Source organism: Scyliorhinus torazame, unplaced genomic scaffold (assembly GCF_047496885.1).
Source record: "Scyliorhinus torazame isolate Kashiwa2021f unplaced genomic scaffold, sScyTor2.1 scaffold_151, whole genome shotgun sequence".
In the NCBI taxonomy this organism is placed as follows: Eukaryota; Metazoa; Chordata; class Chondrichthyes; order Carcharhiniformes; family Scyliorhinidae; genus Scyliorhinus; species Scyliorhinus torazame.
In genome coordinates, this window is record NW_027307878.1 from 190,100 (window position 1) to 257,808 (window position 67,709).

Sequence of the window (67,709 nt, forward strand, 5' to 3'; positions counted from 1 at the left end):
AAGACTGAGGGGCGACCTGATCGAGGTGGACAAGATCATGAGGGGCAGTGTGGATAGGGAGCAGCTGTTCCCCTGAATTGAAGGGTCAGTTACGAGGGGACACAAGTTCAAGGTGAGGAGCAGGAGGTAATGGGGGATTTGAGGAACATCTTATTTACCTAGAGGGTGGTTACGGTCTGGAATAAACTACCTGGAAGGGTGGTAGAGGCAGTCTGCTTCACATCCTTTAAATAGTACCAGGATGAGCACATGGCACGTCATAACATTCAAGGCTATGGGCCAAGTGCTGGCAAATAGGGTTAGGTCGGTCGGTCCGGTGTTTTTCGCGTGTTGGTGCAGACACGAGGGGCCGAAGGGCCTCGTCTGAACTGTGTGGTTCTGTGTGTCTGCGATTCCGAGTGCTATAACATTCCTGTCATTAGGTTAATTCCACGAGTTACACACTTCCGGGTTTGCCACGTACACATTTATATCCAGATATTGGCTGCCCAATACTACTGGCCTTGCCTTTCACTGGAGTGTCGCTGGCAATCGGAGGAATGCATTTCTCTGCTGCAATGAAGCAAGATGTGATAATTTTCTGATAACAAGTACAGCGAACCGGCTGCGGCATAGGGTTCGCCACACCATTGAAGGATAATGGTGTGATAATACTGTATTCATAATAAGTTTTGTTTTAGAACTTTTTAAAGGGTTTTAAGGGCGGCACGGTAGCATTGTGGATAGCGCGGTTGCTTCGCAGCTCCAGGGTCCCAGGTTCGGTTCCGGCTTGGGTCGCTGTCTGTGCGGAGTCTGCACGTCCTCCCCCTGTGTGCGTGGGTTTCTTCCGGGTGCTCCGGTTTCCTCCCACAGTCCGGAAGATGTGCAGGTTTGCTGGATTGGCCATGATAAATTGCCCTTAGTGTCCAAAATTGCCCTTAGTGTTGGGTGGGGTTACTGGGTTATGGGGATAGGGTGGAGGTGTTGACCTTGGGTGGGGTGCTCTTTCCAAGAGCCGGTGCAGACTCGATGGGCCGAATGGCCTCCTTCTGCACTGTAAATTCTATGATTCTATGATAACAAACAGTCACTCAGGAAAATGCAGGGCCTTTTCATTGCCATATGAACATCCGACATAGTAGCAGGGAGTCGGTCAATCGGCCGCTCGAGTTTACTCCACAATTCAATGAGATCATGGCTAAGGTGACCATGGCCTCAGCTCCACATTCCGTGTAACCCAAGAACGCTGGCAAGAGGTATAATCAGTAAGTTTGCAGATTCCGAGAAAATTGTTGATGTGGTTAATAGTGAGGAGGAAAACCTTAGAATAGTGGCAAATGGACTCTGAAAAGTGCGAGGTGATACATTTTGGCAGGACTAAAAAGGCAAGGGAATATACAATGAATGGTAGACGCTAGGAATTACAGTAACCAGAGGCACCCCGGGTGCGTATCCATAGACCCCTAAAGGTAGAGGACAAGTGGTTAAGAAGGCTTATGAAATATTTAAGTTTATTTTCCATTGAATATAAGAGCAGGGAGGCTATGGTGGAGCTGTTAGGCCACAGCTGGAGTATTATGTGCAGTTCTGGTCACTACACTGTAGCAAGGATTTGATTGCAGTAAAGAGGGTGCAGTGGAGAGTCACCAGGATGATGCCGGGGATGGAGTGTTTCAGCTATGAAGAGAGGCTGGTTAAGTTGGGGTTGTTTTCCTTGGAGCAGAGAAGGCTGAAGGGGGACCTGATTGAGGTTTATTAAATCCACCTAATCCACCTGTTCTGCATATTTTTATCCACAGCATATTTTTGGATTGAGGGAGGAAACCAAATCAGACACGGGCACCTCATGCAAATGCCACAAACTCGCCCAAGGCCAGGTTTGAATCTGGGTCCCTGGCGCTGTGAAGTAGCAGTACTAGCTACTGTGCCACCCCAAATAACCAAACTCTTTGACCACGTTTTTGACCATACGACCTAAATATTCCTCTGAAACTCCTTGGGACATGTAATGATTTGAAAAGTTCGACATGTATATAAATTGCTGCATTTGTTGTCGTTTAGTGAGACCTGATAGTTTACTGAGTGAGCGAGTCTGTACACCAGGATATGAACATTAAGCAGGAGTTAAGGAATCACAGATCGATTCGTCAATATTATATCTGTTATGAATGCAAGTGGCAATCGTCAACTGGAATAACTGCAGGTGGACCTCACCTCTTGCTGTTTTTGAGTGTTCTTTTCTTACAGATTTTGTCACTCTGAGTATGGAAACTAAACTACCGATGAGGACGCGCCCCTGCTGAGCAGCAGCTGGAACTGCAAGTGTGGAGTTTTTGTACGGGATCCAGCATATCTCTGTAGCAGTGTGGGCTCCAGGGCACAGAAATACAGGGCGCTGTCGGAGATCATTGTGTTACTGATTGTTAGCTCCGTAGTCTTGTTCTGTTTATCAAACGTAGAAGAAAACCGATCATTGAGGTCGGTGTTCCTTTGCACATTCTGTCCAATAAGACGAAACATGTATATTGGAGCTTTCCCGGGCTGCTGACTGTACCAGTACACATAAAGGCTAGGAGCACTTGTTTTCAATGTGCAGGTTAATGTAACTTCACTTTTCTCTTTAACCGTTGTTTCAGGTTCCGTTTGTTCCACGTTATCTTGCTCGCTCCATTCTAACAGAAATAACAGCAATAATGACAATCAGAGTCAGCCTCATATTTAGCAATAAAAGAATCTGCAAAATAATCACTGTAATTTTACCAACAATAACATCTGGCTTACAGCAGTCAGGAAGCGACTGGAGTGTTACTGGGAAGGAAATACTTACTGAGAAGTGAGAAAACAATGAGGAGCGAAGCGAGACGGTGCCTCATGATCCTTCTTGAGTTTGTAATTCTACAATGAGAGAAATCCTCTGTCAGAGACAGAAATACAGATCCCCGCCCCACTGCACTGCCGATCGGGCCAATGAGAGGAATGAACCACCAGCAGCAACCTCTCCAGTAACACAATTGGGCCAGAGCGAGAGCAGCAACCGGAAGCTGTGAGCGGGGATACCGCAGTCCCAATATTTAGTGAAGTGTGCGGTGACTCTCAGCTGCACTCGGAACTGATGGAGCGGAAATAGCGACGGTTGAATCTTCCCTACACCGTGACAACCCTGCACCTGCTCATCGTGCAAGTCACTGGGAAGAAATAGACTTTGAAGGACAAGACTGGACTAGAATCTAGAATCGTCTAGTCAGCGATGAGGTCACACGATATATATTGCCCGAGACACTTTGAAAGAGTTATATTCTTCTTCTTTGAAAAACTGCATTATTTACATATCCCGGTCATCCCCCTTACATTTGTGTACACGTTGCTTCTTAAAGTTATTGTTGAATCTTCTTCTGCCTTTATTTAGACCGCCCTCTATAGTTTAACAAATCGCAGTGTAGATAATAGATGGAATTTTCCTGGTCTTTATTTCTCATCAATCGTTGTATTATCCAAGGATCTGCTGGAGGAAACAGCCCCGTGTGATCTTCATTAACAACCCACTTACATTTCAGCAACTCAGTTCAGTCTCTCCCTCACTTTCTTTGACCTAAGGAGAGGCCGTGTGGCGCCATCGTCAGTTTCCGTGCCTCAGGCCCCTTAGTCGTCGCGTTTTACAGCAAAGTCGGGCCCTTTGGCCCATCGTGCTTGCCCCGGCCATCAAGTATCCATCTAGTCTAAAACAATTTCCTAGCACTTGGTCCGTAGCTTTGTATGAAATGGCGTTTCAAGTCCTCATCTAAACGTTTCATCAGTGTTGCGAGTGTTTCCACAGTGTGTTCCACGTTCTCACTCCGCTCAAATTCCCTCCAAATTCCTACTCCTTATCTTAAATCTATGCCCCCCGGTTGTTGACGCCTCTACTAAGGGGCAAAGTTTCTTCCTATCTATGTTCCTCAGAATTTAGAACACCTCGATTAGACCCTCCGCAGCATTCTCTGCTTTAAGGGCAATAATCCCAACCTATCCAGCCTCTCTTCACAATTGAAACATTCCTGCCCAGAAAACTTCCTGATTAATCTCCTCTGCACCCGCTCTGGTGCAATTACATTCTTCCCATAATGTGGTGACCAGATGTGCAGAACATACTCCAGCTGCGGTCTAACCAGCATTCTATACAGCTTCATAATAACCTCCCTACTCTTCAACTCAATGCCTGGGGACTGGGAGGGGAGTTCGATAGCAGATGGTATGTGTGGACACCTCACCTGGACATCAAGGGGTTGTGGTGCTAGGTGCCAGTAAGCTCTGAGGAGCAAGCACAAAGACCAGCACGTGCAAGGCGGCAGCCAGCCATGTGTTGGGGGGGGGGGGGGGGAGGGCGATGGATTTGAGGGGGGCAGGCGGACCTGATGCCAAGAGAGAGGTGGTAACTTACCCTTGCAGGTCACTGGGGGTCATTGGTCTTTTTCCTACATTGGACGGCGATCCCCCTTGCCATGCTCCCACACTGACAGTCGTTGTCACTGCCTCCCAGGTGGTATTGGTGCCTCTGCTGCCGGCCCTCTGACCCGCCTCCCCCCCCCCCCCCCCCCCCCGGGAGAACAGTATGTCCCTTCTCATGCATCCACAGCATCAAGGAACTTGGCCAGGTCGGCATCGCCAAAGCGAGGGGCAGCTCTAGATATTGCCATGCTTGTGTGTTGACTGCTGTGAATGGTGAGGGAGCATTTAAGAGCAGCACCCACCCCCCCTCCTCCTTAGATGAGGTGCGGATCCAGCGAATCTGACGGCGTGGCAGCCAGTAATGGTGAGAAGCTCATGGGGGCTACTTTCCAACACTAAGTGTCCTTAATTACGGGCTGCGATTTCGCCAATGCGGCCTTTGAGAAACATCCTGCCAATTGCGCCCAAAACGACACTTTTTTCCCATTAAATCACGCTATAGGTTGATATATTTTATCATGACACTGCTAAAATAACACTAATAGAAAGGAAAAAAACTATATTCATATATCATGACCTTTTCGCATCTCTCAGAATCACCTCCAAGCACTTAGTACATATCCAATGATTTTCTTAAATATACGTAGTCTCATTAATCTCCTCTGCACCCTCTCTGGTGCAATCGCATCCTTCGCATAATGTGGCGACTAGATGTGCACAAAATACTCCAACTGCGGGCTAACCAGCGTCCTATACAGCTCCATAATAACCTCCCTACTCTTATATTCCATGCCTGGGCTAAGAAAGGCAAGTACACCCTATGTCTCCTGAACCACCTATCTACCTTTCCTGTTGACTTCGGGGATCTACGGACATGAACCCCAAGGTTCCTCTTGCCTCTATACTTCTTGGCGTCCTGCCGTTCATTGTGTATTTTCTTGCATTGTTAGTCCTCCCAAAATGCATCATCTCACCCTTTTCAGGGTTAAATTCCATTTGCCGCTGTTCTGCCCATCTGGCCCGTCCGTCTATATCATGCTGCAATCTCAACCTTTCCTTCTCGCTATTTAGCACACCGCCCATTTTCATGTTGTCTGCGAACGACGGTTGGGGATGGTTCAGGGGACTGGAAAGCCAGAAAGCACTGGATTCCTGTTCCAGCTCTGGGATAGTTGGGACCGGACCTCCAGTGCAATATATTGGACCTGGACCAGAGAAAGAAATAATGAGCAGAATCCAGATTTAAATAGTCAATTCTCATTCCTGACATTGATGTTTTGACATACAAATCAATAATTACAGTGTTAATATAAGCCTACTTGTGACAATAAAGATTACTATATTATAAACCTTAAGTCCATTCAGTAACCCTCATTCTGAACCGGATTGAACATAATTCACCATCAGAGGGAGAAAAGCCCAAACATGATAATTAGAAAGTCACATGAAATAAACAACAGAAGTATCCTCAGTGATGTCACAATAGGCCTGCCCCCCTGCTGTGTCTCGGTGGAACAATGAGTTGGACAGAGCCCGGGTCGCTCTCTCCTTCTAAAACTCTGACTCATTTCATTCCCATAGATAAGTCCCCTGGGTTGGATGGCATTTATCCTAGGATTCTCTGGGAAGCTAGGGAGGAGTTTGCTGAGCTTTTGGCTTTGAACTTTATGTCATCATTGTCTACAGGAATAGTGCCAGAAGACGAGAAGATAGCAAATGTTGTCCCCTTGTTCAAGAAGGGGAGTAGAGACAACCCCGGTAACTATAGACCAGTGAGCCTTACTTCTGTTATGGGAAAAGTCTTGGAAATGTTTACAAGAGATAGGATGTATAATCATCTGGAAAGGAATAATTTGATTAGAGATAGTCAACATAGAAAACATAGAAAATACAGCACAGAACAGGCCCTTCGGCCCACGATGTTGTGCCGAACCTTTGTCCTAGATTAATCATAGATTATCATTGAATTTACAGTGCAGAAGGTGGCCATTCGGCCCCTTGAGTCTGCACCAGCTCTTGGAAAGAGCACCCTACCCAAACTCAACACCTCCACCCAACACCAAGGGCAATTTGGACATTAAGGGCAATTTATCATTGGCCAATTCACCTAACCCGCACATCTTTAGATCAACACGGTTTTGTGAAGGGTAGGTCGTGCCTCACAAATCTTATTGAGTTTTTTGAGAAGGTGACCAAACAGGTGGACGTGGGTAAAGCAGTTGATGTGGTGTATATGGATTTTAGTTAAGCGTTTGATAAGGTTCCCCACGGTAGGCTATTGCAGAAAATACGGAGGCATGGGATTCAGGGTGATTTAGCATTTTGGATCAGAAATTGGCTAGCTGGAAGAAGACAAAGGGTGGTGGTTGATGGGAAATGTTCAGCCTGGAGTCCAGTTACTAGTGGTGTACCACAAGGATCTGTTTTGGGGCCACTGCTGATGGTCAGTTTTATAAATGACCTGGAGGAGGGAGTAGAAGGATGGGCGAGTACATTTGCAGATGACACTGAGGTTGGTGGAGTTGTGGACAGTGCGGAAGGATGTTACAAGTTACAGAGGGACATAGATAAGCTGCAGAGCTGGGCTGAGAGGTGGCAAATGGAGTTTAATGCAGAAAAGTGTGAGGTGATCCATTTTGGAAGGAATAACAGGAAGACACAGTACGGGCTAATGGTAAGATTCTTGGTAGTGTGGATGAGCAGAGAGATCTCTGTGTCCATGTACATAGATCCCTGAAAGTTGCCACCCAGGTTGAGCGGGTTGTTAAAAAGGCATACAGTGTGTTAGCTTTTATTGATAGAGGGATTGAGTTTCGGAGCCATGAAGTCATGTTGCAGCTGTACAGAACTCTGGTGCGGCCGCATTTGGAGTATTGCATGCAATTCTGGTCGCCGCATTATAGGAAGGACGTGGAAACATTGGAAAGCGTGCAGAGGAGATTTACCAGGATGTTGTCTGGTATGGAGGGAAGCCCGTATGAGGGAAGGCTGAGGGACTTGAGACTGTTTTCGGTAGAGAGAAGAAGGTTAAGAGGTGACTTAACTGAGGCATACAAGATAATCAGAGGATTAGATAGGGTGAACAGTGAGAGCCTTTTTCCTCGGATGGTGACGTCTAGCACGAAGGGACATAGCTTTAAATTGAGGGGAGATACATATAGGACAGATGTCAGAGGTAGATTCTTTACTTAGAGAGTAGTAGGGGCGTGGAATGCCCTGCCTGCAACAGTCGTAGACTCGCCAACACTAAGGGCATTCAAATGGTCATTGGATAGGCATATAGATGATAAGGGAATAGTGTAGATGGGCTTTAGAGAGGTTTCACAGGTCGGCGCAACATCGAGGGCCGAAGGGCCTGTACTGCGCTGTTATGTTCTATGTTCATTCACTGAGCGATTCAATCAGACACGTTTCTCGGCGGTGCTCTTGCACATTAAGTACTAGATTATACTCATCAGTACAGTTTAACAGATTGATGGGAATTTACACAGACTCATACAATTAATAGAGGTTTACCTCCATCAGCCGGGATAATTTCATCCAGGCCAATGGAGAACAAACATTGGCAGGTTTGTTTATCCTTCTGCTCTTTTGATGCTCGACATTGACAGGCAGACTATTTGCAGATCCAGTGACGCAGTGTCTCGTGTCAGAAGCCGTGTTTAAAGGGGCCTCGGTTGCTTTATGTCCCTCCCGCTCGATTTTTTTTCTCAGTGGCTGGAGCAGTGAGCAGGTGCAGGATGGTCACAGTCTTCTGCAGATTCACCCCTTCGTTTTTTCCGCTCCGAGCGCAGCTGAGAGTTACCACACACTCAATATTGAGACTGCGGTATCCCCGCCCACAGCTTTCGGTTGCTGCCCTCGCTCTGGCCCAATTGTGTCATTGGAGAAACTGCTGCCTCTGCCATTGGACGATCAGCAGTGCTGTGGGCCGGGGATCTGTATTTCTGTCTCTCACAGAGGATTCCTCTCACTGCAGAGTTCCAGACTCAGGAAGGATCATGGGGAACCAGCTCGCTCAGATGCTCATCATTATCTCACTTCTCAGTCAGTATTTCCTTCCCAGTAAAACTCCATTCTCCTCCTGGCTGCTGTAACCCCGATGTTATTGTTGGTAAAAATAATAGTGATGGTGAAGATTAAGTTGATCAATTTGGGTTTGATACTGATTGTTGTTCTTAATCTATTTTTTATGTCAGATTGGAGCCACCAGGATACAGTGGAGCAGCCGGATGCAGAAATAAAGATTGAAGAGGAAAGTAATGTCACACTAACCTGCAACTTGAAGACAAGCACTGCTAACCCGTATGTGTACTGGTACAGTCAGAGTCCTGGGAAGTCTCCACATTACATGCTTCGTGTTCTGGGAAAGAACCTTTACAGACACCCTGACATCGCCGATCGCGTTTCAGCAACCTTAAACAAAACTGCGAAACTTAGCGAGCTAATGATAGTCAACACGCTGATGTCTGATAGCGCACTGTATCTCTGTGCCTTGCAGCCCACACTGCTACAGATATAGCGGGTCCCGTACAAAAACCCAACAGTCAGAGTCCCAGTTAGTGCTCAGCAAAGAAACAATAATCCAGCCTCCACAGTGAGAGTTACAGTCGGGGACCATTAGAAACTGGCAACAAATCGCACCCTACTTCACAATATTCCAGATGTGATCCCACGCATACCCTCAATAATTGAAGCATAACCTCCATGTTTTTGTGATGAATTCATTCACCTCACAATAAATAACAATATCCTCATTATTTGCTGCACCTGGAAACTGACGTTTGTGATTCACGCACTCGGACACCCAGATCCCTCCGAATCTCAGTCCACTGCAATTCGTCAGATAATTAGCTTCTCTGTGTGTCTGCTTCGCAAAATTTACAATTTAATATTTTCCACATTATATTCTGTTTGCCAGACATGTGTCCATTCAATTACCCTGTCCATGCCCTTTTATAGGCCCCTAAGGTCCTCTTCAACATTTACTTTCCTACACCTCTCTCTGGTGAGCAGATTTAGCAACTATACCGTCCAAGTCATTTATCTAAATTGTAAACGTTCGAAGCCCAGCACTAACCACATCCTGACAAACTAAAAAAAAACAGTTTGATGTTCATTGTGGATTGCAGGAAAAGGTTACAGAATTACAGATCCCGGGATTCCTGCTGAGGCAATAACAAACTGGGAAAGACCTCCACGATCACAGGGCAGAAAATGTGTATCAGACTTTGAACAAGCTGTTATCGGGACGGCAGCTCGCAGCGTTACCGCCAGTTCTTTGTCGATATTTTATGTTAATAACAGGAAATAATTTGGGACCACCTCGCCCTCTGGCGCGTTTCCCAGTGGGAGGAATTTACATGGTCAGAACTGTGGAAAGGGTGTAGATTTACGTATGGAGCAATATCCAATAGCAGTTCTTCAAAAGCCGTTTTTCAAGCCATGACATGTCGAATTATCAAGGAAGATTGAATGATGTTAAAACAAAGGCCGTTTTACATTATGTCTGAGTCGCTTCATTTATGATTTTACCTGATCCTTCACTCGATGCATCACACCCGTTATTTCTCACTTGTTTTCATTTCTCTTTTCATTGTTTCAGAACGTGCGTATCTTTACGTATCTTTACGTATTCTTCTTTCACTCATTCCGGTTTGCATGTTAACGCTTCCCCTTCGACTGTATTTCCAATTCTCTTCATGTTTCACCCTCTTTAAATCTTCCCCTTCTCGCTACGTTTTGCTCTCATTCCCCCTTTCCATGGAATTCCACATCCCGCCTCATGAAACGCCGATATAGCAGACACAGCAAAGCGGCTTGGTAAGACGGTGCAGGTTTTTGTATGGGGTCTCCCTCTGTTAGTTACACTGTGGCTCACAGCGCAGAGATAGGTGGCAGAGTCTGTAACTCGCGCGGCTCTCACAGTCAGGATACTGAGCTTATTGTTTCCAGCGATTGAAGCTGTAATCCTCCCGTGTTGGTCGGTTCCTCTTGTGGCCATCACCAGATGCTGGGGTGACTGGTTCGGGTACTGTCTGTACCAGCTTACGAGGTTAAAAGCTATACTGCTGGTGCAGTTCATGGACACGTTACCCGCTTCACTAACAACCATCCACCCAGGGAGCTGCAGCATCGCAGCTTCTCCGCTCACCTCCGTGCAGATCAGAGTGAAACACAGCAAAATGCCAGTGTGAACCCGAAGCATTATCAGTTCACACGCAATACCGAGCTCGGCTCAGAACCAGGAGATGAATACTATATTCTGAAAAATTAACGGGGTGCCAAACACTTACTTCGGGTTCACTCAGTGACGTGTTTCTGTTAAACTAACTAAATGAGCTGAGCATTCCTTCAGGTTTAACCACCCATTCTGCACGTTTCACACTGACACCAGCTCGCACTGAGAGCACACACCTGACCTCCCAGGTTAAATACTTTCCATACATCACACTGCTCTCTGGCGGTGTATATCGGTATGTGCACGGTGCAATTATTCACTTGAACTGCCGACAAGTTGCATAGTAACGAATGAGAACATATATTCCCTCCTTCCTGTTATAGCTACTTTCTTGCGGGAGAGACTAAATCTCACCTTCATGTCTGCTGTCCAAGGATTGCGGTGCCTTTTGCTCACTCACTCTTCCTGCAGCGTTGTTGCACACTCCTCACTCACTCTTCCTGCAAATCTGACCACTCGGTTTGACAAGAAGAAGGTCCTGATGAAGGTACTTATATCATGTTCTAATTTGAACCCGTCAAATGCGAACTCGTCTATCTATCGGACATTTGTAACAGTAATAGCAACAGTGAGAACACATGATAATAAATAACTTGTTTTAAATTTCAAGTTTCATATCAGTGTTAAAATAATGTTTCTGTTTACGCACTGGCTCCCTCCATCACATTTTCTTCACTATATATATTCACCCAGTCTCTCACTGCCCTCTGGTGGCAGCGACAATCATTACAATGTGCGCTTCAAAATACCTGTCCCATTTCTGGAACATAAGGCCATAAGACATTGGAGCAGAATGAGGCCATTTGGCCCATCAGGATTGCTCCGCCGGTCAATCACAGCTGATGTGTTTCTCATCCCCATTCTCCTGCCTTCTCCGTATAACCCTGATACCCTTATTAATCAAGAACCGATCTATCGCTCTCTGGTGTGGGGCAGCTGAGGCGCAGCGAGGTAAGAAGCACCTATTTCTTGAGGCACTAGCTGCCGGAAGGGAAGTGTTTAAAGGGACAATTAAAAAGGTAAGAGAGACAGACAAGGTGTTGGTATCGGACGGGGACGGGGACGGGGGGGGGGGTACAATGGGGTTGGGGGCCGCGGTGATCGGGGGGGGGGGGGGTACAATGGGGTGGGGGGCCGCGGTGATCGAACAGCAAGCGAGGGGGTCTGCTCAGACCGGGCGTGTGTCGGATCACAAGGTGGGGTCGGGTCAAACCAGAGGGCCTCCGAAGGAACAAAGAAGAGGGTATGGGAGGCGCAGAAGGAGTGTCGGAGCGGAGGGAGGAGGGTCAGATTGGACTGGAGTTGGGGGGGGGGGGGTGGGGGTGGGGGGGGTGTCAGGCATTTGGCCCATCCAGTCTGCACCGACCCTCTGAAAGAGCACTCTACCTCGGCCCACTCCCCAGCCCTAAACCCTGCAACCCCACTTAACCTGCACATCCTTGGACATTAAGGGACAATTTTCGCATGGCTACTCCACTTATCCTGCACATCTATGTTGCTGACGGTGTAGCCTCTGGGATGGCCACGTCCCGATTACAAAATGGACACTTGCAAAGACTGCAGGGAAAATTGGACAATGTTAAGAAACAAGCAGGTGCAAGATCTGTCTGTTGATTAGAACCTTAAACTGTCAGACAGGACAGAAACTACCAAGCAATCTACATACTAATGAGCCATCTCCGGGGGCAAAATGGAAACATTTAGACACACTATGTTAAGGCAGGCTCCCCGGCGTCAGAAGAGGCTAAGACAAAGCAGACTAACAGTCACCAGGACACGCCCAGCGATCAGGGAACCACCCACCTATTGGAGGAAAATTGATACGACTGATTGAGAAAGACCCAATTAGTTGAGGTCAAGTTCAAGGCCCGCCCAGCGGACTTCCGGGTGCGGGCGGACTTCCGGGTGCGGCTATGCAGAGCTAGGTCGCATATTCGGTAGCTCCCGCTTGGAACGGACTTTTGGGCTCTTTTACAGGGCCCCCACGGCATTGGTTTGACATTTCCCGGTGTGGCAGGAAGACTGCAACATTCCCCTGACAGTGTCGCCCAGGAACTTTATGTCTTTTGGTTACCAGACCCGGCAGAAACAGTAAACGATTTGGCTGCAACAGGATAAACAGGGCCTCTTCCAGCATGCAGGCGGGGGAAGGGCAAGCTTAAAGCTGCAAACTGACCTGAGGGCCTTTATCAAAGTTGAATTCTAACAGCAGAGGGAACAACTGTGAAAAGATCTCACCAAGGCCGCTGAACATAGAACATAGAACATACAGCACAGAACAGGCCCTTCGGCCCACGATGTTGTGCTGAACCTTTGTCCTAGATTAATCATAGATTATCATTGAATTTACAGTGCAGAAGGAGGCCATTCGGCCCTTTGAGTCTGCACCGGCTCTTGGAAAGAGCACCCTACCCAAACTCAACACCTTCACCCAACACCAAGGGCAATTTGGACATTAAGGGCAATTTATCATTGGCCAATTCACCTAACCCGCACATCTTTGGATTGTGGGAGGAAACCGGAGCACCCGGAGGAAACCCACGCAGACACGGGGAGGGCGTGCAGACTCCGCACAGTCAGTGACCCAAGCCGGAATCGAACCTGGGACCCTGGAGCTGTGAAGCAATTGTGCTATCCACAATGCTACCGTGCTGCCCTTGAGAACAAATAAATCTACACTATATCATTTAACCGTAATCCATGTACCTATCCAATAGCTGCTTGAAGGTCCCTAATGTTTCCGACTCAACTACTTCCACACGCAGTGCATTCCATGCCCCCACTACTCTCTGGGTAAAGAACCTACCTCTGATATCCCTCCTATATCTTCCACCTTTCACCTTAAATTTATGTCCCCTTGTAATGGTTTGTTCCACCCGGGGAAAAAGTCTCTGACTGTCTACTCTATCTATTCCCCTGATCATCTTATAAACCTCTATCAAGTCGCCCCTCATCCTTCTCCGTTCTGATGAGAAAAGGCCTAGCACCCTCAACCTTTCCTCGTAAGACCTACTCTCCATTCCAGGCAACATCCTGGTAAATCTTCTTTGCACCTTTTCCAAAGCTTCCACATCCTTCCTAAAATGAGGCGACCAGAACTGTACACAGTACTCCAAATGTGGCCTTACCAAAGTTTTGTGCAGCTGCATCATCACCTCACAGCTCTTAAATTCAATCCCTCTGTTAATGAACGCGAGCACACCATAGGCCTTCTTCACAGCTCTATCCACTTGAGTGGCAACTTTCAAAGATGTATGAACATAGACCCCAAGATCTCTCTGCTTCTCCACATTGCCAAGAACTCTACCGTTAACCCTGTATTCCGCATTCATATTTGTCCTTCCAAAATGGACAACCTTTTGAAGAAGAAGGTTGGCCGAGGAGCTGAAGAAGCGGGGACGAGTCTTCCGGGGGCGGCCATGGAGGAGTAGGTCGCGCATTCGGCAGCTCCCGTCTGGAATGGGCACTTAGACCTTTTTCAGGAGTTTCCACAGACATTTTGGGGTAGATTGGTGAAGCGAATACTGCCAAAAGGATTCCCTCTCGAGACTTCCGGTTGCGGCTATGCGGAGCTAAGTCGCACATTCGGCGGCTCCCGCAAAAACGGACTTTTGGGCTCTTTTCTGGCCCCCAAGGGCACTTTTTCGACGTTTCCGGTGTGGGAAGGAGTTAATAATAGCTCCCCGTCAGTATATGGCTTTAACTAGGAGCGGGATGACAGAAAAGGTGGTGGTGGACCCGAAGAAGGGAGGGAAGAAGGACAAAATGGCGGCGGGCGGAGGAGCAACAGGAGGGTATCCAGCGCTGCCTCAGAGAGATTAAAACGGACCTGCTAGTGCAGATGAAGGCTTCTATTGATAAGCTGCTGGAGCCACAGACGGCCCGGGGGGTGGCGATTCGAGAGGCACAACAAAAGGTCTCTGACAATGAGGACGAAATCTTAGTCCTGGCGGTAAAGGTGGAGGCGCACGAGGCGCTCCACAAGAAATGGCAGGAGCGGTTCGAGGAGATGGAGAATCGGTCGAGGCGGAAGAATCTGCGGATTCTGGGCCTCCCGGAGGGGCTGGAGGGGCCGGACATGGGGGCCTATGTGGTCACGATGTTAAACTCGCTGATGGGAGCGGGGTCCTTCCAGGGTCCCCTGGAGCCCATAGAGTGTTGGCAAGGAGGCCCAAGGCTAACGAGCCTCCGCGGGCAGTGCTGGTGCGGTTCGATCGGTTTGTCGATCGGTAGTGTGTGCTCAGGTGGGCCAAGAAGGAGAGGAGCAGCAGGTGGGAGAATGCAGAGGTTCGGATATATCAGGACTGGAGTGCGGAGGTGGCGAAGAGGAGGGCCGGGTACAATCGAGCGAAGGCGGTGCTGCACAGGATGGGGGTGAGGTTTGGCATGTTGCACCCGGCGCGACTGTGGGTTACCTACAAGGACAGGCACCATTATTTTGAGTCTCCGGAGGAGGCGTGGGCCTTTATTCAGGCCGAGAAGCTGGACACAGACTGAGGGTCGGGATGGGCGATTGGGGACTGTGGTGGATATGTTATGCCTATTTTTGGTTCGGGGGGGGGGGTGGGGGCTCTGCATTGTTTTGGGTCTCTTTTTCTCTGTGTTTTTCTCTTTCGGGTTGGGGAGGGTGGATGGGGTGGGTTGGGCACTGTTTTGGTTGGTGGCGGGGCCTGGTAGGTGGAGAGCGTGGGATTTTGTTCCCGTGCTGAAGACTGGGGGGGGGGGGGGAAGCGAGGATTGTCTCCCGCGCTTAGAACAGAGGGGGAGAGCCTGTGAATGAGGAGCGGGAGAGGAGGGTGTGCCACACAATGGGAGGAGTCGAAGGGGAGGTGGGAATGGCTGGGGTCAGCAGGAGTCAGCTGACTTGCGGAAGTAGGAAGTACAATGGGGGGAGTAAACCAGCTAGCATGGGTCCTAGCCGGGGGGGGGGGGGGGGGGATCGAGTTGCTCCTGCTAAGATCAAGGAGGAGCTGGAGCGAGTGGGGTGGGTCGAGACGGGGGTATGCTGCTGTGGGGAACGGGCCGGGTGTGGGGTGCGGGTGCGGGTGCGTGGCTGGCCGAGGAGGGGTCACGGCTAGTCGGCGGGGGAGCGGGGCTGGTAGCCCCCTGATCCGGCTGCTAACCTGGAATGTAAGGGGACTGAATGGGCTGGTTAAGCGGGCCCGCGTGTTCACGCACCTGAAGGGGCTCAAGGCGGATGTGGTTATGCTCCAGGAGACACACCTGAAGGTGGCAGACCAGGTAAGACTGAGGAAAGGGTGGGTAGGTCAGGTGTTTCACTCGGGGCTTGATACCAAAAATCGAGGGGTGGCGATCTTGATGGGAAAGAAGGTGTTATTCGAGGCGTCGAGCATTGTGACAGATAATGGCGGTAGGTACATAATGGTAAGTGGTAAGTTGCAGGGAGAGAGGGTGGTACTGGTCAATGTGTATGCTCCGAACTGGGACGATGCGGGTTTTATGCGGCGTATGTTGGGTCAGATCCCAGACTTGGAAGTGGGGGGCCTGATAATGGGGGGAGACTTTAACACGGTGTTGGATCCTGCACTGGATCGCTCCAGGTCTAGGACGGGTAGGAAGCCGGCGGCGGCTAGAGTGTTGAGAGGATTCATGGACCAAATGGGAGGGGTGGACCCTTGGAGATTTGCAAGGCCGGGGGCTAGGGAATTTTCATTCTTCTCACATGTCCATAAGGCTTATTCTCGAATCGACTTTTTCATTTTGAGTAGGGCGCTGATAGCGAGAGTAGAGGATACCGAGTATTCGGCAATAGCCATTTCGGACCACGCCCCGCATTGGGTGGACTTGGAGATGGGGGAGGAGAGGGACCAGCGCCCGCTGTGGCACTTGGAGGTGGGGCTGTTGGCGGACGAGGAGGTGAGCGAGCGGGTCCGAGGAAGTATAGAGAGGTACTTGGAGACCAACGACAATGGGGAGGTCCGAGTGGGGATGGTATGGGAGGCACTGAAGGCGGTGGTGAGGGGAGAGCTGATCTCCATCAGGGTCCACAAGGAGCGGAGGGAGCGGGGGGAGAGGGAGAGGCTGGTGGGGGAGATGGTGAGGGTAGACAGGAGGTATGAGGAAGAACCTGAGGAAGGATTGTTGAAGAAGAGGCGCAGCCTCCAGGCCGAATTCGACCTGGTGACCACCAGGAAGGCGGAGGTGCAGTGGAGGAAGGCCCAGGGGGTGGTCTACGAGTATGGGGAAAAGGCAAGCCGGATGCTAGCTTCAGAAGCGGGACGCAGCTAGGGAGATCGGGGGAGTTAAGGACAGGGGAGTGAGCATGGTGCGGAGTGGGGCTGGCATCAATGGGGTCTTCATGGACTTCTACGAGGAATTGTACGATCCGAGCCCCCACGGGAGGAGGGAGTGATGGGCCGTTTCCTGGACCAATTGAGGTTTCCAAAGGTGGAAGAGGGACTGGTGGCGGGACTGGGGGCCCCGATTGGGCTGGAGGAGCTGATCAAAGGGATAGGAAGCATGCAGGCGGGGAAGGCACCGGGGCCAGACGGTTCCCCGGTCGAGTTCTATAAATAATATATGGACCTGTTGGGCCCGCTGTTAGTTAGGACCTTCAATGAGGCAAGGGGGGGGGGGGGGGGGGCTTTACCCCCGACGATGTCCCGGGCACTGATCTCCTTGATCCTGAAGCGGGACAAGGATCCCCTGCAATGTGGGTCTTACAGACCGATTTCCTTGCTAAATGTAGATGCCAAGGTGCTGGCGAAGGTCTTAGCCATGAGGATTGAAGATTGTGTGCCGCAGGTCATCCATGAAGACCAGGCGGGGTTTCTGAAGGGGAGACAGTTGAACGCGAATGTGCGGAGGCTTTTGAACGTTATCATGATGCCGGCGAGGGAGGGGGAGGCGGAGATAGTGGTGGCGATGGACGCTGAGAAAGCCTTCGATAGGGTAGAGTGGGGGTACCTGTGGGAGGTGCTGAAGAGTTTCGGGTTTGGGGAGGGGTTTGTCAGGTGGGTTAGGCTGTTGTATGAGGTCCCGATGGCGAGTGTGGCCACAAATAGGAGGAGGTCCGAGTACTTTCAGTTGCACCGAGGGATGAGACAGGGGTGTCCCCTGTCCCCCCTGTTCTTCGCACTGGCGATTGAACCCCTGGCTATGGCACTGAGAGAGTCGAGGAACTGGAGGGGGTTGGTGCGGGGTGGGGAGGAGCATAGGGTGTCGCTTTATGCGGACGACCTGCTGCTGTATGTGGCGGACCCGGTGGGAGGAATGCCAGAGGTAATGAGGATCCTTCGGGAATTCGGGGACTTTTTGGGGTACAAGCTCAATATGGGGAAGAGCGAGCAATTCGTAGTTCAGCTAGGGGACCAGGAGAGGGGGATTGGCGAGCTCCCACTAAAAAGGGCGGAGAGGAGCTTCAGGTATTTGGGGGTCCAGGTGGCCAGGGGCTGGGGGGCCCTACATATGCTTAACTTTACAAGGCTGGTGGAGCAAATGGAGGTGGAGTTCAAGAGGTGGGGCGCATTGCCGCTGTCCCTGGCGGGTAGGGTGCAGTCAATCAAAATGACGGTGCTCCCAAGTATTTTGTTCCTGGTTCAGTGCCTCCCCGTGTTTATCCCGAAGGCTTTTGTCAGGCGCATTAACAGGAGTATAATGGGGTTTCTGTGGGCGCGAGGGACTCTGAGGGTGAGAAGGGTGTTCCTGGAGCAGAGTAGAGATAGGGGGGGCTGGCGCTGCCAAACCTCTGTGGGTACTACTGGGCCGCCAATGCGACAATGGTGCGCAAGTGGGTGATGGAGGGGGAGGGGGCTGCATGGAAGAGGCTGGAGACGGCGTCCCGTGTGGGTACGAGTCTGGGGGCGCTGGCAACGGCGCCGCTGCCGTTCCCTCCAAGGAGGTATACCACGAGCCCGATGCTGGTGGCGGCCCTCAAAATTTGGGGGCAGTGGAGGCAGCATAGGGGGGAAGTTAGGGCCTCGGCGTGGACCCCATTACGGGGGAACCACCGGTTCGCCCCAGGAAGAACAGGTGGAGGGTTTTCGGGGTGGCACAGAGCAGGGATACGAAGGTTGGGGGACCTGTTTGTGGACGGGAAGTTCGCAAGCTTGGGTGAGCTGGAGGAGAAGTACAGGCTCCTCCTTCCCCCCCCCCCCCCCCCCCCCCCCCCGGGAACACCTTCAGGTACTTACAGGTAAGGGCGTTTGCCAGACGGCAGGTGGTGGAATTGCCATGGCTACTGCCACACACAGTACAGGACAGGGTGCTCTCGCGGGGGGGGGGGGGGGGGGGGGAGTGGGGAAGATCTCGGAAACTTACCAGGTGATGCAGGAGGAGGAGGAGGCCTCGGTGGTGGAGTTGAAAGGTAAGTGGGAGGAGGAGTTGGGAGAGGAGACCGAAGAGGGGACGTGGGCAGATGCCCTAGGGAGGGTGAACTCTTCCTCTTTGTGTGCGAGGCTCAGCCTCATACAGTTTAAGGTGCTGCACAGGGCACACATGACCGGGACAAGGATGAGCAAGTTATTTGGGGGTGAGGACAGGTGTGTTAGGTGCTCAGGGAGCCCAGCAAATCACACCCATATGTTCTGGGCATGCCCAGCGCCGGAGGAATTTTGGAAGGACGTAGCGAGGACGGTGTCGAGGGTGGTCGGATCCAGGGTCAAACCGGGCTGGGGGCTCGCAATATTTGGGGTGGCAGAGGAGCCGGGAGTGCAGGAGGCAAAAGAGGCCGGAATTCTGTCCTTTGCATCCCTGGTAGCCGGGCGAAGAATTCTCCTTCAGTGGAAAGATACGAGGCCCCCAAGCGTGGAATCCTGGATCAGCGATATGGCAGAGTTCATTAAATTGGAGAGGGTGAATTTCGCCTTGAGAGGGTCGGTACAAGGGTTCTTTAGGCGGTGGCAACCGTTCTTAGACTTTCTGGCAGAACGATAGACATTGGCCAATGGCAGCAGCAGCTCGGGGGGTGGGTTTACTTTATTTTTGTTTATGTTATTTACACTGGAGGGTCTGAGGGGGTGTATACACCTGTTGTCTTAAGTCGGGGTGTTAATGTTAATTTATTATTTAAGTACGTGGGGTGGGGGGAGGAGTTTGGGGGGGTTGCTTTTTTAGATTGTGTTTTGTACTTAACCCTGTTGGGTTCTTTTTTCTTTCTCATTTTGTTGTTGATATTTTATGAAAACCTTTAATAAAAATTATTTTAAAAATAAAAGTTCAAGGCCCGCCCAAAAGCGCACGGAGCCCTTTTCAGTATAAAAGATATTCCCCAAGGGAGAATCTTCCTTCTTTGGCTTTGGCTCTCAGCGAAGAGAGAGACGAGCCTAGCAGCTGCACCAGACCAAGTAAGTCCCATGTCAATGCACGCTACGAGATAGACGCTCCTAGTGGCTACACTGTAAACAACTCAACCCATCAGCCTCAGAACCAAGCAACGGCCATTGTTCCTCTCACTGACTGGGCACCCGAAGCTAAGTATAGGCTTTAGTAATAGTGGTAGTTTAGTTTGTAGAGTTTATGCATGAGTAGATTTGACTGTGTGTAAATAAATGAGCATTGCTTTTGAACATACTAACTGGTGTATCGTGTCATTGATCAGTATTCGGTTCTGAACCTTGTGGCGGTGTCGAAAGATACCTGGCGACTCTTGAGCAAACATAATTAAACAAAGCCAAATTAAGAGCCAAACAAAGAGAGCAACAACGGCTCAGTATATCATCATATTCGCAAGGCCTAATGTTCATGCAAAATACAGAGTTCTCATCCAAACACCCATTGTTTACAACAATGCCCACCAAATTCATTAGAATTTCATTTGTTCCAGCTCTGGACGAAATAACTGCCCACCTCACATTATAAATAAGCCTATTCCTGTCAACCATGGAGATGAACAAATTCACTTTGTGGCTTTCGATCTGAGCTTTCAGGATGATTTGGAGTCCAATGAGCTGTGAGAAGATTTGTTGAATTGAAGAGAAAAGGAGCTTACAGGCAATTGGATGTGACTCGATGACGTTGTGAGCAATGTACCAATCAGCAGGCACTCGGATGTGACTCAACCTCTTCTCAACTCTTGACGAAAACAATTTCAGCCTTAACCAGTTCTGCTGAAAGCTGCCACGATCTCTCTGCAAACATGTCACCTGTTACTTTGTATTTATTCCTCACAGCGGTCTCGCTTTTAACCGGTAAGTTCACCGTTTACTCAACTCTTTATGTCACAGCTTTTCCGCACATGACATTCTGTCAGGCAGTGCGCTCAATACAAGGGGGTGGTGTGGGTGGTCGGACAAATAGATTGACCCCAACTTCGAAAGGTCATCCGAATTTCTCTGGTCCCAGCACGGAACACTGCTGGAAGTCGGCACATTTCCCGAGGGAATGAGAGCGGAAGAGTTAGGCTGAGATTGAAGGTCCACTGGTGCCAGTGAATGACATTGACAAACAGCAGACTGTCAAACACACAGACCGTTAGGACTTTGCGCTTCCAGTTGCAGTGACTGAAGGTGAGGACCGGATCTAGTTCGAAAGAACGGAATCTTTGTGTTAGAAGATTTATTTAATCCGTCCAAACATTTTCCCGTTGCAACCACTAAGCTGTGGAAAATATATTTCTATTGTCTTGTCTGATCATTCTCTGAGGTTATTATTCAGGATGATGGGACGAATCTGCGGTATAGACTCAGTGAATTCGCATTGTTTAATTTAAAATCACTCTTGGTTCTTACAGGACATTGTCGAGGAGATTCCGTTTCACAGATACCGGCTTCAGTCACAGTTAATGAAGGAGATGATGTTCAATTGTTCTGTAATTATACAGCTACAAGGACGAGCAATCCTGACCTATTCTGGTACCGTCAGTACCCTAGCGCATCCATGGAGTACCTGCTGCAGATTAGTAAATACACCGGGAACACCGAGAGATCCCCAGGGGACCGTATTTCAGCGGAGCTCAATGATACAATCCGCACCGTCCGGCTGAGAGTGACTAATACAGAGCTGACAGACTCCGCGGTGTATTACTGCGCGCTGAGACCCACAGAGACACAGAGCTGGGCTGAACGTGTACAAAAACTGTCACTACTCAGCATAACAGAGCGTTAGTCAAACACTGTGATCAGCGGCGAGTCTGAAATGGAGCCTGAAATCGAGGTGATATCTCAACTTTTCAATTCTAACATACACTTTTAGCACTAATAAATTTTTTGCCAAAATAAAGCAATGGAAGGGGGCAGTTTGGAGAATGAAATTAGAATATTTATAGAGCTTCAGGTTCCAAAGTGTTTCACCGTCACTGTTATAATAAAATGTAGAAAACCCAGCAGCCAATGGAACTCAGCATATCATCCCATACAGTAATATTTAACCGTCTCGCTGTTACAGTAATTGTGATTGGTGGATGGATATTGGACAGGGCGTCTCTCCTGCTCTTTTTTTGGAAATGGTGGCCATGCGGTGTAAATACCTCCATTGGTATGTGTTTCTCTGTGTCTGCTTCGCACAGAGATACATTCCGGAGGAAGGCAGTGTCCTCAATTTAACATATCATCCAGAGGCCAGGAACTCTGAGAGTGCAGCATTCCCTGAGGAATGCACCGTCTCCTCGGTAAATTCCAGGATTGTTGTTCCTGACGGACTGCCCGTGTCCTGTTGAGGGGAAAGAACCTCTGAACAGGCTGGAGACAGAATCCTGGAAAATCCCAGGAGGTGGTGACCACTTATTTATCCAATCCGGGAAAAGGAGACTGGAATAAAGAATAGGAAATTAATAACAAATTAATGATCCCCATGGGAAAAGGAGGGGAATTAATTTAACCCCTGGAGTAAAACATGACTTGGCAAGCGAAAGTAAAACTTTTACTGATGTCGCCCCTGTTACCCACTCCGGATGGCCGAACGCATTTTCAAACCTCAGGAAGTTCATTTCCACTGCAGTCGGTGTCGTGATGTCGGAGATATTATTAACACAGAGGGCTTTGGGAATGTTTAATTCTCCGACAGAAAGTGTTGTCATCCTAATGCTTGAGCAAAGGGATTTGAGAGTCTAGGCATTTCCCTGGTTACCTTGTCGCAAATAGTAACCAGAACATTCTGTAACGAATTGGTGGACATCCCTTTCTCTTTCTCTCTGATATATTGAGGAATCACATTGATTAGAACCTGCTAAATCTTAGTCAGACCACCCAGTGATATTGGAATACAACAATTTATTATGTTCACTGTCTAAGTCTCCACTGCCACCCTTCACACCCTCCAGGTACCACCATCGCTGGTTGACCACGGGCTTCCATTAGATTGACCCATGATTATGTTTGACTGCAGTGGTTTCAATTGCCTCCTGCAGTTTGGTTGACGAGAAAACTCTCCAGATCTTACGACCTGTCATTGGGCATAATGGAAGAGTTTACAAGCTGATCATCAGTCGGTTTAACCAGGCTACGAACCAGAAAGTCCTGAAGTGGGACTGGATTTCAGAGCCTCAGGACCAGAAACGTGCTCTGTGCGAGAGCTTCTGTAAGTCATACATAGGTTCTTGCCCTAAATACATGAAATTGCACGAAGCACAGATATTTCCTGTGCTCCTCAGCTGTCAGTTGTAACGGCGGTGAACTGACGCCTCTGTAAGTTTTGAACACAGATAAAGTACTAGCGCGCCATCCAGTGGAGTGTTGTCTGTGAATCATCGATTCTAAATTTATCCTCGAATATGGCGGGATTTTTATTGCGACAGATTATCACGGGTTTTATCACTTTGATTATTTTATCACCGCATCTGATAGATTTTTCATTGCATTACCGGATCCGCTCTGTGTCTCACTGTCTCTGCTTCACACAGAGATACATTCCGGAGTCCTGGATCGCGCTGCCATCCATAGATATGGTATTGGACTTCTTTGTTCTGTTAAAGGACAGGGTGTAGCGTCCTTTGGTCTGATTCCCCTGGTAAATGGAGGCGATAAACGTGGGAGCTCCCTGTCAGTGTCTGTCTGTACCAGACTATGGAATAGCCATAACCAATGGAGAGCCGACAGTTCATTTCAGCCCGATCCCCTGCCCGAGACACCTCCTGCTCAGGGTGGGAGCTCTGATCCTCACACTGAACGGCTACGATAAAAAAAGAATCACGCATAAACCACACGGCATGAAGAGGTTGTTAAAACAATGCATCAGATAAGAAAATGAACTCACCCAACATCGGCAGCATCAGAGTTCCAGCTGGAAACAGCTCTTTCCTGGGGTTTCTGGTCATGATGATGATGGTGGACAAAAGGCGGATCAATCCGGGTCTGATTTCCAGACTGGGACTTGCTGCCGAGTCCGGGACTCAATGCTGTGCGGGTGAGGAGAGGGAGAGCTTTACATTCTCCCCCTGAATGTGAGACTGATGGGCCATATTGTCACCGATTGGACTATTATGGGATGTCGTTATCTGCCGTTACTCACGGTGCCACTGTGCGATTTGTTGTTTCTCAATTCATGGACCACGCGAATCGTCACTGATTCCAACCCTCTCTGCTTCCTGTGTGTAAGAGCAGGTTAACATGATTCATATAGTCAGTGCTCTGTTGTCTTTATAACAGAACAGAACCGTTCGTTATCTTCGAATCATAGAGTTTGACAGTCCAAAAAGAGGACATTCGCTCAGTACATATGTATTGTCTCGCATAAAGAGTTATCCACTGATTAATCATGATTGTTTCCATACATTTCATCATTTTAAAATTTCTATTTACTGGTCAGATATTTCTTCCTTAAGCTGATTGATAGATTATGTTCCCGGCCCTGTTTCTCGTGCACTTGCTCCAGTTGCTGAAGTCTCTGCTCAGGATTATTGTCTCTTCACCTTTCCCAATCCCTCCCACACTGTCTGTGAAGTTAATACCAAACGAAAGAAGAGTCACAGAACCGATCCACGTGTTTGAACAGCATTTCCATCAGTGATCTGTACATATTTATGTGTGTCTGTATCTGTTCGAATATCTGCAACGCTGTTGATAAAACCGGGATCCTTTACCTCTTTAACGTCATCAGCAACGTGTCAAATTTCTGCATCGAACCCTGAATGCTTTCTCCTCTTTGACTCATTCAAATTATATTTACTTCTTAGTTCCTTCCTCGTTCTATCTACTTTATGTGTGTATATGATATAAACAGACACAACATTTATGGTTGTACTTTAGATCATCAGCTCTGTTGTTTGGTGGTTATTTAATGCAGGAAAAGATATGCTGGAGCAGACATATAGATTCCTGCACCATTGCACTGTTTACAGAACCAATGATAGGAAGAGGCCAGACGCAGCGATGTCTCCACCAGCACAATCGGTTCAGATCGAGAGCAGCAAACGGAAGTTGTGCGGTGGACACCGCAGTCTCTAAACTGAGCAAACTGTGCGGCGGTTACCAGCTGCCGTCACAAGTGCTGGAGCGGAAATAGCGACCACCCCGGAAGTCTGTGACCACCCTGCACCTGCTCGCTGCTCAAGTGACTGAGAACAAAGTGTGGGAGTGATATGAACGGCCCTGAACCATAGAGATTTAGGGAACGGAATGAGGGTTCAGTTTTCCTGTGTCTATTTGAAAACGCTGTCCCAATCGACTTTCACACCCCCACATTACCCATGCTGCTTTCCCTTCACAATTCTCTTTTGAAAGTTGCCGTTGAATCTTCTTCCTTCGTCATTTCATGCGTGGAATTACGGACGGTACCATATCGTAACGTAATAAATAAAATATCTGCTGCTTTTGGAAACAATTAGTTGTGTTCTATACTACCCAAAATACATAATTTTAGAACATCGTTTGAGTGTCGCTTCTACTTTCTTTGTTAAAAACAATGAAGGCAAGCATCTCTAGCCTTGTGCAAAGATGTGCCTCATGCCTCCTATTCTGATATACAACCCGCACTTTCTCCGACGCCTTAACAATAAAGAACAAAGAACAATACAGCACAAAAACGGGCCCTTCGGCCCTCCAAGCCTGTGCCGGTCATGATTCCACCTTTGTTCCTACTTTGTCCTGCACAGGTTTTGGACAGAGCCGGTCAGCAAATAATTCAACAGGTTTCGCGTCACATTTGGAATCATCTGACATAAACATCAACAGCACTATAAGCTGAGTGTAAGAAGCTCCAATTTGCGTTTCTGGGAAACATTCGTATCTTGTGTGTTTCCGTGCACGCGGAATTCATTCAATGGCCGCATTCTAACAGCAATGAGATAAATCCGGCAGCAGAGGGCGCCATGTTCAAGCAGGGGCGTGATGACGTCATGCGACGGAACTGTCAAAGCCGATAGGTTTGGGAGACGAGGCGATGTCATAATGGGTTTGGTAGCCTGGGTGATGTCGCAATGGGCCTGGTCCCCTGCAGTGTGTGGGTGGAACAATGAGCTGAACAGAGCCCGGGTTCCCTCTCTCCTCTCAATCTCTGCCTCATCCCATTCCCATTCACTCACAGAGATTCAGCCAGACATGTTTCGGCTAATACTGGCGGCGCTGTTGGGCGGTAAGTACTGGATAATGTTCACCATGCCTGATTAGCTGATAATAGATTGTAATAATTAATGATCAGAAATGTCTATCTGATGGGTAGAGTAGAGCTTCCACAAACTCACACATTTGCAAACAAATTTAGGTATCTTATGTTTAAACTCTTGATATTTAATTCCGCCACTATCGCAGGCTAACAATGCGCAGATCCAGTAACTCAGTCACCGATGACAAAACCCGGGGCAGAAGGGGATTCGGTGCAGTTGCATTGTCAATATTCAGAGCCGGACACTCGCTACGCCCAATGGTATCAGCAGCAAACGGCACAGCCATCAATCTGGATTATTCGCAATGTAATAACTCTGAAGAAAGATGCAGTTTCAGACGATATCTGGCACTGCTGACAAGTCTGAACAGAACGGTTACCTCAATATAAGCGCCCTCAGTATGGAGGACGGGGCGGTCTATTACTGTGCAATGAGGCACAGCGTTGTATATAATATAACACGCCGTAGAAAAACATTAGCGAGTATTTACTGGACAGCCAAGCTTTATTTAGTGTCATTGCTTGCGGGAATAATTTCACGAAAGCAGTCAGGTCTATCTATTGCAGTTATATTGCTGTCTCTGTTCTTGTACAAGTCAACACAGAGACAGTTTGGTAAATCATAAGGCTCATCTCCATGCGGCGATTTCTACAGTAAATTTAAACTTGGAAGACCCACGTACTAGCAGAGGTAGTGAAAACTATCTGATGTGGAGCTAATAATACCGACAATTATGGATAATATTTCCAAAACTTAAGGCAGCACGGTAGCCTTTTGGATAGCACAATTGCTTCACAGCTCCAGGGTCCCAGGTTCGATTCCAGCTTGGGTCACTGTCTGTGCGGAGTTTGCACATCCTCCCCGTGTGTGCGTGGGTTTCCTCCGGGTGCTCCGGTTTCCTCCCACAGTCCAAAGATGTGCGGGTTAGGTGGATTGGCCATGATAAATTGCCCTTAGTGTCCAAAATTGCCCTTAGTGTTGGGTGGGGTTACTGGGTTATGGGGATAGGGTGGCGGTGTTGACCTTGGGTAGGGTGCTCTTTCCAAGAGCCGGTGCAGACTCGATGGGCCGAATGGCCTCCTTCTGCACTGTAAATTCTATGAAATTCTATGAAATTAACTCAGGTGGACCAAACGCCACTGAGTCTCGGCCATCCCATCCTGTAATGAATCTAAAAATGTGATAAAGTCTGAAATGCGCAATAACCATTTCAATAGAGCATCACAAAGCAACACGATTATTATTATCGTGCAGGACCATGTGACGTTTTGGTGTATAGTTTAGCCTTCAACAAAAATATAAATTTTTTGGTCGATGTTGATCGATGTTGACCATTTCTGCCCAATGAAAAGGCGCCATCCAGGTTAGGGGCAGACTTCACCTGCTGAGAGACGGAGGGGCAGGTCCCAAGGTGAGTGCAACAACATCCCAGGGGCTATGTCGACTCCACCAGTTAAAAAAACCCTGAAGCGCCGCTGATGTGAATTTGTGCTGTCCCTACAGATCCTCACACTTGCTGCATTCACGCAGCTGTTGATCAATCTGCCCCGACAGCTCCTCCAAACACATCTTTTCATTCTTTGTTTCTTCCATTCCTCCAACAGAGAGCTGGCACAGACACGGCAGCCGGAATGGCCTCATTCTGTGGTGTAATCATTCTCTGATTCGATTCTAACCTCACCCTGTGGCCAGGAACACAAGGCCTTTTCTCATTTAATCTCTCCTGACTTGCGCATTATCAGAGCCCTTTCCTGTTGTTCTGTTTCCTCCCTCCGGGATTTCACTTGGTTAATACATCCTACATTTCTAACCTGTCCCAGTTTAAATGAAAGGTGATAGTGAAAGACGAGCTTTGTTGTCCTGTCGGCTAAGGCCGCCTGGCTCCCTGAGTTGTTCAAGTATTTTCCGCTTTCTCCGCAGATGTTAGATCGAATTTCGATGCCAATGACAGTCTGCTTAGGTTATTTTTGAGGGTCTCGTTGGTCTAGGACTGTGATTCTCGCTTCGGGTGTCTCGGTGTCGAAATTTGCGAGAAATCCCGCCTTCAAATCTCGGATGAGCCCTTTGATGCTGTTTTCTGTTGGTCACGCGACATGTTTTCTTCATTTCTTTGCGGCGCAGACGGCGGGATTCATTCACATGGGGTTAGCTTTGAGAAGCTGAGCTCACTCTGCAGGGAGCCAGTACGTTCCCGAGGAAATCGAGACATTTTCGAAAAGCTTGTCTATGTGTGGACATTCACTTATCTCTATTGACTAATTCCAGTGGATTCAGGCAGCTCTCTGTCAGTTTCATTTTATTCAGTTCAACAACATCAGACTGTGTAATCTCTCTTCCCCCTCCACCATCTGTTTCCATCAACATATTTTCATTCCTTCCATTGCTCCCCTCCCCCCGCCCATAAAATCCTGCTTGAGCAATCTGATCCCTGTTGCCAATTGTTCTCTGACACAGTGCTTACTTTGTTCTCCCATTAACACATTGTGACCTCTTAATGCGCCATCAGCACCTTTCTTAGCCTTGATTAGCCTCATTTACATTGCCTTTTTCTTTCTGTCCGAGACATTTTCGTCATTTTCCACCTATTGCTGACCACTCTATTGAGGCCCAATAGGGCACCCCCCCCACCCAGCCCATCCACAATAGGCTGAATCTGACCCCATTTCCAGTTCTCCAGCTTTGACAAAGAGTCACCCAGACGCGGAACGACAGCTGCCATCTCGCTCCACAGAGGCTGTCAGACCTGCTGAGATTGTCCAGTATTTTCTGTTTTTGTTTCAGAATGAAGCATCCGCAGTAAGTTGCATTTGTCGTTCATTTAGACATGTTTGAGATGGTGAATAAGTATGTTCATCTGCATTTGTAAATGCATGAAATTATGTTGTGGGTGTACTAGCTCCGAATATCCAAAATAGGAAGATCCTTTTCTTCTCATTGCCTGTCGAAAATTCAGTACTTGTGACTTAATGTGGAATTTATTTGAGTGGCTCATGAGAGACTAAACCTCATAATCCTCGAACATACGAGATCGGGGAACAAAAGTACTTTGTGCAAACATTCCTCACACAACATGAGAAGCACTTGATGTTTCTACCCGGTATGGACCCGGGGACCTTTCGCATGTTAGGGGAATGTGCTAACCACTACACTACCGAAACCGCTGGCGGTGCAGTAATCAATGGACTTGTGAAATGTTCAACCTCACTGTGTTGCCGCCTCTTCTCATGGTTCGGCTGAGATGCCATGTCACTTATTACAAGAAGACAGCCGTTTCTTTAAAACCGATGTCTCAACTTATAAAACAATCAGGAATGGAACTTTACAGACCTGAAGATAAGTTATGTTTTGCTTGAAGTGGAAGTTAAATTGAGAAGGCAGGGCTTTCGTAAATAACCACAACCGATACGAGAATGGAAGATGTCCTGCTCACTTTGCTCTGCATCAAGAATCAGCTGTCCCACCCACTGAGTTAAAGCGCAGGCCAAAATTCAGAAGTCCGAGCCAGCCAGGAGTCGAACCTGGGATCTCCTGATTCGCAGTCAAGCGCGTTATCCATTGCGCCACTGGCCCATTCGAGTGCACGCATTTGGCTGTTTCTCGTTGATGAAGACCAGTTACGAGATAGTCTGCAGCAGACTAAACTGGGAGTACGAGATGTTTCTGCGCGGTTTCGAACCGGTGACTTTTCGCGTGCAAAGCGAATTTGATAACCACTACACTACAGAAACAGTTGGCAACTAACGGACGTGTACAATGTTCAACCTCACTGTGTTGCTGCAGATTCGCATGGCGAGGCTGAGAGGCCAGGCCAGGCCACTTGTTACAAGACGACAGCTGTTTATTTAAAAAAAACAGATGTTTCAACATATAAAACCATGAGATGCAGAAATGATATCGAACTGAACATAAGTTCTATTTTGCTTAGCTCGGTCTTAGATTTGTGCCCTGTGGTCTCGAGGTATGGTTCTCGTTTACGGATTTTTAATCAATGCGAGCGGTCGTGGGTTTGAATCCAGGACAAGCCCTTTACTCCAGGTCAGACATTATGAATTGTTTGCGACGCTGACGGCGGCGTTGGTTTGCATTGGCTCACTCTGAAAAAGGTTTCTCAGGACTCGGGATGTTTCCGTCGTTTCTCTCCCCACAGATGATGCTCGAGGGAGACAGTGTCTGAGCTGGAGTGCGTTTGGATAGAATTGATGCTCCAGATCTGCGTTAACTTCACAGGGACGTGACCCATCTAATCCACAGAGCCAAAGTGGAGAATTGACCTGACGTGGAGAGCTGCATCTTAACGCTGACCTCCCGGACCTCGGCCTCTTGAAATGTTCCAAAGAAGCTCAACAAACACTCGAAGAACAGCAGCGCATCTTTCCACTGGGCACTTTACAGCTTTCACACTCAGAGTGTGTGCAACAGTCTCACACTGTAAATGCTGCCCCCATTCTGTGTGTCCTTCCATCGCAGATTTGGGTTTGAATCTTGTTTCCACTTGTTCTTTGCATCCGGGCGGTAGTTGTTGTGAGCTGGCACAGACACAGCGGCTGGAATGGCCTCATACTGTGGTGTAATTATTCTCTCATTCGACGCTAACCTCACTCTGTGGCCAGGGAACCCTAGGCCTTTTCTCATTTAATGTCTCCTGACTTGCACCCTGTCACAGCCCTTTCCTGTTGTTCTGTTTGCTCCCTCCGGGATTTCACTTGGTTAAAACGTCCGACATTTCTAACCGGTCCCATTTTAATGAAAGGTGATGGTGAAAGACGAGCTTTGTTGTCCTGTCGACAAATCCCGCCTGACTCGCTGAGTTGTTCCAGTATTTTCCGCAGATGTTAGATCGACTTTCGATGGCAATAACAGCGTGCTTCTGTTACTTTCCCAGGGCTCGTTGGTCGAGGGGTATGATTCTCGCTTTGGGTGTCTCGGTTTCGAAAGTTGCGCGAGATCCCGGGTTTAAATCCCGGACGAGCCCTTTGATGAGATTTTCTGTTGGTCAAGCGATATGTTTTCTTCATTTCTTTGCGGCGCATTCGGCGGGATTCATTCACACTGGGTTTCGTTTGAGAAGCTCAGCTCACACAGCAGGGAACCAACACGTTCCCGAGACAATCGAGACATTTTCTAAAAGCTTGTCTGTGATTAGACATTCACTTACCTCTATTGACTCATTCCAGTGGATTCAGGCAGCTCTCTGTCTGTTTCATTTTATTCAGTTCAACAACATCAGACTGTGTAATCTCTCTTCCCCCTTCACATCTGTTTCCATCACCTTATTTTCATTCCTTCAATTGATATGTTTTACCCTCAGCATTGCCCCCCTCCCCCAGCCCATACCATCCTATATGAGCAATCTGATCCCTGTCGCGAATTGTTCTCTGACATCCTGCTTACTTTGTTCTGCTATTAACACATTCTGATCTCTTGAGGCGCCACTATCAGCACCTTTGTTAGCCTTGATTAGCAACATTAACATTCCCTTTTTCTTTCTGCCCGAGACATTGTCGTCATTTTCCACCTATTGTTGACCACTCTATCGAGGCCCAATAGGGCACCCCAACCCCCGCCCATCCACAATAGGCTGAATCTGACCCAATTTCCAGTTCTCCAGCTTTGACAAAGAGTCACCCAGACCCGGAACGACAGCTGCCATCACGCTCCACAGAGCCTGTCAGACCTGCTGAGATTGTCCAGTATTTTCTGTTTTTGTTTCAGAATGAAGCATCCGCAGTAAGTTGCATTTGTCGTTCATTTAGACATGTTTGAGATGGTGAATAAGTATGTTCATCTGCATTTGTAAATGCATGAAATTCTGTTGTACTAGCTCCGAATATCCAAAATAGGAAGACCATTTTCTTCTCATTGCCTGTCGAAAATTCAGTACTTGTGACTTAATGTGGAATTTATATTAATGGCTCATGACAGACTAAATCTCATAATCCTCGAACATACGAGAACGGGGAACAAAAGTACTTTGTGCAAACATTCCTCCCACAACATGAGAAGCACTTAATGTTTCTGCCCGGTATGGACCCGGGACCTTTCGCATGTTAGGGGAATGTGCTAACCACTACACTACAGAAACCGCTGGCGGTGCAGTAATCAATGGACTTGTGCAATGTTCAACCTCACTGTGTTGCCGCCTCTTGTCATGGTTCGGCTGAGAGGTCATGTCACTTATTACATGAAGACAGCCGTTTCTTTAAAACCGATGTCTCAACTTATAAAACAATCAGGAATGGAACTTTACTGACCTGAAGATAAGTTATGTTTTGCTTGAAGTGGAAGTTAAATTGAGAAGGCAGGGTTTTCGCAAATAACCACAATCGATACGAGAATTGAAGATGTTCTGCTCACTTTGCTCTGCATCAAGAATCAGCTGTCCCACACAGAGTTAAAGCGCAGGCCAAAATTCTTAAGACCGAGACATCCAGGAGTCGAACCTGGAATCGGCTGATTCGTTGTCAGACGCGTAAACGATTGCGCCACTGGCCCATACGGATGAATGCATTTGGTTGTTTCTCGTTGATGAAGACCAGTTACGAGATTGAGGTAATATTCAGCAACAGACGAAACTAGAAGTACGAGATGTTGCTGCCTGGTTTCGAACCGGGGACTTTTCGCGTGTTAGGCGAATGTGATAACCACTACACCACAGAAACAGCTGGCGGCCAACGGACGTGTACACTGTCCAACCTCACTGTGTTGCTGCAGATTCGCATGGTGAGGCTGAGAGGCCACGTCACTTATTACAGGACGGCAGCTTTTTTTTTTTAAAACAGATGTTTCAACATATAAAACCATGAGATGTAGAAATTATATCGATCTTGACATAAGTTATATTTTGCTTAAGCTCCGTCTTCAATTTGTGCTCTTTGGTCTCAAGGTATGGGTCTCGTTTAGGATTTTCAATCAATGCCCCTGCGAGCGGTCGTGGGTTTAAATCCAGGACAAGCCCTTTACTCCAGGTCTGACATTATGAATTGTTTGCGATGCTGACGGCGGGGTTGATTTACATTGGCCCACTCTGAAAAAGATTCCTCAGGACTCGGGATGTTTACATCGTTTCTCTCCCCACAGATGATGCTCGAGGGAGAGAGTGTCTGAGGTGGAGTGCGTTTGGATAGAATCGATGCTCGAAAAGATGCACACGCATCTTTTGTTTCTTTGTTTGTTCCATTGCGCTAACAGAGAGCTGGCACGGACACAGCAACCCGAATGGCCTCATTCTGTGGTGTAATTATTCTCTGATTCGATGCTAACCTCACTCTGTGGCCTCGGGCCCAAAGCCTTTTCTCATTTAATCTCTCCTGACTTGCACCCGGTCAGAGCCCTTTCCTGTTGTTCTGTTTGCTCCCTCCGGGATTTCACTTGGTTCAAACGTCCTACATTTCTAACCGGTCCCGGTTTTAATGAAAGGTGATGGTGAAAGACGAGCTTTGTTGTCCTGTCGACAAATGCCGCCTGACTCCCTGAGTTGTTCCAGTATTTTCCGTTCTCCTCAGATGTTAGATGGACTTTCGATGGCAATGACAGTATGCTTCCATTGTTTGCGAGGGCTTAGTTGGTCTAGGAGTATGATTCTCGCTTTAGGCGTCTTGGTGTCAAAACCTGCGAGAGGTCGCGGGTTCAAATTCCGGACAAGCCCATTGGTGAGGTTTTTTTGTTGGTCAAGCGACATATTTTCTTCATTTGTTAGCGGCGCAGACGGCGGGATTCATTCACATTGGGTTTGCTTTGAGAAGCTGAGCTCACGCTGCAGGGAATCAATACGGTCCCGAGAAAATCGGGACATTTTCGAAAAGCTTGTCGTTGTGTGGACCGAATCCCTCAACAGGCCCAAAACCACCTTCGCGTACGGAAGGCCAAGCCTCGTGCAACTGACAGTATTGCACAGAGTGCATCTGACAAGAAGCACAATAAGGTGGTGGAGGACAAATGGTAACGGTGTCAGGGAGGCGCAGCCAACCACACCTGCATGTTCTGGATATGCCCCTTACTTGACGGATTTTGGGCAGCCTTCATTGAGGCAATGTCCAAGGTTGTGAGGGTGGACCCGTGCCCGCGGAATGGCAGTATTCGGGGTATCGAACCAGCCAAAGCTATTCATGGGGAAAGGGGTCGACCCCCTTGCCTTTGCTTCCCTAATCGCCCACCGAGGAATCCTGCTCAGCTGACGATCAGCAGCATGACTCACAACAGCAGACTGGCTGGCAGACGTGTCGCAATTTCTCCACCTGGAGTAAATAAAATTTGCCATTTGAGGGTCGGAGGAGGGCTTCCAAAACGCGAGGAGAGAATTCACCACGTGTTCCAACACCGTTCCGAAGCCAACAGCCAAAAGAGCGAGGGGAGGGTAAGTTTGTGTATGATCAAAGAACACAGAAAATTACAGCACAGGAACAGGCCCTTCGGCTTCTCACTCTGCGGTCTGTTTAGCACAGTGCTAAACCACTGGCTTTGAAAGCAGACACAAGGCAGCCAGCAGTATGGTTCTATTCCCGTACCAGCCTCCCCGAACAGGCGCCGGAATGTGGCGACTCGGGGCTTTTCACAGTAACTTCATTTGATGTCGTCTTATGACAATAAGCGATTTTCATTTCATTCATTATCTAAACCTTTCGCCTATTTTCCAAGGATCGACTTCCCTCTGTTCCCCGCCCATTCATATATCTGTCCAGATGCATCGTAAATGATGCTATCGTGCCCGCCTCTACCACCTCCAGGCACCCACCACCCTCTGCATTAAAACTTTTCCAGGCACATCTCCCTTAAACATTTCCCCTCTCACCTAGAAATCGTGACCGCTTGTAATTGACACCCCCACTCTTGGAAAAAGCTTGTTGCTATCCATCCTGTCCATACCCCTCATAATTTTGTAGACCTCAATCAGGTCCCCCCTCAACCTCCGTCTTTCCAACGAAAACAATCCTAATCTACCCAACGTTTCTTCATAGCTAGCACCCTCCATACCAGGCAACATCCTGGAGAACCTCCTCTGTACCCTCTCTAAAGCATCTACATCCTTCTGGTAATGTGGCGACCAGAACTGCACGCAGTATTCCAAATGTGGTCTAACCAAAGTCCTAAACAACTGTAACATGACCTGCTGACTCTTGTATTCAATACCCCGTCCGATGAAGGCAAGCATGCTGTCTGCCTCCTTGACCACTCTATCGATCTGCGTTGCCACCTTCAGGGTACAATGGACCTGAACTCCAAGATCAATTTTCCCCAGGACTCTTCTGTTGACCGCTCTTGAATTGAATCTTCCAAAATGCATCACTTCGCATTTGTCTGGATTGAACTCCATCTTCCATTTCTCTGCCCAACTCTCCAATCGATCTATATTTTGCTGTATTCTCTGACAGTCCCCCTCGCTATTTGCAACTCCACCAATCTTAGTATCATCTGCAAACTTGCTAATCAGACCACCTATACCTTCGTCCAGATCATTTATGTATATCACAAACAACAGTGGTCCGAGCACGGAATCCTGTGGAGCACCACTAGTCACCTTTCTCCATTTTGAGACACTCCCTTCCACCACTACTCTCTGTCTCCTGTTGCCCAGCCAGTTCTTTATCCATCTAGCTAGTACACCCTGAACCCCATTCGACTTCGCTTTTTCCATTAACCTGCCATGGGAAACTTTATCAAACGCCTTACTGAAGTCCATGTATATGACATCTACAACCCTTCCCTCATCAATTAACTTGGTCACTTCCTCAAATAATTTTATTAAGTTTGTAAGACATGGCCTTCCCTGCACAAAACCATGCTGCCGATCACTGATAAGTCTATTTTCTTCCAAATGTGAATAGATCCTATCCCTCAGTATCTTCTCCAACAGTTTGCCTACCACTGACGTCAAGCTCACAGGTCTATAATTCTCTGGATTATCCCTGCTACCCTTCTTAAACAAAGGGACAACATTAGCAATTCTCCAGTCCTCCGGGGCCTCACTCGTGCTCAAGGATTCTGCAAAGATAACTGTTAAGGCCCCAGCTATTTCGTCCCTCGCTTCCCTCAGTAACCTGGGATAGATCCCATCCAGACCTGGGGACTTGACCACCTTAATGCCTTTTAGAATACCCAAAACTTCCCCCTTCCATATGCCGACTTGACCTAGAGCATTTTAACATCCATCCCTAACCTCAACATCCGTCATGTCCCTCTCCTTGGTGAACACCGATGCAAAGTACTCATTAAGACTCTCACCCATTTCCTCAGACTACGCATAAATTCCCCCTTTTGTCTTTGAGTGGACCAATCCTTTCTCTAGTTACCCGCTTGTTCCTTATATACGAATAAAAGGCTTTGGGATTGGTCTGTGTGTGAGGGTGGGTGGAGGGGGGGGGGGGGTGACGGGACGGAACGAACGAGACAGCAGAGAACAGATAGGGAGGGGATGAGATTTGGAGGGAGGCTCGGGAGAGAGGAGGGGAGGCTGGAGCAACGCCAGAACGGATAATGGGGGCCGAGAGCAAGGCCACAAAGACCAGAACTCCTAAAGAAACACCGAAAACGAGACGAGGGGTGGGGGGCGGAGGGGGCGGGGGGGGGGGGGTGATTGTAGGGGATCACGGCCAATCTACAAAGTGGGAGAAGAGAAGGCGAAGGGGAAAGAGCTGCATATATGTAAATAGATGACAATCGCCTATTGTATGATATCTGATCGAATAAAGTATCTTTAAACAACAAAAACGGGGGGCAGAGATGGTCAATGAGTGGGGGGGCGGGGGTGGGTGTAAAGTTCTTGAATATTGTAATCGCTTCGCATACCCTTGTCTATTGTACAATGTATGAAATAAAAAACTGCAATAAAAACATTTTTTAAAAATTGTTACATCTGCCATTGAGCGTGCAGTAAATAAAAGTGGTTTGTTCGACCACTCTGCCTGCTATTTCGTATGTACCTCATGTTACTTCCGAATGCTGGAGTATACACTTTGTCTTGTAAATGGTTTATTTTGTTCAGGACCATGAACTATTGTGGCTGTAACATCTTTGTAAACAAGCATGATTGCAGATTCTGCCTAATTCTGGATATATTAATAGTCCTTAACTTGATCATGAAGCACTGTTCAACCTAAAGCAACTCGTGATAATGGCGAAGGGAAAAGTGAGCAACTTCTTCAGCTCATTTCGGAACTTGGTCTGGGCTACTGCATAGATGAAGGTGTTGTTGCAGGAACTGAGTAACTGAAGCATGTTGGTCGTTTCTAGAAAGATGAAGTGTGGGTCGTTGAAATCCAGACCGGTGAAGTAGGCCTCAGCTGTAACACGAACGTATAGGAAATGTCCAACATATGTGACCCAGAGGAGGAGGAAGCTGAGCGAGATGGCGAAGAGCAGGACAATCGACTACTTGCGATTGGCAATCGCTGGATCTCCGTCACTCGCGGAGCCCTTCAGCCTCCTGCGGGCTCTGCTGGCTTCTACAATGTGTCTTACAGTCAGGGCGTTGAGCAGCAGAATGAAGAAGAACGGGAGAAAGGGGGTTAATATGTGGTCGAGCCAGTCATAGGCTTGCCACGATGGTATAGTGTAATAGCTGGATTTAATATCACAGAACCAGGGCACCCCGTCCAATATGTACAGGGGCTGGTAGGTGAAGTAAAAGGGGACGTTCTTGACGTAGCTCAGGGTAATGGCCATTCCGATGACCAGCAGTGCGGTTTTCTCGGTGCAGTATCTGGTCTTCAGTTTCTGATAGCAGATGGAGACAAAACGGTCGAAGGTGAAGGCCATGGTCAGCCAGACTGAACCATTGCGGGTCGCATACAGGAGCACGGTGCTGACAGCGCATCCGGGGGTGATCGATAGGACACTGTATCTGAAGTAAATGCCACCAATCCGGCTCAAGATAACAGAGGTGACCATGACAAGGAGGTTAGTCACTGCTATCGCTACCAGGTAGTAGGTGATACACCGAGACAGTCCGCACCGTCCTCGGGATAGGATGATGATCGCCACCAAGTTGGCTGTAATAGAGAAAAGACAAGCGTCACTGAGCAGATTCCAAAAAACAGCTACTCCCTGGTCCATTCCGCTGCTGAATCCCTCCTGACCTGCCCATTTCGCACCTCCAGATTTCAATTAATCCAAAGGCATTACTACTTGATGCTAATCCAATGCTGGATTAAACGTTTGTCAATTCACAGAATATCGCAATCAGCCCCTGCAACAAACTCCGCTCTCCACTGGGTCTATTCCCGTGGCTGGCCCTCTTCTGAAGTTACAGACCATTTACAATATTCAATTCCTGCTTGACCGTGGGCTGAACTTCCAAACGCCCACATTCCCAAACCGACCAGAGGCCCGGACACTGCAAACTTCTACATTTCTCCACAGCCCATTGTATCGCCCGTCTGAAAGTCTGCCTTAGCTGAAGAGCTACTCAAACCCTTATTGACCACTTTCATATATCTACACTCCCGATCATTGTAATAGTTTTTGTGTGTCTCCTCGTGTCTGCGTGGGTCTCCTCCGGGTGCTCCGGTTTCTTCCTACAATCCAAAGATATGCAGGTTAGGTGGATTGGCCATGTTAAATTGCCCTTTAGTCTCCAGAAAGGTTGGGTGGGGCTACTTGGTTACGGGGATACGGTGGAGGTGTGGTCTTGGGTGGGGTGCTTTTTCAAATGCCGATGCGGACTCGATGGGCCGAATTCTGGCCTTGGGTCTCTGTCTGTGTGGAGTTTGTACTTTCTCCCTGTGTCTGTGTGGTTTCCTCTGGGTGCCTCCCACAGCCCAAAGATATGCAGGTTAGGTGGATTGGCTATTCTAAATTGCCCCTTCGTGTCTAAAACAGGTGTGTAGGTTAGGTCAGGCTCAGGGGTTATTGGGAAAGCGCAGGGGATGGAGCCTGGGCGCAGTACACATTTCAGAGGTTGGTGCAAGTTCGAATGGCCTCCATTTGCACTGATTCTATGATTGCCTAATAACGCCTCTATTTCAGCATTCTCCCGATTGTTTCAATTGCCTCATTGCCCTATTAGACTAGTCCCTCCCCATTCCTGTGCCACCCTGCAGCCCAATAACAATTTGTAGCAAATGGTTGCAATGCTTAACAATATAACGTCCGTGCAATGCTAACCATTATAATTCATATTTCTGCAGTCTAATAAACAGTTGTTCTATAAGTGTGACGGGTAATTTATTGACCATTTATTGTCCTGCTCTGTAATAAAAAATTAGTTGATGCACTCTAATATACCACAATGCAATAACGTTTCCAGCACGATCCTTAAAAGGAAGAGACAAGATTTCTGGAGATTCAGAAGAAAAACAAATATTATAGTTGAGATTCCTCTCTTACCTGGGACACCAATAATAGCGAGTGCTGGGTATTAAATGACATAAAATGGTCCATTCGCTGGTCCATGCATCGTCTTTCAGGAACCAATTGAATTATGCCAGGTGTACATACTCGCTCTGCAAGACGTGCAAAGGGTCCCTCACTTATAACAATGAGAGTCTCCAGAGGGGCAATTAACTTCCAACATGCACTTTAGTTACAGATCGGTGAACAAACAAATTAAGAAACGAGTCCATGCCTTTCATTTGTTCCCTTAGGAAGGGGAGTGAATTCATTGCCAACGTGGCAGCACGGTAGCATTGTGGATAGCACAATTGCTTCACAGCTCCAGGGTCCCAGGTTCGATTCTGGCTTGGGTCACTGTCTGTGTGGAGTCTGCACATCCTTTCTGTGTGTGCGTGGGTTTCCTCCAGGTGCTCCGGTTTCCTCCCACAGTCCAAAGACGAACAGGTTAGATGGATTGGCCATGATAAATTGCCCTTAGGGTCCAAAATTGCCCTTAGTGTTGGGTGGGGTTACTGGGTTATGGGGATAGGGTGGAGGTGTGGACCTTGGGTAGGGTGCTCTTTCCAAGAGCCGGTACAGACTCGATCGGTGGAATGGCTTCCTTCTGCACTGTATATTCTATGAAACTGCTGACTGCAGCTTCTGTGGTCCCTCCTAGCCCCAAGATAGTTCTCTGCATCTCCATCAATCAGAATTCCTCTTGTTAACTCTGAGCTGAAGTTTGGTCTCTGATAAAAATCTGCCTCTTTCAATCTCTGACATATTGTGCTTTTAGTTGATGGATACGTGGTTTGCGTATTTGTAAGTGTTCTGGTGTTTAGTGTTGCATTGATACACTAATATTGAAAGATATTTGCAATGAAGGAACTTGAAATAACTCATCGCTAACATGGGAGGGCGGATGAGGTCGAGCCGATCGCAGGCAAATGCTTTGTCCTAATAAACCGTACATACTGAAAGTGCCTTAAAATGGTTCAGTATGAATTTAAAGTTTTAGTGAAGGAACAATTGATACCTGGCTGGTGGAATATCAATTCCGATATCATTGGGGCAAGTAATTATCGAGACATGACTCAGAAGCAATAGCACCAAGTGCAGTGAAAATGGAGGCACGATCTATAAAATCTAGAAATGAACATTTTTCGGTCAGTGAGCTGTGGTGGCAAAATTACTGAATATATTTAAGAAGGAAATAGATTTCTGAACACTAAATGTGTCAAAGTGTATGGGGAATGTGCTGGGGTATAGTTTTAATAGAGAACTATTGAAATGAAATGAAAATCGCTCAGTGTCACAAGGAGGCTTCAATGAAGTTACTGTGAAAAGCACCTAGTCGCCACATTCCGGCGCCTGTTCGGGGAGGCTATTACAGGAATTGAACCGTGCTGCTGGCCTGCTTTGTCTGCTTTCAAAGCCAGCGATTTAGTCCTGTGCTAAACAGCCACATTGTGATCATGTTGGATGGAGGAACAGGCTCCAAGCGCCAAATGGCCTACTCCTACTACTATCTAAAATGTTTTGATATTTCGATGATGCACGGTTCTGTGTGGTATTACCTGAGATTGTACCTCGTAAACTACAGAGGCATTGTCTAGCTTAGTGCATCATTTCATTATAGTATAAAAGCAAATTACTGCGGATGCTGGAATCTGAAACAAAAGAGAAAATACTGGAAAATCTCACCAGGTTTGGCAGCACCTGTAGGGAGAGAAAAGAGCTAACGTTTCGAGTCCGATGACTCTTTGTCAAAGCTTTGACAGTCATTGGACTCGAAACGTTAGCTCTTTTCTCTCCATTCTGATGCTGTCAGACCTGCTGAGATTTTCCAGCATTTACTCTTTTATTTCATTATAGTAGGTGCAGTATCAGTTACTGCTGCACACACCATGCCATTGCTCATATCGCACTTGATTTGGCCACTGTTTATACTACACTGTGTTATGTTGTTATTAATACTCCACGTCGGAGGCATGTTGGTGACAAGATCTAATGCAATATAAATGTACATATGGTCTCGTGGACTTTATTTTTAATTTTTCCAATTAAGTGGTAATTTAGCATGGCCAATTCACCTTTCCTGCACATGTTTGGATTGTGGGGGTCAGATCCACCGTCCCTCTGAAAGAGCATCCTACTTGGCCCACTCCCCAGCCCTAAACCCTGCAACCCCACTTAACCTGCACATCCTTGGACATTAAGGGACAATTTTCGCATGGCTAATCCACTTATCCTGCACATCTATGTTGCTGATGGTGTAGCCACTGGGATGGCCACGTCCCGATTACAAAATGGACACTTGCAAAGAATGCAGGAAAAATTGGTCAATGCTAAGAAACAAGCAGGTGCAAGCTCTGTCTGTTGATTAGAAACTTAAACTCTCAGACAGGACAGAAACAACCAATGAATCTACATACTAATGAGCCATCTCCGGGGACAAAAGGGAAACATTTAGATACACAATGTTAAGGCAGGCTCCCCGGCGCCAGAAGAGGCTAAGACAAAGCAGACTGACAGTCACCAGGACACGCCCAGCGATCAGGGAACCACCCCTCTATTGGAGGAAAATCGATGCAACTGATTGAGAAAGACCCAATTAGTTGAGGTCAAGTTCAAGGTCCGCCCAAAAGCGCGCGGAGCCCTTTTCAGTATAAAAGATATTCCCCAAGGGAGAATCTTCCTCCTTTGGCTTTGGCTCTCACCGAGAGAGAGACGAGCCTAGCAGCTGCACCAGACCAACTAAGTTCCAAGTTAACGCACGCTACGAGATAGACGCTCCTAGTGGCTACACTGTAAACAGCTCAACCTATCAGCCTCAGAACCGAGCAACGGCCATTGTTCCTCTGACTGAGTGGGCACCCGAAAGTAAGTATAGGCTTTAGTAATAGTGGTAGTCTAGTTTGTAGAGTTTATGCATGAGTAGATTTGACTGTGTGTAAATAAATGAGCATTGCTTTTGAACATGCTAACTGGTGTATCGAGTCATTGATCAGTATTCGGTTCTGAACCTTGTGGCGGTGTCAAAAGATACCTGGCGACTCTTGAGTAAACATAATTAAACAAAGCCAAATTAAGAGCCAAACAAAGAGAGCAACAATGGCTCAGTATATCATCATATTCGCAAGGCCTAATGTTCATGCAAAATACAGAGTTCTCATCCAAACACCCATTGTTTACAACAATGCCCACCAAATTCATTAGCATTTCATTTGTTCCAGCTCTGGGCGAAAGAACTGCCCACCTCACATTATAAATAACCTGTTCCTGTCAACCAATTTAAAGATTGCTCCTGAGGAAGGAGCAGTGCTCCGAAAGCTAGTGATATCGAAACAAACCTGTTGGACTTTAACCTGGGGTTGTAAGACTTCTTACTATTTAAAGATTAGCATGGGGATGAACAAATTCACGTTGTCGCTTTCGATCTGCGCCAACAGGATGAACTGGAGATCCAATGCCCTGTGAGAACATTGATTCAATTGAAGAGAAAAGGAGCTTACAGGCAATTGGATGTGACTCGATGACGTTGTGAGCAATGTACCAATCAGCAGGCACTCGGATGTGACTCAACCTCTTCTCAACTCTTGGCGAAAACAATTTCAGCCTCAACCAGTTCTGCTGAAAGCTGCCACGATCTCTCTGCAAACATGTCACCTGTTACTTTGTATTTATTCCTCACAGCGGTCTCGCTTTTAACCGGTAAGTTCACCGTTTACTCAACTCTTTGTCACAACTTTTCTACACATGACATTCCGTCAGGCAGTTCGCTCAATACAAGGGGGTGGTGTGGGTGGTCGGACAAATAGATTGACCCCAACTTCGAAAGGTCATCCGAATTTCGCTGGTCCCAGCACGGAACACTGCTGGAAGTCGGCACATTTCCCGAGGGGATGAGAGCGGAAGAGTTGGGCTGAGATTGAAGCTCCTCTGGTGCCAGTGAATGACCTTGACAAACAGCAGACTGTCAAACACACAGACCGTTAGGACTTTGCGCTTCCAGTTACAGTGACTGAAGGTGAGGACCGGATCTCGTTAGAAAGAACGGAATCTTTGTGTTAGAAGATTTATTTAATCCGTCCAAACATTTTCCCGTTGCAACCACTGAGCTGTGGAAAATATATTTCTATTGTCTTGTCTGATCACTCTCTGAGGTTATTAGTCAGGATGACGGGACGAATCTGCGGTATAGACTTAGTGAATTCGCATTGTTTAATTTATAATCATTCTGGGTTCTTACAGGACATTGTCGAGGAGATTCCGTTTCACAGACACCGGCTGCAGTCACAGTGAGTGAAGGAGATGATGTTCAGTTGTTCTGTCATTATACAGCTACAAGCACGAACACTTATTACCTATTTTGGTACCGTAAGTATCCCAGCGGATCCATGGAGTACCTGCTGCAGATTAGTAAATACACCGGGAACACAGAGAGATCCCCAGGGGACCGTTTTTCAGCGGAGCTCAATGATACAATCCGCACCGTCCGGCTGAGCGTGACTAATACGGAGCTGACAGACTCCGCGGTGTATTACTGCGCGCGGAGACGCACAGAGACACAGAACTGGGCTGAACGTGTACAAAAACTGTCAGCACTCAGCATAACAGAGCGTTAGGCACACACTGTGATGAGCGGCGTGTCTGAAATGGAGCCTGAAATCGAGGTGAGATCTCAACTTTTCAATTCTAACATATACTTTTAGCACTAATAAATTTATTGCCAAAATAAAGCAATGGAATGGGGCAGTTTCGAGAATGAAAATTAGAATATTTATAGAGCTTCAGGTTCCAAATTGTTTCACCATCCCTGTTACAACAAAATGTAGAAAACCCAGCAGATAATTGAACTCAGCATATCATCCCATACAGTAATGTTTAACCGTCTCGCTGTTACAGGAATTGTGATTGGTGGATGGATATTGGACAGGGCGTCTCTCCTGCTCTTTTTTTGGAAATGGTGGCCATGCGATGTAAATACCTCCATTGGTATGTGTTCCACTGTGTCTGCTTCGCACAGAGATACATTCTGGAGGAAGGCAGTGTCCTCAATTTAACATATCATCCAGAGGCCAGGAACTCTGAGAGTGCAGCATTCCCTGAGGAATGCACCGTCTCCTCGATAAATTCCAGGATTGTTGTTCCTGACGGACTGCCCGTGTCCTGTTGAGGGGGAAAAAAACTCTGAACAGGCTGGAGACAGAATCCTGGAAAATCCCAGGAGATGGTGACCACTTATTTATCCAATCCGGGAAAAGGAGACTGGAATAAAGAATAGGAAATTAATAACAAATTAATGATCCCCATGGGAAAAGGAGGAGAATTAATTTAACCCCTGGAGTAAAATATGACTTGGCAAGCGAAAGTAAGACTTTTACTGATGTCGCCCCTGTTACCCACTCCGGATGGCCGAAAACATTTTCAAACCTCAGGAAGTTCATTTCCACTGCAGTCGGTGTCGTGATGTTGGAGATATTATTAACACAGAGGGCTTTGGGAATGTTTAATTCTCCGACAGAAAGTGTTGTTATCCTAATGCTTGAGCAAAGGGATTTGAGAGTCTAGGCATTTCCCTGGTTACCTTGTCGCAAATAGTAACCAGAACATTCTGTAACGACTTGGTGGACATCCCTTTCTCTTTCTCTCTGATATATTGCGGAATCACATTGATTAGAAACCTGCTAAATCTTAGTCAGACCACCCAGTGATATTGGAATACAACTATTTATTATGTTCACTGTCTCAGTCTCCACTGCCACCCTTCACACCCTCCAGGTACCACCATCGCTGGTTGACCACGGGCTTCCATTAGATTGACCTATGATTATGTTTGAGTGCAGTGGTTTCAATTGCCTCCTGCAGTTTGGTTGACGAGAAAACTCTCCAGCTCTTACGACCTGTCATTGGGCATAATGGAAGAGTTTACAAGCTGATCATCAGTCGGTTTAACCAGGCTACGAACCAGAAAGTCCTGAAGTGGGACTGGATTTCAGAGCCTCAGGACCAGAAACGTGCTCTGTGCGAGAGCTTCTGTAAGTCATACATAGGTTTTTGCCCTAAATACATGAAATGGCACGAAGCACAGATATTTCCTGTGCTCCTCAGCTGTCAGTTGTAACGGCGGTGAACTGACGCCTCTGTAAGTTTTGAACACAGATAAAGTACTAGCGCGCCATCCAGTGGAGTGTTGTCTGTGAAACATCGATTCTAAATTTATCCTCGAATATGGCGGGATTTTTATTGTGACATCTTATTACGGGTTTTATTACTTTGATTATTTTATCACCGCATCTGATAGATTTTTCATTGCATTACCGGATCCGCTCTGTGTCTCACTGTGTCTGCTTCACACAGAGATACATTCCGGAGTCCTGGATCGCGCTGCCATCCATAGATATGGTATTGGACTTCTTTGTTCTGTTAAAGGACAGGGTGTAGCGTCCTTTGGTCTGATTCCCCTGGTAAATGGAGGCGATAAATGTGGGAGCTCCCTGTCAGTGTCTGTCTGTACCAGACTATGGAATAGCCATAACCAATGGAGAGCCGACAGTTCATTTCAGCCCGATCCCCTGCCCGAGACAACTCCTACTCAGGGTGGGAGCTCTGATCCTCACACTGAACGGCTACGATAAAAAAGAATCACGCATAAACCACACGGCATGAAGAGATTGTTAAAACAATGCATCAGATAAGAAAATGAACTCACCCAACATCAGTAGCATCAGAGCTCCAGCTGGAAACAGCTCTTTCCTGGGGTTTCTGGTCACGATGATGATGGTGGACAAAAGGCGGATGAATCCGGGTCTGATTTCCAGACTGGGACTTGCTGCCGAGTCCGGGACTGAATGCTGTGCGGGTGAGGAGAGGGAGAGCTTTACATTCTCCCCCTGAATGTGAGACTGATGGGCCATATTGTCACCGATTGGACTATTATGGGATGTCGTTATCTGCCGTTACTCACGGTGCCACTGTGCGATTTGTTGTTTCTCAATTCATGGACCACGCGAATCGTCACTGATTCCAACCCTCTCTGCTTCCTGTGTGTAAGAGCAGGTTAACATGATTCATATAGTCAGTGCTCTGTTGTCTTTATAACAGAACAGAACCGTTCGTTATCTTCGAATCATAGAGTTTGACAGTCCAAAAAGAGGACATTCGCTCAGTACATATGTACTGTCTCGCATAAAGAGTTATCCACTGATTAATCATGATTGTTTCCATACATTTCATCATTTTAAAATTTCTATTTACTGGTCAGATATTTCTTCCTTAAGCTGATTGATAGATTCTGTTCCCGGCCCTGTTTCTCGTGCACTTGCTCCAGTTGCTGAAGTCTCTGCTCAGGATTATTGTCTCTTCACCTTTCCCAATCCCTCCCACACTGTCTGTGAAGTTAATACCAAACGAAAGAAGAGTCACAGAACCGATCCACGTGTTTGAACAGCATTTCCATCAGTGATCTGTACATATTTATGTGTGTCTGTATCTGTTCGAATATCTGCAACGCTGTTGATAAAACCGGGATCCTTTACCTCTTTAACGTCATCAGCAACGTGTCAAATTTCTGCATCGAACCCTGAATGCTTTCTCCTCTTTGACTCATTCAAATTATATTTACTTCTTAGTTCCTTCCTCGTTCTATCTACTTTATGTGTGTATATGATATAAACAGACACAACATTTATGGTTGTACTTTAGATCATCAGCTCTGTTGTTTGGTGGTTATTTAATGCAGGAAAAGATATGCTGGAGCAGACATACAGATTCCTGCACCATTGCATTGTTTACAGAACCAATGATAGGAAGAGGCCAGACGCAGTGATGTCTCCACCAGCACAATCGGTTCAGATCGAGAGCAGCAAACGGAAGTTGTGCGGTGGACACCGCAGTCTCTAAACTGAGCAAACTGTGCGGCGGTTACCAGCTGCCGTCACAAGTGCTGGAGCGGAAATAGCGACCACCCCGGAAGTCTGTGACCACCCTGCACCTGCTCGCTGCTCAAGTGACTGAGAACAAAGTGTGGGAGTGATATGAACGGCCCTGAACCATAGAGATTTAGGGAACGGAATGAGGGTTCAGTTTTCCTGTGTCTATTTGAAAACGCTGTCCCAATCGACTTTCACACCCCACATTACCCATGCTGCTTTCCCTTCACAATTCTCTTTTGAAAGTTGCCGTTGAATCTTCTTCCTTCGCCATTTCATGCGTGGAATTACGGACGGTACCATATCGTAACGTAATAAATAAAATATCTGCTGCTTTTGGAAACAATTAGTTGTGTTCTATACTACCCAAAATACATAATTTTAGAACATCGTTTGAGTGTCGCTTCTACTTTCTTTGTTAAAAACAATGAAGGCAAGCATCTCTAGCCTTGTGCAAAGATGTGCCTCATGCCTCCTATTCTGATATACAACCCGCACTTTCTCCGACGCCTTAACAATAAAGAACAAAGAACAATACAGCACAAAAACGGGCCCTTCGGCCCTCCAAGCCTGTGCCGGTCATGATACCAACCTTTGTTCCTACTTTGTCCTGCACAGGTTTTGGACAGAGCCGGTCAGCAAATAATTCAACAGGTTTCGCGTCACATTTAGAATCATCTGACATAAACATCAACAGCACTATAAGCTGAGTGTAAGAAGCTCCAATTTGCGTTTCTGGGAAACATTCGTATCTTGTGTGTTTCCGTGCACGCGGAATTCATTCAATGGCCGCATTCTAACAGCAATGAGATAAATCCGGCAGCAGAGGGCGCCATGTTCAAGCAGGGGCGTGATGACGTCATGCGACGGAACTGTCAAAGCCGATAGGTTTGGGAGACGAGGCGATGTCATAATGGGTTTGGTAGCCTGGGTGATGTCGCAATGGGCCTGGTCCCCTGCAGTGTGTGGGTGGAACAATGAGCTGAACAGAGCCCGGGTTCCCTCTCTCCTCTCAATCTCTGCCTCATCCCATTCCCATTCACTCACAGAGATTCAGCCAGACATGTTTCGGCTAATACTGGCGGCGCTGTTGGGCGGTAAGTACTGGATAATGTTCACCATGCCTGATTAGCCGATAATAGATTGTAATAATTAATGATCAGAAATGTCTATCTGATGGGTAGAGTAGAGCTTCCACAAACTCACACATTTGCAAACAAATTTAGGTATCTTATGTTTAAACTCTTGATATTTAATTCCGCCACTATCGCAGGCTAACAATACGCAGATCCAGTAACTCAGTCACCGATGACAAAACCCGGGGCAGAAGGGGATTCGGTGCAGTTGCATTGTCAATATTCAGAGCCGGACACTCGCTACGCCCAATGGTATCAGCAGCAAACGGCACAGCCATCAATCTGGATTATTCGCAATGTAATAACTCTGAAGAAAGATGCAGTTTCAGACGATATCTGGCACTGCTGACAAGTCTGAACAGAACGGTTACCTCAATATAAGCGCCCTCAGTATGGAGGACGGGGCGGTCTATTACTGTGCAATGAGGCACAGCGTTGTATATAACATAACACGCCGTAGAAAAACATTAGCGAGTATTTACTGGACAGCCAAGCTTTATTTAGTGTCATTGCTTGCGGGAATAATTTCACGAAAGCAGTCAGGTCTATCTATTGCAGTTATATTGCTGTCTCTGTTCTTGTACAAGTCAACACAGAGACAGTTTGGTAAATCATAAGGCTCATCTCCATGCGGCGATTTCTACAGTAAATTTAAACATGGAAGACCCACGTACTAGCAGAGGTAGTGAAAACTATCTGATGTGGAGCTAATAATACCGACAATTATGGATAATATTTCCAAAACTTAAGGCAGCACGGTAGCCTTGTGGATAGCACAATTGCTTCACAGCTCCAGGGTCCCAGGTTCGATTCCAGCTTGGGTCACTGTCTGTGCGGAGTCTGCACATCCTCCCCGTGTGTGCGTGGGTTTCCTCCGGGTGCTCCGGTTTCCTCCCACAGTCCAAAGATGTGCGGGTTAGGTGGATTGGCCATGATAAATTGCCCTTAGTGTCCAAAATTGCCCTTAGTGTTGGGTGGGATTACTGGGTTATGGGGATAGGGTGGCGGTGTTGACCTTGGGTAGGGTGCTCTTTCCAAGAGCCGGTGCAGACTCGATGGGCCGAATGGCCTCCTTCTGCACTGTAAATTCTATGAAATTCTATGAAATTAACTCAGGTGGACCAAACGCCACAAACGCCACTGAGTCTCGGCCATCCCATCCTGTAATGAATCTAAAAATGTGAGAAAGTCTGAAATGCGCAATAACCATTTCAATAGAGCATCACAAAGCAACACGATTATTATTATCGTGCAGGACCATGTGACGTTTTGGTGTATAGTTTAGCCTTCAACAAAAATATAAATTTTTTGGTCGATGTTGATCGATGTTGACCATTTCTGCCCAATGATAAGGCGCCATCCAGGTTAGGGGCAGACTTCACCTGCTGAGAGACGGAGGGGCAGGTCCCAAGGTGAGTGCAACAACATCCCAGGGGCTATGTCGACTCCACCAGTTAAAAAAACCCTGAAGCGCCGCTGATGTGAATTTGTGCTGTCCCTACAGATCCTCACACTTGCTGCATTCACGCAGCTGTTGATCAATCTGCCCCGATAGCTCCTCCAAACACATCTTTTCATTCTTTGTTTCTTCCATTGCTCCAACAGAGAGCTGGCACAGACACGGCAGCCGGAATGGCCTCATTCTGTGGTGTAATCATTCTCTGATTCGATTCTAACCTCACCCTGTGGCCAGGAACACAAGGCCTTTTCTCATTTAATCTCTCCTGACTTGCGCATTATCAGAGCCCTTTCCTGTTGTTCTGTTTCCTCCCTCCGGGATTTCACTTGGTTAATACATCCTACATTTCTAACCTGTCCCAGTTTAAATGAAAGGTGATGGTGAAAGACGAGCTTTGTTGTCCTGTCGACAAATGCCGCCTGGCTCCCTGAGTTGTTCAAGTATTTTCCGCTTTCTCCGCAGATGTTAGATCGAATTTCGATGCCAATGACAGTCTGCTTAGGTTATTTTTGAGGGTCTCGTTGGTCTAGGAGTGTGATTCTCGCTTCGGGTGTCTCGGTGTCGAAATTTGCGAGAAATCCCGCCTTCAAATCTCGGATGAGCCCTTTGATGCTGTTTTCTGTTGGTCACGCGACATGTTTTCTTCATTTCTTTGCGGCGCAGACGGCGGGATTCATTCACATGGGGTTCGCATTGAGAAGCTGAGCTCACACTGCAGGGAGCCAGTACGTTCCCGAGGAAATCGAGACATTTTCGAAAAGCTTGTCTATGTGTGGACATTCACTTATCTCTATTGACTAATTCCAGTGGATTCAGGCAGCTCTCTGTCAGTTTCATTTTATTCAGTTCAACAACATCAGACTGTGTAATCTCTCTTCCCCCTCCACCATCTGTTTCCATCAACATATTTTCATTCCTTCCATTGCTCCCCTCCCCCCGCCCATAAAATCCTGCTTGAGCAATCTGATCCCTGTTGCCAATTGTTCTCTGACACAGTGCTTACTTTGTTCTCCCATTAACACATTGTGACTTCTTAATGCGCCATCAGCACCTTTCTTAGCCTTGATTAGCCTCATTTACATTGCCTTTTTCTTTCTGTCCGAGACATTTTCGTCATTTTCCACCGATTGCTGACCACTCTATTGAGTCCCAATAGGGCACCCCCCCCCCCCCCCCCCCGCCCATCCACAATAGGCTGAATCTGACCCCATTTCCAGTTCTCCAGCTTTGACAAAGAGTCACCCAGACGCGGAACGACAGCTGCCATCTCGCTCCACAGAGGCTGTCAGACTTGCTGAGATTGTCCAGTATTTTCTGTTTTTGTTTCAGAATGAAGCATCCGCAGTAAGTTGCATTTGTCGTTCATTTAGACATGTTTGAGATGGTGAATAAGTATGTTCATCTGCATTTGTAAATGCATGAAATTATGTTGTGGGTGTACTAGCTCCGAATATCCAAAATAGGAAGATCCTTTTCTTCTCATTGCCTGTCGAAAATTCAGTACTTGTGACTTAATGTGGAATTTATTTGAGTGGCTCATGAGAGACTAAACCTCATAATCCTCGAACATACGAGATCGGGGAACAAAAGTACTTTGTGCAAACATTCCTCACACAACATGAGAAGCACTTGATGTTTCTACCCGGTATGGACCCGGGGACCTTTCGCATGTTAGGGGAATGTGCTAACCACTGCACTACCGAAACCGCTGGCGGTGCAGTAATCAATGGACTTGTGCAATGTTCAACCTCACTGTGTTGCCGCCTCTTCTCATGGTTCGGCTGAGATGCCATGTCACTTATTACAAGAAGACAGCCGTTTCTCTAAAACCGATGTCTCAACTTATAAACAATCAGGAATGGACCTTTACAGACCTGAAGATAAGTTATGTTTTGCTTGAAGTGGAAGTTAAATTGAGAAGGCAGGGCTTTCGTAAATAACCACAACCGATACGAGAATGGAAGATGTCCTGCTCACTTTGCTCTGCATCAAGAATCAGCTGTCCCACCCACTGAGTTAAAGCGCAGGCCAAAATTCAGAAGTCCGAGCCAGCCAGGAGTCGAACCAGGAATCTCCTGATTCGTAGTCAGGCGCGTTATCCATTGCGCCACTGGCCCATTCGAGTGCATGCATTTGGCTGTTCCTCGTTGACGAAGACCAGTTACGAGATAGTCTGCAGACTAAACCGGAAGTATGAGATGTTTCTGCCCGGTTTCGAACCGGGGACTTTTCGCGTGTAAGGCGAATGTGATAACCGCTACACCACAGAAACAGCTGGCAATTAACGGACGTGTACAATGTTCAACCTCACTGTGTTGCTGCCGATTCGCATGGCGAGGCTGAGAGTCCAGGCCAGGCCACTTGTTACAAGACGACAGCTGTTTATTAAAAAAAACAGATGTTTCAACATATAAAACCATTGGATGTAGAAATTATATCGAACTGAACATAAGTTCTATTTTGCTTAGCTCGGTCTTAAATTTGTGCCCTGTGGTCTCGAGCTATGGTTCTCGTTTACGGATTTTTAATCAATGCGAGCGGTCGTGGGTTTAAATCCAGGACAAGCCCTTTACTCCAGGTCAGGCATTATGAATTGTTTGCGACGCTGACGGCGGCGTTGGTTTGCATTGGCCCACTCTGAAAAAGGTTTCTCGGGACTCGGGATGTTTACGTCGTTTCTCTCCCCACAGATGATGCTCGAGGGAGACAGTGTCTGAGCTGGAGTGCGTTTGGATAGAATTGATGCTCCAGATCTGCGTTAACTTCACAAGGACGTGACCCATCTAATCCACAGAGCCAAAGTGGAGAATTGAACTGACTGGAGAGCTGCATCTTAACGCTGACCTCCCGGACCTCGGCCTCCTGAAATGTTCCAAAGAAGCTCAACAAACACTCGAGGAACAGCTGCGCATCTTTCCACTGGGCTCAATACAGCTTTCACACTCAGAGTGTGTGCAACAGTCTCACACTGTAAATGCTGCCCCCATTCTGTGTGTACTTCCATCGCAGATTTGGGTTTGAATCTTGTTTCCACTTGTTCTTTGTATCCGGGCGGTAGTTGTTGAGAGCTGGCACAGACACAGCGGCTGGAATGGCCTCATACTGTGGTGTAATTATTCTCTCATTCGATGCTAACCTCACTCTGTGGCCAGGGAACCCTCGGGCTTTTCTCATTTAATCTCTCCTGACTTGCACCCTATCAGAGCCCTTTCCTGTTGTTCTGTTTGCTCCCTCCGGGATTCACTTGGTTAAAACGTCCGACATTTCTAACCGGTCCCGGCTTTAATGAAAGGTGACGGTGAAAGACGAGCTTTGTTCTCCTGTCGACAAATCCCGCCTGACTCGCTGAGTTGTTCCAGTATTTTCCGCAGATGTTAGATCGACTTTCGATGGCAATAACAGCGTGCTTCTGTTACTTTTCCAGGGCTCGTTGATCTAGGGGTATGATTCTCGCTTTGGGTGTCTCGGTTTCGAAAGTTGCGCGAGGTCACGGGTTTAAATCCCGGACGAGCCCTTTGATAAGGTTTTCTGTTGGTCAAGCGACATGTTTTCTTCATTTCTTTGCGGCGCATTCGGCGGGATTCATTAACATTGGGTTCCCTTTGAGAAGCTCAGCTCACACAGCAGGGAACCAACACGTTCCCGAGACAATCGAGACATTTTCTAAAAGCTTGTCTGTGATTAGACATTCACTTACCTCTATTGACTAATTCCAGTGGATTCAGGCAGCTCTCTGTCTGTTTCATTTTATTCAGTTCAACAACATCAGACTGTGTAATCTCTCTTCCCCCTCCACCATCTGTTTCCATCAACTTATTTTCATTCCTTCCATTGATATGTTTTACCCTCAGCATTGCCCCCCTCCCCCAGCCCATACCATCCTATATGAGCAATCTGATCCCTGTCGCGAATTGATCTCTGACACACTGCTTACTTTGTTCTGCTATTAACACATTCTGATCTCTTGAGGCGCCACTGTCAGCACCTTTGTTAGCCTTGATTAGCGTCATTGACATTCCATTTTTCATTCTGTCCGAGACATTGACGTCATTTTCCACCTATTGCTGACCACTCTATCGAGGCCCAATACGGGACCCCACCCCCGCCCATCCACAATAGTCTGAATCTGACCCCATTTCCAGTTCTCCAGCTTTGACAAAGAGTCACCCAGACCCGGAACGACAACTGCCACCTCGCTCCACGGAGGCTGTCAGACCTGCTGAGATTGTCCAGTATTTTCTGTTTTTGTTTCAGAATGAAGCATCCGCAGTAAGTTGCATTTGTCGTTCATTTAGACATGTTTGAGATGGTGAATAAGTATGTACATCTGCATTTGTAAATGCATGAAATTCTGTTGTGGGTGTACTAGCTCCGAATATCCAAAATAGGAAGATCCTTTTCTTCTCATTGCCTGTCGAAAATTCAGTACTTGTGACTTAATGTGGAATTTATTTTAGTGGCTCATGACAGACTAAATCTCATAATCCTCGAACATACGAGAACGGGGAACAAAAGTACTTTGTGCAAACATTCCTCCCACAACATGAGAAGCACTTAATGTTTCTACCCGGTATGGACCCGGGACCTTTCGCATGTTAGGGGAATGTGCTAACCACGACATTACAGAAACCGTTGGCGGTGCAGTAATCAATGGACTTGTGCAATGTTCAACCTCACTGTGTTGCCGCCTCTTGTCATGGTTCGGCAGGGAGGTCATGTCACTTATTACATGAAGACAGCCGTTTCTTTAAAACCGATGTCTCAACTTATAAAACAATCAGGAATCAAACTTTACAGACCTAAAGATAAGTTATGTTTTGCTTGAAGTGGAAGTTAAATTGAGAAGGCAGGGCTTTCCTAAATAACCACAACCGATACGAGAATTGAAGATGTTCTGCTCACTTTGCTCTGCATCAAGAATCAGCTGTCCCACACACTGAGTTTCAGCGCACACCAAAATTCAGAAGTCCGAGACATCCAGGAGTCGAACCTGGAATCGGCTAACACGTAGTCAGACGCGTAAACCATTGTGCCACTGGCTCGTACGGATAAATGCATTTGGTTGTTCCTCGTTGATGAAGACCAGTTACGAGATTGAGGTAATATTCAGCAACAGACGAAACTAGAAGTACGAGATGTTTCTGCCTGGTTTCGAACCGGGGACTTTTCGCGTGTTAGGCGAATGTGATAACCACTACACTACAGAAACAGCTGGCGATCAACTGACGTGTACAATGTGCAACCTCACTGTGTTGCTGCAGATTCGCATGGTGAGGCTGAGGGGTCAGGTCACTTATTACAACACGACAGCTGTTTTTTTTAAAAAACAGATGTTTCAACATATAAAACCATGAGATGTAGAAATTATATCGACCTTGACATAAGTTATATTTTGCTTAAGCTCGGTTTTAAATTTGTGCTCTTTGGTCTCGAGGTATGGTTCTCGTTTAGGATTTTCAATCAATGCCCATGCGAGCGGTCGTGGGTTTAAATCTAGGACAAGCCCTTTACTCCAGGTCTGACATTATGAATTGTTTGCGATGCTGACGGCGGGGTTGGTTTGCATTGGCCCACTCTGAAAAAGATTCCTCAGGTCTCGGGATGTTTATGTCGTTTCTCTCCCCACAGATGATGCTCGAGGGAGAGAGTGTCTGAGCTGGAGTGCGTTTGGATAGAATTGATGCTCGAAAAGATGCACACACATCTTTTGTTTCTTTGTTTGTTCCATTGCGCTAACAGAGAGCTGGCACGGACACAGCAACCCGAATGGCCTCATTCTGCGGTGTAATTATTCTCTGATTCGATGCTAACCTCAGCCTGTGGCCTCGGGCCCAAAGCCTTTTCTCATTTAATCTCTCCTGACTTGCACCCGGTCAGAGCCCTTTCCTGTTGTTCTGTTTGCTCCCTCCGGGATTTCACTTGGTTACAACGTCCGACATTTCTAACCTGTCCCGGTTTTAATGAAAGTTGATGGTGAAAGAAGAGCTTTGTTGTCCTGTCGACAAATGCCGCCTGACTCCCTGAGTTGTTCCAGTATTTTCCGCTTTCTCCTCAGATGTTAGATGGACTTTCGATGGCAATGACAGTCTGATTCCGTTGCTTGCGAGGGCTTAGTTGGTCTAGGAGCATGATTCCCGCTTTGGGTGTCTTGGTGTCAAAACTTGCGAGAGGTCCCGGGTTCAAATTCCGGACAAACCCATTGGTGAGGTTTTTTGTTGGTCAAGCGACATGTTTTCTTCATTTGTTTGCGGCGCAGACGGCGGGATTCATTCACATTGGGTTTGCTTTGAGAAGCTGAGCTCACGCTGCAGGGAATCAATACGTTCCCGAGAAAACGGGACATTTTCGAAAAGCTTGTCGTTGTGTGGACCGAATCCCTCAACAGGCCCAAAACCACCTTCGAGTACGGAAGGCCAAGTGCAACTGACAGTATTGCACAGAGTGCATCTGACAAGAAGCACAATAAGGAGGTGGAGGACAAATGGTAACGGTGTCAGGGAGGCGCAGCCAACCACACCTGCATGTTCTGGATATGCCCCATACTTGACGGATTTTGGGCAGCCTTCATTGAGGCAATGTCCAAGGTTGTGAGGGTGGACCCGTGCCCGCGGAATGGCAGTATTCGGGGTATCGAACCAGCCAAAGCTATTCATGGGGAAAGGGGTCGACCCCCTTGCCTTTGCTTCCCTAATCGCCCACCGAGGAATCCTGTTCAGCTGACGATCAGCAGCATGACTCACGACAGCAGACTGGCTGGCAGACGTGTCGCAATTTCTCCACCTGGAGTAAATAAAATTTGCCATTTGAGGGTCGGAGGAGGGCTTGCAAAACGCGAGGAGAGAATTCACCACGCGTTCCAACACCGTTACGAAGCCAACAGCCAAAAGAGCGAGGGGAGGGTAAGTTTGTGTATGAACAAAGAACACAGAAAATTACAGCACAGGAACAGGCCCTTCGGCTTCTCACTCTGCAGTATGTTTAGCACAGTGCTAAACCACTGGCTTTGAAAGCAGACGCAAGACAGCCAGCAGCATGGTTCTATTCCCGTACCAGCCTCCCCGAACAGGCGCCGGAATGTGGCGACTTGGGGCTTTTCACAGTAACTTCATTTGATGCCGTCTTATGACAATAAGCGATTTTCATTTCATTCATTATCTAAACCTTTCGCCTATTTTCCAAGGATCGACTTCCCTCTGTTCTCCGCCCATTCATATATCTGTCCAGGTGCATCGTAAATGATGCTATCGTGCCCGCATCTACCACCTCCAGGCACCCACCACCCTCTGCATTAAAACTTTTCCAGGCACATCTCCCTTAAACATTTCCCCTCTCACCTAGAAATCGTGACCCCTTGTAATTGACACCCCCACTCTTGGAAAAAGCTTGTTGCTATCCATCCTGTCCATACCCCTCATAATTATGTAGACCTCAATCAGGTCCCCCCTCAACCTCCGTCTTTCCAACGAAAACAATCCTAATCTACCCAACGTTTCTTCATAGCTAGCACCCTCCATACCAGGCAACATCCTGGAGAACCTCCTCTATACCCTCTCTAAAGCATCTACATCCTTCTGGTAATGTGTCGACCAGAACTGCACGCAGTATTCCAAATGTGGTCTAACCAAAGTCCTAAACAACTGTAACATGACCTGCCGACTCTTGTACTCAATACCCCGTCCGATGAAGGCAAGCATGCTGTCTGCCTCCTTGACCACTCTATCGACCTGCGTTGCCACCTTCAGGGTACAATGGACCTGAACTCCAAGATCAATTTTCCCCAGGACTCTTCCGTTGACCGGTCTTGAATTGAATCTTCCAAAATGCATCACTTCGCATTTGTCTGGATTGAACTCCATCTTCCATTTCTCTGCCCAACTCTCCAATCGATCTATATTTTGCTGTATTCTCTGACAGTCCCCCTCGCTATCTGCAACTCCACCAATCTTAGTATCATCTGCAAACTTGCTAATCAGACCACCTATACCTTCGTCCAGATCATTTATGTATATCACAAACAACAGTGGTCCGAGCACGGATTCCTGTGGAGCACCACTAGTCACCTTTCTCCATTTTGAGACACTCCCTTCCACCACTACTCTCTGTCTCCTGTTGCCCAGCCAGTTCTTTATCCATCTAGCTAGTACACCCTGAACCCCATTCGACTTCGCTTTTTCCATTAACCTGCCATGGGAAACTTTATCAAACGCCTTACTGAAGTCCATGTATATGACATCTACAACCCTTCCCTCATCAATTAACTTGGTCACTTCCTCAAATAATTTTATTAAGTTTGTAAGACATGGCCTTCCCTGCACAAAACCATGCTGCCTATCACTGATAAGTCTATTTTCTTCCAAATGTGAATAGATCCTATCCCTCAGTATCTTCTCCAACAGTTTGCCTACCACTGACGTCAAGCTCACAGGTCTATAATTCCCTGGATTATCCCTGCTACCCTTCTTAAACAAAGGGACAACATTAGCAATTCTCCAGTCCTCCGGGACCTCACTCGTGCTCAAGGATTCTGCAAAGATAACTGTTAAGGCCCCAGTTATTTCGTCCCTCGCTTCCCTCAGTAACCTGGGATAGATCCCATCCGGAACGGGGGACTTGACCACCTTAATGCCTTTTAGAATACCCAAAACTTCCCCCTTCCATATGCCGACTTGACCTAGAGCATTTTAACATCCATCCCTAACCTCAACATCCGTCATGTCCCTCTCCTTGGTGAACACCGATGCAAAGTACTCATTAAGACTCTCACCCATTTCTCCTGACTACGCATAAATTCCCCCTTTTGTCTTTGAGTGGACCAATCCTTTCTCTAGTTACTCCCTTGCTCCTTATATACGAATAAAAGGCTTTGGGATTGGTCTGTGTGTGAGGGTGGGTGGAGGGGGGGGGGGGGGTGACGGGACGGAACGAACGAGACAGCAGAGAACAGATAGGGAGGGGATGAGATTTGGAGGGAGGCTCGGGAGAGAGGAGGGGAGGCTGGAGCAACGCCAGAACGGATAATGGGGGCCGAGAGCAAGGCCACAAAGACCAGAACTCCTAAAGAAACACCGAAAACGAGACGAGGGGTGGGGGGCGGAGGGGGCGGGGGGGGGGGGGGGTGATTGTAGGGGATCACGGCCAATCTACAAAGTGGGAGAAGAGAAGGCGAAGGGGAAAGAGCTGCATATATGTAAATAGATGACAATCGCCTATTGTATGATATCTGATCGAATAAAGTATCTTTAAACAACAAAAACGGGGGGCAGAGATGGTCAATGAGTGGGTGGGGTGGGTGTAAAGTTCTTGAATATTGTAATCGCTTCGCATACCCTTGTCTATTGTACAATGTATGAAATAAAAAACTGCAATAAAAACATTTTTAAAAAATTGTTACATCTGCCATTGAGCGTGCAGTAAATAAAAGTGGTTTGTTCGACCACTCTGCCTGCTATTTCGTATGTACCTCATGTTACATCCGAATGCTGGAGTATACACTTTGTCTTGTAAATGGTTTATTTTGTTCAGGACCATGAACTATTGTGGCTGTAACATCTTTGTAAACAAGCATGATTGCAGATTCTGCCTAATTCTGGATATATTAATAGTCCTTAACTTGATCATGAAGCACTGTTCAACCTAAAGCAACTCGTGATAATGGCGAAGGGAAAAGTGAGCAACTTCTTCAGCTCATTTCGGAACTTGGTCTGGGCTACTGCATAGATGAAGGTGTTGTTGCAGGAACTGAGTAACTGAAGCATGTTGGTCGTTTCTAGAAAGATGAAGTGTGGGTCGTTGAAATCCAGACCGGTGAAGTAGGCCTCAGCTGTAACACGAACGTATAGGAAATGTCCAACATATGTGACCCAGAGGAGGAGGAAGCTGAGCGAGATGGCGAAGAGCAGGACAATCGACTACTTGCGATTGGCAATCGCTGGATCTCCGTCACTCGCGGAGCCCTTCAGCCTCCTGCGGGCTCTGCTGGCTTCTACAATGTGTCTTACAGTCAGGGCGTTGAGCAGCAGAATGAAGAAGAACGGGAGAAAGGGGGTTAATATGTGGTCGAGCCAGTCATAGGCTTGCCACGATGGTATAGTGTAATAGCTGGATTTAATATCACAGAACCAGGGCACCCCGTCCAATATGTACAGGGGCTGGTAGGTGAAGTAAAAGGGGACGTTCTTGACGTAGCTCAGGGTAATGGCCATTCCGATGACCAGCAGTGCGGTTTTCTCGGTGCAGTATCTGGTCTTCAGTTTCTGATAGCAGATGGAGACAAAACGGTCGAAGGTGAAGGCCATGGTCAGCCAGACTGAACCATTGCGGGTCGCATACAGGAGCACGGTGCTGACAGCGCATCCGGGGGTGATCGATAGGACACTGTATCTGAAGTAAATGCCACCAATCCGGCTCAAGATAACAGAGGTGACCATGACAAGGAGGTTAGTCACTGCTATCGCTACCAGGTAGTAGGTGATACACCGAGACAGTCCGCACCGTCCTCGGGATAGGATGATGATCGCCACCAAGTTGGCTGTAATAGAGAAAAGACAAGCGTCACTGAGCAGATTCCAAAAAACAGCTACTCCCTGGTCCATTCCGCTGCTGAATCCCTCCTGACCTGCCCATTTCGCACCTCCAGATTTCAATTAATCCAAAGGCATTACTACTTGATGCTAATCCAATGCTGGATTAAACGTTTGTCAATTCACAGAATATCGCAATCAGCCCCTGCAACAAACTCCGCTCTCCACTGGGTCTATTCCCGTGGCTGGCCCTCTTCTGAAGTTACAGACCATTTACAATATTCAATTCCTGCTTGACCGTGGGCTGAACTTCCAAACGCCCACATTCCCAAACCGACCAGAGGCCCGGACACTGCAAACTTCTACATTTCTCCACAGCCCATTGTATCGCCCGTCTGAAAGTCTGCCTTAGCTGAAGAGCTACTCAAACCCTTATTGACCACTTTCATATATCTACACTCCCGATCATTGTAATAGTTTTTGTGTGTCTCCTCGTGTCTGCGTGGGTCTCCTCCGGGTGCTCCGGTTTCTTCCTACAATCCAAAGATATGCAGGTTAGGTGGATTGGCCATGTTAAATTGCCCTTTAGTCTCCAGAAAGGTTGGGTGGGGCTACTTGGTTACGGGGATACGGTGGAGGTGTGGTCTTGGGTGGGGTGCTTTTTCAAATGCCGATGCGGACTCGATGGGCCGAATTCTGGCCTTGGGTCTCTGTCTGTGTGGAGTTTGTACTTTCTCCCTGTGTCTGTGTGGTTTCCTCTGGGTGCCTCCCACAGCCCAAAGATATGCAGGTTAGGTGGATTGGCTATTCTAAATTGCCCCTTCGTGTCTAAAACAGGTGTGTAGGTTAGGTCAGGCTCAGGGGTTATTGGGAAAGCGCAGGGGATGGAGCCTGGGCGCAGTACACATTTCAGAGGTTGGTGCAAGTTCGAATGGCCTCCATTTGCACTGATTCTATGATTGCCTAATAACGCCTCTATTTCAGCATTCTCCCGATTGTTTCAATTGCCTCATTGCCCTATTAGACTAGTCCCTCCCCATTCCTGTGCCACCCTGCAGCCCAATAACAATTTGTAGCAAATGGTTGCAATGCTTAACAATATAACGTCCGTGCAATGCTAACCATTATAATTCATATTTCTGCAGTCTAATAAACAGTTGTTCTATAAGTGTGACGGGTAATTTATTGACCATTTATTGTCCTGCTCTGTAATAAAAAATTAGTTGATGCACTCTAATATACCACAATGCAATAACGTTTCCAGCACGATCCTTAAAAGGAAGAGACAAGATTTCTGGAGATTCAGAAGAAAAACAAATATTATAGTTGAGATTCCTCTCTTACCTGGGACACCAATAATAGCGAGTGCTGGGTATTAAATGACATAAAATGGTCCATTCGCTGGTCCATGCATCGTCTTTCAGGAACCAATTGAATTATGCCAGGTGTACATACTCGCTCTGCAAGGCGTGCAAAGGGTCCCTCACTTATAACAATGAGAGTCTCCAGAGGGGCAATTAACTTCCAACATGCACTTTAGTTACAGATCGGTGAACAAACAAATTAAGAAACGAGTCCATGCCTTTCATTTGTTCCCTTAGGAAGGGGAGTGAATTCATTGCCAACGTGGCAGCACGGTAGCATTGTGGATAGCACAATTGCTTCACAGCTCCAGGGTCCCAGGTTCGATTCTGGCTTGGGTCACTGTCTGTGTGGAGTCTGCACATCCTTTCTGTGTGTGCGTGGGTTTCCTCCAGGTGCTCCGGTTTCCTCCCACAGTCCAAAGACGAGCAGGTTAGATGGATTGGCCATGATAAATTGCCCTTAGGGTCCAAAATTGCCCTTAGTGTTGGGTGGGGTTACTGGGTTATGGGGATAGGGTGGAGGTGTGGACCTTGGGTAGGGTGCTCTTTCCAAGAGCCGGTACAGACTCGATCGGTGGAATGGCTTCCTTCTGCACTGTATATTCTATGAAACTGCTGACTGCAGCTTCTGTGGTCCCTCCTAGCCCCAAGATAGTTCTCTGCATCTCCATCAATCAGAATTCCTCTTGTTAACTCTGAGCTGAAGTTTGGTCTCTGATAAAAATCTGCCTCTTTCAATCTCTGACATATTGTGCTTTTAGTTGATGGATACGTGGTTTGCGTATTTGTAAGTGTTCTGGTGTTTAGTGTTGCATTGATACACTAATATTGAAAGATATTTGCAACGAAGGAACTTGAAATAACTCATCGCTAACATGGGAGGGCGGATGAGGTCGAGCCGATCGCAGGCAAATGCTTTGTCCTAATAAACCGTACATACTGAAAGTGCCTTAAAATGGTTCAGTATGAATTTAAAGTTTTAGTGAAGGAACAATTGATACCTGGCTGGTGGAATATCAATTCCGATATCATTGGGGCAAGTAATTATCGAGACATGACTCAGAAGCAATAGCACCAAGTGCAGTGAAAATGGAGGCACGATCTATAAAATCTAGAAATGAACATTTTTCGGTCAGTGAGCTGTGGTGGCAAAATTACTGAATATATTTAAGAAGGAAATAGATTTCTGAACACTAAATGTGTCAAAGTGTATGGGGAATGTGCTGGGGTATAGTTTTAATAGAGAACTATTGAAATGAAATGAAAATCGCTTAGTGTCACAAGGAGGCTTCAATGAAGTTACTGTGAAAAGCACCTAGTCGCCACATTCCGGCGCCTGTTCGGGGAGGCTGTTACAGGAATTGAACCGTGCTGCTGGCCTGCTTTGTCTGCTTTCAAAGCCAGCGATTTAGTCCTGTGCTAAACAGCCACATTGTGATCATGTTGGATGGAGGAACAGGCTCCAAGCGCCAAATGGCCTACTCCTACTACTATCTAAAATGTTTTGATATTTCGATGATGCACGGTTCTGTGTGGTATTACCTGAGATTGTACCTCGTAAACTACAGAGGCATTGTCTAGCTTAGTGCATCATTTCATTATAGTATAAAAGCAAATTACTGCGGATGCTGGAATCTGAAACAAAAGAGAAAATACTGGAAAATCTCACCAGGTTTGGCAGCACCTGTAGGGAGAGAAAAGAGCTAACGTTTCGAGTCCGATGACTCTTTGTCAAAGCTTTGACAGTCATTGGACTCGAAACGTTAGCTCTTTTCTCTCCATTCTGATGCTGTCAGACCTGCTGAGATTTTCCAGCATTTACTCTTTTATTTCATTATAGTAGGTGCAGTATCAGTTACTGCTGCACACACCATGCCATTGCTCATATCGCACTTGATTTGGCCACTGTTTATACTACACTGTGTTATGTTGTTATTAATACTCCACGTCGGAGGCATGTTGGTGACAAGATCTAATGCAATATAAATGTACATATGGTCTCGTGGACTTTATTTTTAATTTTTCCAATTAAGTGGTAATTTAGCATGGCCAATTCACCTTTCCTGCACATGTTTGGATTGTGGGGGTCAGATCCACGCAGACATGGGGAGAATGTGCAAACTCTATACGGGCAGTGGCCCCGGCGGTTCGAACCCAGGTCCTCGGCGCCGTGAGGTAGCAGTGCTAACCACTGCGCCAGCGTGCCACCCTCGTGGAGTATCAATAACAACTGTCCCACCACGACACCCAGGTCTCGTTGCACTTCCCATTTTCCTAAACTTACTCCATTCAGCGAATAATCTGCCTTCTTGTTTTTGCCACCAAGGAGGGTAACCTCACATGTACAGTCCTTGAAGGTTGGCATGCAGGTACAACAGGCGACGAGGAAAGCCAATGGTATGCTGGCCATCAGATAGAGAAGGTTTGAGCATAGGAGATTGCATGGCTTTCTACAGTTATACGGAGCCTTGGTGAGGCCACACCTTGAGTATTGTGTGTAGTTTTAGTCTTCTAGTTTGAGGAAGGACATTCTTGCTTTTGAGGGTGTCCAGCGAAAGTTCACCAGACTAATTCCCGGGATGGCAAGACTGACAAATGAAGAAAGACTGGATCGGCTGGGCTTGTGCTCACTGGAGTTTAGAAGGATGAGAGGCGATCTCATAGAAACATGTACAATCCTGATGGGACTGCACGGGCTAGATGCGGGACGAATGTTCCCGATGTTGGGACTAGGGGGTCACAGCCTAAGAATAAAGAATGAGTCATTCAGGACTGAGACGAGGACGAACTTCTTCTCTCAGAGAGTTGTCAACTTGTGGAATTGCCGTTGGGGCCAGTTCGTTGGATATATTCAAGAGGGAACTGCTCGTGGCCCTTGCGGCTGAAGGGAGCAAGGGAATGGAGAGAAAGTGGGAGTGTGAGACGGAATTTGCATTATCAGCCATGACCATTTGAATGGTGATGCAGGCTCGAAGAACCGAATGGCCTACTCCTGCACCGGTTTTCTACGTTTCTATGTTGATAAATATCAGGAACCGAACAAATGCAGATATGAAGTAGAAGAAATTTAAACACAGGGTTGTGAGAATATGGACCCTGTTGCCACACGGAGCTTGGAGGAGAGAGTATTGATACATTTATGGGAAGACTTGGAAATACTGGAAAGAGAACAGAATAGACCGACACACGGACTGGATGGGAATGGTCAATTAGATGTCGCGCGGGAGGGGACAGTCTGGTCTGGAGCATATAGAACATAGAACAATACAGCGCAGTACAGGCCCTTCGGCCCACGATGTTGCACCGAAACAAAAGCAATCTAACCTACACTATACCATTATCATCCATATGTTTATCCAATAAACTTTTAAATGCCCTCAATGTTGGCGAGTTCACTACTGTAGCAGGTAGGGCACTCCACGGCCTCACTACTCTTTGCGTAAAGAACCTACCTCTGACCTCTGTCTTATATCTATTACCCCTCAGTTTAAGGCTATGTCCCCTCGTGCTAGCCATTTCCATCCGCGGGAGAAGGCTCTCACTGTCCACCCTATCTAACCCTCTGATCGCAAATATATGCGCAAATACAATTTAGTTGGGCCGAATGGTCTATTCCTCTTCCGCAATTTCTATACTATGCAAACCGCAGATAATACTGCGCACAGAGAACCATGGAGAGAATCAGTCAATGGGCGGAATGAATTGTAATTGTCAGAGAGCCGGAAGGGGCAGTTCCCAGTGAGTAGCAGTGAAACCCACTGCGGAAACTGAGCAGACTGAACCCAACCGACAACTGTGAGATTGGACAAGTTCCCACGATGACGAGAAACACAAACAGCACAAAGTAAATTTAGAAACAAATCGAAACTAACAGTAAATACATAAATCTAAAGAGAAACGGAGAAAAAGAATTATTGATAGAAGAAAATTGTCAAATCGATGAAAAGTCAATCAGAAACTCCGGGAAATGTTAAACCGCAGTCAGGGATTGACCGCTGACCACCGGTGTTCAATATCAGTTGCGCCCCACAGTTCCTGTTGATTCGCAATAAATTATGTTGGATCTTGCTGTGCCTGGTGATAAAAACCGCTTGGGTTACTGTCCGCCCAGTTATTTTAGGAACAGATTGGCTCACGGATGAAAAAATGATCCCTTGGGTTTGTCTCTCAGCAAGGAAAAAAGGAACTGAGTAGTGATATCCATGGTAGAATCAAACAGAAATAAGGATGACATTCGCTACCTCGGGTGAATGTCTTTCCTTCATGAATGAAATACTATTCGACCATGATTTTCCCATAGCCCTGTTATTATCCTTTTCCCGTATTTGAACTTTACCCGTTTGTAAATCACTGTTCAATCAGCTCCCACCTCCCATTCTGACAGTGCATTCCAGATCGTTAGAGCTTGCTGGCTGGAATAAAATATCACCTCAGTCCCCAGTGGTTTGCATTGTAAGAATTGTATTGTAACAGTGAATACAATTCAAATGCAATTAAAGTGATAACATTGCCACACAAACTGAGCAATTCACACGATTGGCAAATACCCCAGGTTAATCAGTGGTTAAACCATTTTTCTTGATCCATGTTCACGTTTTTGTACAGCTCTCCCCGTGTTCTGTGTCACCGTGTGGGTAATCCTCACTATGTTCAGGTTTCTGTACAGCTCTCTCTGTGCTCTGTATCACTGTGTGTGTAATCCTCACCATGTTCAGGTTTCTGTACAGCTCTCCCCGTGTTCTGTATCACTGTGTGTGTAATCCTCACCATGATCAGGTTTCTGTACAGCTCTCTCCGTGCTCTGTATCACTGTGTGTGTAATCCTCACCATGTACAGGTTTCTGTCCAGCTCTCCCCGTGTTCTGTGTCACCGTGTGGGTAATCCTCACCATGTTCAGGTTTCTGTACAGCTCTCTCCGTGCTCTGTGTCACTGCGTGTGTAATCCTCACCATGTTCAGGTTTCTGTACAGCTCTCTCCGTGCTCTGTATCACTGTGTCTGTAATCCTCACCATGTTCAGGTTTCTGTGCAGCTCTCTCCGTGCTCTGTATCACTGTATGTGTAATCCTCAGCATGTTCAGGTTTCTGTACAGCTCTCTCCGTGCTCTGTATCACTGTGTGTGTAATCCTCACCATGTTCAGGTTTATGTACAGCTCTCCCCGTGTTCTGTGTCACCGTGTGGGTAATCATCACCATGTTCAGGTTTCTGTACAGCTCTCTCCGTGCTCTGTATCACTGTGTGTGTAATCCTCACCATGTTCAGGTTTCTGTGCAGCTCACTCCGTGCTCTGTGTCACTGTGTGTGTAATCCTCACCATGTTCAGGTTTCTGTACAGCTGTCTCCGTGCTCTGTGTCACTGTGTGTGTAATCCTCACCATGTTCAGGTTTCTGTACAGCTGTCTCCGTGCTCTGTGTCACTGTGTGTGTAATCCTCACCATTTTCAGGTTTCTGTACAGCTCTCTCCGTGCTCTGTATCACTGTGTGTGTAATCCTCACCATGTTCAGGTTTCTGTACAGCTCGCTCCGTGCTCTGTGTCACTGTGTGTGTAATCCTCACCATGTTCAGGTTTCTGTACAGCTCTCTCCGTGCTCTGTATCACTGTGTGTGTAATCCTCACCATGTTCAGCTTTCTGTGCAGCTCTCTCCGTGCTCTGTGTCACTGTGTGTGTAATCCTCACCATGTTCAGGTTTCTGTACAGCTGTTTCCGTGCTCTGTGTCACTGTGTGTGTAATCCTCACCATGTTCAGGTTTCTGTACAGCTCTCTCCGTGCTCTGTATCACTGTGTGTGTAATCCTCACCATGTTCAGGTTTCTGTACAGCTCGCTCCGTGCTCTGTGTCACTGT

General features: G+C 47.2%; 5 non-coding genes across 5 annotated transcripts; all 5 read right to left on the reverse strand.

The window, feature by feature from the left end:
• Positions 1-29,638: 29,638 nt before the first annotated feature.
• On the reverse strand, positions 29,639-29,711 carry trnar-gcg (transfer RNA arginine (anticodon GCG)). Its single transcript has one exon. It is a non-coding gene; the product is annotated as a tRNA-Arg (tRNA).
• A 3,016-nt stretch (positions 29,712-32,727) lies between these two features.
• trnav-aac (transfer RNA valine (anticodon AAC)) lies at positions 32,728-32,800 on the reverse strand. Its single transcript has one exon. It is a non-coding gene; the product is annotated as a tRNA-Val (tRNA).
• A 19,219-nt stretch (positions 32,801-52,019) lies between these two features.
• On the reverse strand, positions 52,020-52,092 carry trnar-acg (transfer RNA arginine (anticodon ACG)). The gene has a single exon. It is a non-coding gene; the product is annotated as a tRNA-Arg (tRNA).
• Positions 52,093-52,174: 82 nt separating this feature from the next.
• On the reverse strand, positions 52,175-52,247 carry trnav-uac (transfer RNA valine (anticodon UAC)). Its single transcript has one exon. It is a non-coding gene; the product is annotated as a tRNA-Val (tRNA).
• Positions 52,248-55,111: 2,864 nt separating this feature from the next.
• Positions 55,112-55,184, reverse strand: trnav-aac (transfer RNA valine (anticodon AAC)). The gene has a single exon. It is a non-coding gene; the product is annotated as a tRNA-Val (tRNA).
• Positions 55,185-67,709: the final 12,525 nt, after the last annotated feature.